The 71,003-nt window shown below is 44.2% G+C and overlaps 1 protein-coding gene across 1 annotated transcript; it reads right to left on the bottom strand.

Annotated features, from left to right (window-relative positions):
• Window positions 1-22,120: 22,120 nt before the first annotated feature.
• Window positions 22,121-64,068, bottom strand: LOC121537871 (vasopressin V2 receptor-like). The gene is made up of 8 exons (XM_041845496.2): window positions 63,684-64,068; window positions 60,069-60,127; window positions 46,346-46,734; window positions 45,580-45,825; window positions 36,591-36,737; window positions 32,252-32,342; window positions 31,460-31,609; window positions 22,121-22,885 (listed from the first exon to the last, which is right to left on the bottom strand). The coding sequence occupies exons 3-8, from the start codon at window positions 46,730-46,732 to the stop codon at window positions 22,686-22,688; spliced, it is 1,221 nt and encodes a 406-aa protein (XP_041701430.1). The 5' UTR covers window positions 46,733-46,734; window positions 60,069-60,127; window positions 63,684-64,068; the 3' UTR covers window positions 22,121-22,685.
• Window positions 64,069-71,003: the final 6,935 nt, after the last annotated feature.

The following is a 71,003-nucleotide window of genomic DNA, read 5'->3' as shown; positions in this document are numbered from 1 at the left end:
GTCTGTCCTCTATGCAGTAGCAGTGTCTGGCCTCTATACAGTAGCAGTGTCTGGCCTCTATACAGTAGCAGTGTCTGGCCTCTATGGCAGTGTCTGGCCTCTATACAGTAGCAGTGTCTGGCCTCTATGGCAGTGTCTGGCCTCTATACAGTAGAAGTGTCTGTCCTCTATACAGTAGCAGTTTCTGGCCTCTATACAGTAGCAGAGTCTGGCCTCTATACAGTAGCAGTGTCTGGCCTCTATACAGTAGCAGTGTCTGTCCTCTATACAGTAGCCTTGTCTGTCCTCTATACAGTAGCAGTGTCTGGCCTCTATACAGTAGCAGTGTCTGGCCTCTATGGCAGTGTCTGTCCTCTATACAGTAGAAGTGTCTGGTCTCTATACAGTAGCAGTGTCTGGCCTCTATGGCAGTGTCTGTCCTCTATACAGTAGCAGTGTCTGGCCTCTATACAGTAGCAGTGTCTGTCCTCTATACAGTAGCAGTGTCTGTCCTCTATACAGTAGCAGTGTCTGTCCTCTATACAGTAGCAGTGTCAGTCCTCTATACAGTAGCAGTGTCTGTCCTCTATACATTAGCAGTGTCTGGCCTCTATGGCAGTGTCTGGCCTCTATACAGTAGCAGTATCTGTCCTTTATGGCTGTGTCTGGCCTCTAAACAGTAGCAGTGTCTGGCCTCTATACAGTAGCAGTGTCTGGCCTCTATTCTGTAGCAGTGTCTGTCCTCTATACAGTAGCAGTGTCTGGCCTCTATACAGTAGCAATATCTGGCCTCTATACAGTAGCAGTGTCTGTCCTCTATACAGTAGCAGTGTCTGTCCTCTATACAGTAGCAGTGTCTGGCCTCTATACAGTAGCAGTGTCTGGCCTCTATACAGTAGCAGTGTCTGGCCTCTATACAGTAGCAGTATCTGTCCTCTATGGCAGTGTCTGTCTCTATGGCAGTGTCTGTCCTCTATACAGTAGCAGTGTCTGGCCTCTATACAGTAGCAGTGTCTGTCCTCTATACAGTAGCAGTGTCTGGCCTCTATACAGTAGCAGTATCTGTCCTCTATGGCAGTGTCTGGCCTCTATACAGTAGCAGTGTCTGGCCTCTATACAGTAGCAGTGTCTGGCCTCTATACAGTAGCAGTATCTGTCCTCTATGGCAGTGTCTGTCTCTATGGCAGTGTCTGTCCTCTATACAGTAGCAGTGTCTGGCCTCTATACAGTAGCAGTGTCTGTCCTCTATACAGTAGCAGTGTCTGGCCTCTATACAGTAGCAGTATCTGTCCTCTATGGCAGTGTCTGTCCTCTATACAGTAGCAGTGTCTGTCCTCCATACAGTAGCAGTGTCTGGCCTCTATGCAGTAGCAGTGTCTGTCCTCTATACAGTAGCAGTGTCTGTCCTCTATGGCTGTGTCTGGCCTCTAAACAGTAGCAGTGTCTGGTCTAGGCTTATCTATGGATTTAAAGAAAGCATTTCTATTTTAGTGATTGTCTGCTGAGATCTAGACAGTGTGACAGGGAGTATTACAGTATAATACAGTTTTGTGTGGACCCCAGGAAGAGTAGCTGCTGCTTTTGCAACAGCTAATGGGGATCCTAATAAAATACCAAATACCAAATATACATACAGTATATATAATGCCATTTGGGACACAAACCATACAAAGCCCCCCAAAACCAGCCTTTGTCTAAACAGTATTTTGTTTGTTATCCTTAACTGTTATGACCACTGTGGTCTATCATATTTGCTGCCTACATGGGAGGTAATTTCCCTGGTGTCAGGACATTTTTAAAGCGGACGTGTGTGTGTATATATACAGTGGGGGAAAAAAGTATTTAGTCAGCCACCAATTGTGCAAGTTCTCCCACTTAAAAAGATGAGAGAGGCCTGTAATTTTCATCATAGGTACACGTCAACTATGACAGACAAAATTAGGTTTTCTTTTCTCCAGAAAATCCCATTGTAGGATTTTTTATGAATTTATTTGCAAATGATGGTGGAAAATAAGTATTTGGTCAATAACAAAAGTTTCTCAATACTTTGTTATATACCCTTTATTGGCAATGACACAGGTCAAACGTTTTCTGTAAGTTTTCACAAGGTTTTCACACACTGTTGCTGGTATTTTGGCCCATTCCTCCATGCAGATCTCCTCTAGAGCAGTGATGTTTTGGGGCTGTCGCTGGGCAACACGGACTTTCAACTCCCTCCAAAGATTTTCTATGGGGTTGAGATCTGGAGACTGGCTAGGCCACTCCAAGACCTTGAAATGCTTCTTACGAAGCCACTCCTTCGTTGCCCGGGCGGTGTGTTTGGGATCATTGTCATGCTGAAAGACCCAGCCACGTTTCATCTTCAATGCCCTTGCTGATGGAAGGATGTTTTCACTCAAAATCTCACGATACATGGCCCCATTCATTCTTTCCTTTACACGGATCAGTCGTCCTGAAAAACAGCCCCAAAGCATGATGTCTCCACCCCCATGATTCACAGTAGGTATGGTGTTCTTTGGATGCAACTCAGCATTCTTTGTCCTCCAAACACGACGAGTTGAGTTTTTACCAAAAAGTTATATTTTGGTTTCATCTGACCATATGACATTCTCCCAATCCTCTTCTGGATCATCCAAATGCACTCTAGCAAACTTCAGACGGGCCTGGACATGTACTGGCTTAAGCAGGGGGACACGTCTGGCACTGCAGGATTTGAGTCCCTGGCGGCGTAGTGTGTTACTGATGGTAGGCTTTGATACTTTGGTCCCAGCCCTCTGCAGGTCATTTGGTTCTGGGATTTTTGCTCACCGTTCTTGTGATCATTTTGACCCCACGAGGTGAGATCTTGCGTGGAGCCCCAGATCGAGGGAGATTATCAGTGGTCTTGTATGTCTTCCATTTCTTAATAATTGCTCCCACAGTTGATTTCTTCAAACCAAGCTGCTTACCTATTGCAGATTCAGTCTTCCCAGCCTGGTGCAGGTCTACAATTTTGTTTCTGGTGTCCTTTGACAGCTCTTTGGTCTTGGCCATAGTGGAGTTTGGAGTGTGACTGTTTGAGGTTGTGGACAGGTGTCTTTTATACTGATAACAAGTTCAAAAAGGTGCCATTAATACAGGTAACGAGTGGAGGACAGAGGAGCCTCTTAAAGAAGAAGTTACAGGTCTGTGAGCGCCAGATATCTTGCTTGTTTGTAGGTGACCAAATACTTATTTTCCACCATAATTTGCAAATAAATTCATAAAAAATCAATGTGATTTTCTGGATTTTTTCTCCTCAATTTGTCTGTCATAGTTGACGTGTACCTATGATGAAAATTACAGGCCTCTCTCATCTTTTTAAGTGGGAGAACTTGCACAATTGGTGGCTGACTAAATACTTTTTTCCCCCACTGTATACAGTGCCTAAATGCCCCCCAAAAAGTCTACACCCCCCTTGGATTTCTTCACATTTTATTGTGTTACAAAGTGGGATTAAAATTGATTTCATTGTAATTTTTGGTCAACGATCTACACTAAATACTATGTGAAAGTGGAAGAAAAATTCTAACATACATTTTTTGTTTTTGTTTTTTTAAACACTAATATACCTTTATTAGGTAAGTTGTAGAATTTTTTTTTCACTTTGACATAATGGAATATTTAGTGAAGATCAGTGATAAGATAATAATGTACTTTAGTTCAGGTAACAAGATTTGCTTCTGTAAGTCGCTCTGGATAAGAGCGTCTGCTAAATGACTAAAATGTAAATGTAAGATATACACTGTATTACCTAAACAAAGTACACATTAGCTTTCTCATATGTCCATCTTTTCTTTAACTGCTTTAATCAAATCAAATCAAATCAAATCAAATCAAATTTTGTTGGTCACATGCGCCGAATACGACAGGTGCAGACATTACAGTGAAATGCTTACTTACAGCCCTTAACCAACAGTGCATTTATTTTTAACAAAAAAAGTAAAAATAAAACAACAACAAAAAAAGTGTTGAGAAAAAAAAAGAGCAGAAGTAAAATAAAGTGACAGTAGGGAGGCTATATATACAGGGGGGTACCGTTGCAGAGTCAATGTGCGGGGGCACCGGCTAGTTGAGGTAGTTGAGGTAATATGTACATGTGGGTAGAGTTAAAGTGACTATGCATAAATAATTAACAGAGTAGCAGCAGCGTAAAAAGGATGGGGTGGGGGGGCAGTGCAAATAGTCCGGGTAGCCATGATTAGCTGTTCAGGAGTCTTATGGCTTGGGGGTAGAAGCTGTTGAGAAGTCTTTTGGACCTAGACTTGGCACTCCGGTACCGCTTGCCGTGCGGTAGCAGAGAGAACAGTCTATGACTAGGGTGGCTGGAGTCTTTGAGGTCAGAGGCCGAGCAGTTACCATACCGGGCAGTGATGCAACCAGTCAGGATAATCTCGATAGTGCAGCTGTATAAATGTTGAGGATCTGAGGACCCATGCCAAATCTTTTCAGTCTCCTGAGGGGAAATAGGCTTTGTCGTGCCCTCTTCACGACTGTCTTAGTGTGTTTGGACCATGATAGTTTGTTGGTGATGTGGACACCAAGGAACTTGAAGCTCTCAACCTGCTTCACTACAGCCCCGTCGATGAGAATGGGGGTGTGCTCAGTCCTCCTTTTCCTGTAGTCCACAATCATCTCCTTTGTCTTGATCACGTTGATGGAGAGGTTGTTATCCTGGCACCACACGGCCAGGTCTCTGACCTCCTCCCTATAGGCTGTCTCATCGTTGTCGGTGATCAGGCCTACCACTGTTGTGTCGTCGGCAAACTTAATGTTGGTGTTGGAGTCGTGCCTGGCCATGCAGTCATGGGTGAACAGGGAGTACAGGAGGGGACTGAGCACGCACCCCTGAGGGGCCCCTGTGTTGAGGATCAGCGTGGCGGATGTGTTGTTACCTACCCTTACCACCTGGGGGTGGCCCGTCAGGAAGTCCAGGATCCAGTTGGAGAGGGAGGTGTTTAGTCCCAGGGTCCTTAGCTTAGTGATGAGCTTTGAGGGCACTGTGGTGTTGAATGCTGAGCTGTAGTCAATGAATAGCATTCTCACTTCGGTGTTCCTTTTGTCCACGTAGGAAAGGGCAGTGTGCATTGCAATAGAGATTGCATCATCTGTGGATCTGTTGGGGCGGTATGCAAATTGGAGTGGGTCTAGGGTTTCTGGGATAATGGTGTTGATGTGAGTCATGACCAGCCTTTCAAAGCACTTCATGGCTACAGACGTGAGTGCTACGGGTCGGTAGTCATTTAGGCAGCTTACTTTGGTGTTCTTGGGCACAGGGACTATGGTGGTCTGCTTGAAACATGTTGGTATTACAGACTCAGTCAGGAACAGGTTGAAAATGTCAGTGAAGACACTTGCCTGTTGGTCAGCGCATGCTCGGAGTGCACGTCCTGGTAATCCGTCTAGCCCTGCATTGATGTTTTGCCTGTTTGATGGTTCGTCGGAGGGCATAGCATGATTTCTTATAAGCGTCCGGGTTAGAGTCCCACTCATTGAAAGCGGCAGCTCTACCCTTTAGCTCAGTGTGGATGTTGCCTGTAATCCATGGCTTCTGGTTGGGGTATGTACGTCCGGTCACTGTGGGGACGAATTCATCGATGCACTTATTGATGAAGCCAGTGAATGATGTGGTGTGCTCCACAATGCCATCGGAAGAATCCCGGGAAAATATTCCAGTCTGTGCTAGCAAAACAGTCCTGTACCTTAGCATCTGCGTCATCTGACCACTTCTTTATTGACCGAGTCACTGGTGCTTCCTACTTTAGTTTTTGCTTGTAAGCAGGAATCAGGGGGATAGAGTTATGGTCAGATTTGCCAAATGGAGGGCAAGGGAGAGCTTTGTACGCGTCTCTGTGTGTGGAGTAAAGGTGGTGTAGAGTTTTTCTCCCTCTGGTTGCACATTTAACATGCTGGTAGAAATCCTTACGGATCCTTACAAGGCACCCTGACCTACACTACCAGTCAAAAGTTTGGATACACCTACTCATTCAAGGGTTTTTCTTTATTTTTTACTGTTTTTAACATTGTAGAATAATAGTGAAGACATCAAAACTATGAAATAACACGTGGAATTATGTAGTAACCAAAATATGTTTTATATTTGAGATTCTTCAAATAGCCACCCTTTGCCATGATGACAGCTTTGCACACTCTTGCCATTCTCTCAACCAGCTTCATGAGGTAGTCACCTGGAATGCATTTCAATTAACAGGTGTGCCTTCTTAAAAGTTAATTTGTGGAATTTCTTTCCTTCTCAATGTGTTTGAGCCGATCAGTTGTGTTGTGACAAGGTTGGGGGGTATACAGAAGATAGCCCTATTTGGTAAAAGACAAAGTCCATATTATGGCAAGAACAGCTCAAATAAGCAAAGAGAAACAACAGTCCATCATTACTTTAAGACATGAAGGTCAGTCAATACGGAAAATGTCAAGAACTTTGAATGTTTCGCAAAAACCATCAAGCGCTATGATGAAACTGGCTCTCATGAGGACCGCCACAGGAATGGAAGACCCAGAGTTACCTCTGCTGCAGAGGAGAAGTTCATTAGAGGTACCAGGCTCAGAAATTGCAGCCCAAATAAATGCTTCACAGAGTTCAAGTCACAGACACATCTCAACATCAACTGTTCAGAGGGGACTGTGTGAATCAGGCCTTCGTGGTCGAATTGCTGCAAAGAAACCAATACTAAAGGACACCAATAATAAGAAGAGACCTGCTTGGGCCAAGAAACACGAGCAATGGACATTAGACCAGTGGAAATGTGTCCTTTGGTCTGTAGTCCAAATTGGAGATGTTTGGTTCCAACCACTGTGTCTTTGTGAGACGCGGTGTGGGTGAACGGATGATCTCCGTATGTGTAGTTCCCACCGTAAAGCATGGAGGAGGAGGTGTTATGGTGTGGGGGTGCTTTGTTGGTGACACTGTCTGTGAATTACCTACAGGACAGTAGCTCTCCAGGAACAGGGTTGGAGAGCCCTGATGTAGAGCATAGTTTCTCAAACTCGGTCCTGGGGCCACGTTTTGGTTTTTGCCCTAGCACTACACAACTGATTCAAATAATCAAAGCTTGATGATGAGTTGGTTATTTGAATCAGCTGTGTAGTGCTAGGGCAAAAAAAACGTGTACCCAGGGGGGCCTCAGGACCGAGTTTGGAAACCCTGATTTAGAGTCGGCGGCCCGCCAGGCTGTGGCTCCGGGCCGCAGACACCATAGGAGTGGAAACTGGCGTCACGCAAATTAATCTCACATGAAGTAGCTACCGGTCCCGACTGGCTGTTTTCCACCACAGACAGACACGCAGTAGCAGTGTCTGTCCTCTATACAGTAGCAGTGTCTGTCTCTATGGCAGTGTCTGTCCTCTATACAGTAGCAGTGTCTGGCCTCTATACAGTAGCAGTGTCTGGCCTCTATACAGTAGCAGTGTCTGTCCTCTATACAGTAGCAGTGTCTGTCCTCTATACAGTAGCAGTGTCTGGCCTCTATACAGTAGCAGTGTCTGGCCTCTATGGCAGTGTCTGTCCTCTATACAGTAGCAGTGTCTGGCCTCTATACAGTAGCAGTGTCTGGCCTCTATGGCAGTGTCTGTCCTCTATACAGTAGCAGTGTCTGTCCTCTATACAGTAGCAGTGTCTGTCCTCTATACAGTAGCAGTGTCTGTCCTCTATACAGTAGCAGTGTCAGTCCTCTATACAGTAGCAGTGTCTGTCCTCTATACAGTAGCAGTGTCTGGCCTCTATGGCAGTGTCTGGCCTCTATACAGTAGCAGTATCTGTCCTTTATGGCTGTGTCTGGCCTCTAAACAGTAGCAGTGTCTGGCCTCTATACAGTAGCAGTGTCTGGCCTCTATTCTGTAGCAGTGTCTGGCCTCTATACAGTAGCAGTGTCTGGCCTCTATACAGTAGCAGTATCTGGCCTCTATACAGTAGCAGTGTCTGTCCTCTATACAGTAGCAGTGTCTGTCCTCTATACAGTAGCAGTGTCTGGCCTCTATACAGTAGCAGTGTCTGGCCTCTATACAGTAGCAGTGTCTGTCCTCTGTACAGTAGCAGTGTCTGGCCTCTATGGCAGTGTCTGGCCTCTATACAGTAGCAGTGTCTGTCCTTTCTTGTCTGGCCTCTAAACAGTAGCAGTGTCTGGCCTCTATACAGTAGCAGTGTCTGGCCTCTATTCTGTAGCAGTGTCTGTCCTCTATACAGTAGCAGTGTCTGGCCTCTATACAGTAGCAGTATCTGGCCTCTATACAGTAGCAGTGTCTGGCCTCTATACAGTAGCAGTGTCTGGCCTCTATACAGTAGCAGTGTCTGTCCTCTATACAGTAGCAGTGTCTGGCCTCTATGGCAGTGTCTGGCCTCTATACAGTAGCAGTATCTGTCCTTTATGGCTGTGTCTGGCCTCTAAACAGTAGCAGTGTCTGGCCTCTGTACAGTAGCAGTGTCTGGCCTCTATTCTGTAGCAGTGTCTGTCCTCTATACAGTAGCAGTGTCTGGCCTCTATACAGTAGCAGTATCTGGCCTCTATACAGTAGCAGTGTCTGTCCTCTATACAGTAGCAGTGTCTGTCCTCTATACAGTAGCAGTGTCTGGCCTCTATACAGTAGCAGTGTCTGGCCTCTATACAGTAGCAGTGTCTGGCCTCTATACAGTAGCAGTATCTGTCCTCTATGGCAGTGTCTGGCCTCTATACAGTAGCAGTGTCTGTCCTCTATGGCAGTGTCTGTCCTCTATACAGTAGCAGTGTCTGTCCTCCATACAGTAGCAGTGTCTGGCCTCTATGCAGTAGCAGTGTCTGTCCTCTATACAGTAGCAGTGTCTGTCCTCTATGGCTGTGTCTGGCCTCTAAACAGTAGCAGTGTCTGGCCTCTATACAGTAGCAGTGTCTGTCCTCTATACAGTAGCAGTGTCTGGCCTCTATGGCAGTGTCTGGCCTCTATACAGTAGCAGTGTATGTCTCTATGGCAGTGTCTGTCCTCTATACAGTAGCAGTTTCTGGCCTCTATGGCAGTGTCTGGCCTCTAAACAGTAGCAGTGTCTGGTCTAGGCTTATCTATGGATTTAAAGAAAGCATTTCTATTTTAGTGATTGTCTGCTGAGATCTAGACAGTGTGACAGGGAGTATTACAGTATAATACAGTTTTGTGTGGACCCCAGGAAGAGTAGCTGCTGCTTTTGCAACAGCTAATGGGGATCCTAATAAAATACCAAATACCAAATATACATACAGTATATATAATGCCATTTGGGACACAAACCATACAAAGCCCCCCAAAACCAGCCTTTGTCTAAACAGTATTTTGTTTGTTATCCTTAACTGTTATGACCACTGTGGTCTATCATATTTGCTGCCTTGATTTCATTGTAATTTTTTGTCAACGATCTACACAAAATACTATGTGAAAGTGGAAGAAAAATTCGAACATATATTTTTTGTTTTTGTTTTTTTAAACACTAATATACTTTTATTAGGTAAGTATTCCCCCCGAGTCAATACATGTTAGAAACACCTTTGGCAGCGATTACAGCTGTGAGTCTTCTTGGGTAAGTATCATAAGAGCTTTGCACACCCGCATTGTGTAATATTTGCTCATTATTGAATGGGCAAGACCAAATATTGAGGTGCCTTTGAACTGGGTATGGTAGTAGGAGCACCAGGAGCACCGGTTTGTGCCAAGCACTGTAATGCTGCTGGGTTTTTCATTCTCCACAGTTTTCCGTGTGTATCAAGAATGGTCCACCACCCAAAGGACATCCAGCCAACTTGACACAACTGTGGGAAGCATTGGAGTCAACGTGTGCCAGCATCCCTGTGGAACGCTTTTGACAACTTGTAGAGTGCAACTCGATATTAGGAAGGTTTCCTAATGTTTTGTACACTCAGTGTATTTTAGTTATTTCATTTTCATTCATTTGTAAAAAGTTGTAGAATTTTTTTTTCACTTTGACATAATGGAATATTTAGTGAAGATCAGTGATAAGATAATAATGTACTTTAGTTCAGGTAACAAGATATACACTGTATTACCTAAACAAAGTACACATTAGCTTTCTCATATGTCCATCTTTTCTTTAACTGCTTTAATCAAATCAAATCAAATCAAATCAAATTTTATTGGTCACATGCGCCGAATACGACAGGTGCAGACATTACAGTGAAATGCTTACTTACAGCCCTTAACCAACAGTGCATTTAAAAATAAAACAACAACAAAAAAAGTGTTGAGAAAAAAAAGAGCAGAAGTAAAATAAAGTGACAGTAGGGAGGCTATATATACAGGGGGGTACCGTTGCAGAGTCAATGTGCGGGGGCACCGGCTAGTTGAGGTAGTTGAGGTAATATGTACATGTGGGTAGAGTTAAAGTGACTATGCATAAATAATTAACAGAGTAGCAGCAGCGTAAAAAGGATGGGGTGGGGGGGCAGTGCAAATAGTCCGGGTAGCCATGATTAGTTTTTCAGGAGTCTTATGGCTTGGGGGTAGAAGCTGTTGAGAAGTCTTTTGGACCTAGACTTGGCACTCCGGTACCGCTTGCCGTGCGGTCTATGACTAGGGTGGCTGGAGTCTTTGACAATTTTGAGGGCCTTCCTCTGACACCGCCTGGTTTAGAGGTCATGGATGGCAGGAAGCTTGGCCCCAGTGATGTACTGGGCCGTACGCACTACCCTCTGTAGTGCCTTGCGGTCGGAGGCCAAGCAGTTGCCATACCAGGCGGTGATGCAACCAGTCAGGATGCTCTCGATGTTGCAGCTGTAGAATTTTTTGAGGATCTGAGGACCCATGCCAAATCTTTTCAGTCTCCTGAGGGGGAATAGGCTTTGTCGTGCCCTCTTCACGACTGTCTTGGTGTGTTTGGACCATGATAGTTCGTTGGTGATGTGGACACCAAGGAACTTGAAGCTCTCAACCTGTTCCACTACAGCCCCGTTAACAACACAATAGTTCAGAAACATCCTCTTCTGGAGCAGAAACCTATTACCATATGTCAGTCTCTCTTTGTTAACGTTTAGCAGTGACAATGCTACACGGTAAATCTGACTGATAACATGTAGTGTGTGTGCGTGTGTGTGTGTGTGCGAGAGAGTATGTATGGAAGACACTCCCAACTTGTAATCACCAAGCCTGTTCCTGTGATATGGTGTGACTGGGAAGGGAAACGAGGGAACAAGTGGATGAAGAGATATACTGTAAATGCAATTAACAAATAAACTGGGACAAAACCTGGGACTGACACATACAGTACGTACTGATATGGCTAACCCTTCCTTTCTTCCTCCCTGCTCTCTGTCTAACGGCCCTCCGCTGCGTTGCTAGGGCCTCTTGGACTAACACCCCTGTCTAATGGCCCTCCGCTGCGTTGCTAGGGCCTCTTGGACTAACACCACCTATCTAATGGCCCTCCGCTGCGTTGCTAGGGCCTCTTGGACTAACACCACCTATCTAATGGCCCTCCGCTGCGTTGCTAGGGCCTCTTGGACTAACACCACCTATCTAATGGCCCTCCCGCTGCGTTGCTAGGGCCTCTTGGACTAACACCACCTATCTAATGGCCCTCCGCTGCGTTGCTAGGGCCTCTTGGACTAACACCACCTATCTAATGGCCCTCCGCTGCGTTGCTAGAGCCTCTTGGACTAACACCACCTATCTAATGGCCCTCCGCTGCGTTGCTAGGGCCTCTTGGACTAACACCACCTATCTAATGGCCCTCTGCTGCGTTGCTAGGGCCTCTTGGACTAACATCACCTGTCTAATGGCCCTCCGCTGCGTTGCTAGGGCCTCTTGGACTAACACCACCTATCTCAAATCAAATCAAATCCAATTTTATTTGTCACATGCGCCGAATACAACAGGTGTAGACCTTACAGTGAAATGCTTACTTACAAGCCCTTAACCAACAATGCAGTTTTAAGAAAAATAAGTGTTAAGTAAAAAATAGATAACTAAAAAATTTAAATAACAAATAATTAAAGAGCAGCAGTAAAATAACAGTAGTGAGGCTATATACAAGGGGTACCGGTACAGAGTCAATGTGTGGGGGGCACAGGTTAGTCAAGGTAATTGAGGTAATACGTACATGTAGGTAGAGTTAAAGTGACTATGCATAGATAATAAACAGAGAGTAGCAGCAGCGTAAAAGAGGGGGTGGGGGGGAACAATGCAAATAATCCGGGAAGCCATTTGATTAGCTGTTCAGGAGTCTTATGGCTTGGAGGTAGAAGCTGTTAAGAAGCCTTTTGGAGCTAGACTTGGCACTCCGGTACCGCTTGCCGTGCGGCAGCAGAGAGAACAGTCTATGACTAGGGTGGCTGGAGTCTTGGTATAGAGGTCCTGGATGGCAGGAAATTTGGCCCCAAAGATGTACTGGGCCGTACGCACTACCCTCTGTAGTGCCTTGCGGTCAGAGGCCGAGCAGTTACCATACCAGGCAGTGATGCAACCAGTCAGGATGCTCTCGATAGTGCAGCTGTATAAATGTTGAGGATCTGAGGACCCATGCCAAATCTTTTCAGTCTCCTGAGGGGAAATAGGCTTTGTCGTGCCCTCTTCACGACTGTCTTAGTGTGTTTCGACCATGATAGTTTGTTGGTGATGTGGACACCAAGGAACTTGAAGCTCTCAACCTGCTTCACTACAGCCCCGTCGATGAGAATGGGGGTGTGCTCAGTCCTCCTTTTCCTGGAGTCCACAATCATCTCCTTTGTCTTGATCACGTTGAGGGAGAGGTTACTATCCTGGCACCACACGGCCAGGTCTCTGACCTCCTCCCTATAGGCTGTCTCATCGTTGTCGGTGATCAGGCCTACCACTGTTGTGTCGTCGGCAAACTTAATGTTGGTGTTGGAGTCGTGCCTGGCCATGCAGTCATGGGTGAACAGGGAGTACAGGAGGGGACTGAGCACGCACCCCTGAGGGGCCCCTGTGTTGAGGATCAGCGTGGCGGATGTGTTGTTACCTACCCTTACCACCTGGGGGTGGCCCGTCAGGAAGTCCAGGATCCAGTTGGAGAGGGAGGTGTTTAGTCCCAGGGTCCTTAGCTTAGTGATGAGCTTTGAGGGCACTGTGGTGTTGAATGCTGAGCTGTAGTCAATGAATAGCATTCTCACTTCGGTGTTCCTTTTGTCCAGGTAGGAAAGGGCAGTGTGGATTGCAATAGAGATTGCATCATCTGTGGATCTGTTGGGGCGGTATGCAAATTGGAGTGGGTCTAGGGTTTCTGGGATAATGGTGTTGATGTGAGTCATGACCAGCCTTTCAAAGCACTTCATGGCTACAGACGTGAGTGCTACGGGTCGGTAGTCATTTAGGCAGCTTACTTTGGTGTTCTTGGGCACAGGGACTATGGTGGTCTGCTTGAAACATGTTGGTATTACAGACTCAGTCAGGAACAGGTTGAAAATGTCAGTGAAGACACTTGCCTGTTGGTCAGCGCATGCTCGGAGTGCACGTCCTGGTAATCCGTCTAGCCCTGCATTGATGTTTTGCCTGTTTGATGGTTCGTCGGAGGGCATAGCATGATTTCTTATAAGCGTCCGGGTTAGAGTCCCACTCATTGAAAGCGGCAGCTCTACCCTTTAGCTCAGTGTGGATGTTGCCTGTAATCCATGGCTTCTGGTTGGGGTATGTACGTCCGGTCACTGTGGGGACGAATTCATCGATGCACTTATTGATGAAGCCAGTGACTGATGTGGTGTGCTCCTCAATGCCATCGGAAGAATCCCGGGAAAATATTCCAGTCTGTGCTAGCAAAACAGTCCTGTACCTTAGCATCTGCGTCATCTGACCACTTCTTTATTGACCGAGTCACTGGTGCTTCCTACTTTAGTTTTTGCTTGTAAGCAGGAATCAGGGGGATAGAGTTATGGTCAGATTTGCCAAATGGAGGGCAAGGGAGAGCTTTGTACGCGTCTCTGTGTGTGGAGTAAAGGTGGTGTAGAGTTTTTTTCCCTCTGGTTGCACATTTAACATGCTGGTAGAAATCCTTACGGATCCTTACAAGGCACCCTGACCTACACTACCAGTCAAAAGTTTGGATACACCTACTCATTTTACTGTTTTTAACATTGTAGAATAATAGTGAAGACATCAAAACTATGAAATAACACGTGGAATTATGTAGTAACCAAAATATGTTTTATATTTGAGATTCTTCAAATAGCCACCCTTTGCCATGATGACAGCTTTGCACACTCTTGCCATTCTCTCAACCAGCTTCATGAGGTAGTCACCTGGAATGCATTTCAATTAACAGGTGTGCCTTCTTAAAAGTTAATTTGTGGAATTTCTTTCCTTCTCAATGTGTTTGAGCCAATCAGTTGTGTTGTGACAAGGTTGGGGGGTATACAGAAGATAGCCCTATTTGGTAAAAGACCAAGTCCATATTATGGCAAGAACAGCTCAAATAAGCAAAGAGAAACAACAGTCCATCATTACTTTAAGACATGAAGGTCAGTCAATACGGAAAATGTCAAGAACTTTGAATGTTTCACAAAAACCATCAAGCGCTATGATGAAACTGGCTCTCATGAGGACCGCCACAGGAATGGAAGACCCAGAGTTACCTCTGCTGCAGAGGAGAAGTTCATTAGAGGTACCAGGCTCAGAAATTGCAGCCCAAATAAATGCTTCACAGAGTTCAAGTCACAGACACATCTCAACATCAACTGTTCAGAGGGGACTGTGTGAATCAGGCCTTCGTGGTCGAATTGCTGCAAAGAAACCAATACTAAAGGACACCAATAATAAGAAGAGACCTGCTTGGGCCAAGAAACACGAGCAATGGACATTAGACCAGAGGAAATGTGTCCTTTGGTCTGTAGTCCAAATGGGAGATGTTTGGTTCCAACCACTGTGTCTTTGTGAGACGCGGTGTGGGTGAACGGATGATCTCCGTATGTGTAGTTCCCACCGTAAAGCATGGAGGAGGAGGTGTTATGGTGTGGGGGTGCTTTGTTGGTGACACTGTCTGTGAATTACCTACAGGACAGTAGCTCTCCAGGAACAGGGTTGGAGAGCCCTGATGTAGAGCATAGTTTCTCAAACTCGGTCCTGGGGCCACGTTTTGGTTTTTGCCCTAGCACTACACAACTGATTCAAATAATCAAAGCTTGATGATGAGTTGGTTATTTGAATCAGCTGTGTAGTGCTAGGGCAAAAAACAAAACGTGTACCCAGGGGGGCCTCAGGACCGAGTTTGGAAACCCTGATTTAGAGTCGGCGGCCCGCCAGGCTGTGGCTCCGGGCCGCAGACACCATAGGAGTGGAAACTGGCGTCACGCAAATGAATCTCACATGAAGTAGCTACCGGTCCCGACTGGCTGTTTTCCACCACAGACAGACACGCAGGCAGACAGATAGACAGACAGCGAGAGAGAGAGAGAGAGAGAGAGAGAGAGAGAGAGAGAGAGAGAGAGAGAGAGAGAGAGAGAGAGAGAGAGAGAGAGAGAGAGAGAGAGCAAGACAGACAGACAGACAGGCAGACAGTAGCCTTTGTTAAGGTCCTTCAGTTTGGAAGAGGGTTTTAGTTGCTAAAGAGCTAAACATAACATAACAGTTTAATAAGCCATTATCCGTAATAGAAGAGTTATTATGTCAGACATCTCTTCTGTTTGATATAGTATAGTACCACCCGTAGCTGAACACCACACACTGGTATGTTATTGAGAATAATGGATGGTTCTTCTGCTGTAATGCTCACCATTGATCTATGGGAAGTGTTTTGGAGTATGTCTCTGACAGTAGGCCAATGGGGCCATCCCAAATGGCACCCTATTCCCTATATTAGAGCTCTAGTCAAAAGTAGTGCACTTCATAGGGAATACCCACTGGGAACAGATGTCAGTTCAACATTTTGATTTACATTTGGTTGAGTTCACATTTGGTGAATTCAACTTGAAATCAACAAAACATTTCCCCATGTCAATGGATTTAGGTTAAAAGTTGGGTGAAAAAAAGCCGAAATGCCCTTACTTTGATTACTTTTTGCAAATCCAATCAGTTTTCCTCATTGATTCAATGTCCTCACATAGATGTTTGGGTTGAAATTATGTGGAAACAATGTTGATTCAACCAGTTTTTGCCCAGTGGGCTCCTAGTAAATTATTTGAGAGTTTCTCTGTCTCTCACACCCACTGGTCACAGCACCATGACACAGCAATTTAGTTTTTAAACACACATTTCAAAAGACTCAGACATGCTAACATACTATATTTCAGTGTCTGTGAACTGAAATTGTAAAGTGCGCAAGAGCAGGTATTTTTCTTAGACCTTTGTTTCCCATAAAACCTGTAAAATATCACTTTTTTCTCTCTGGACCACATGTCTGTTTTTACCAGGTTGGACAAATCCCAGGTTCTTCAACAGACATGGAAAAACACAGGCCTAAAAACACACACTCCATAACCATGGCAACAACAGGTGGGTGTTAAGTAACAAACTTTCACCCTGATTCTATTGGCCGCTAAACAAAATAACCTCAAGCGATGATAAAAATGCAAACTCCTGTCAAAGGTATTCACAGAGCATTTTAGGGGATGTTGATATCCAGCATAATAAAAGAACGTGTGACTATATTTGGAGTATGACTGATGAGGTTGCAAACAGTTGCAGTTAAACTTTAGTTGTAAGTGTAGGCACTGCAATTGCCTGTCCTGGTAAGAAACAAACTCCCAAAATAATATTTGCAGCTGTTCTGACCGACTAGTCCCTAGATACGCCTCGCTAAATAAAAAGTAATCAAGGGAATGAAAGAGAGAAAGAAAGAAAGAAAGAAAGAAAGAAAGAAAGAAAGAAAGAAAGAAAGAAAGAAAGAAAGAAAGAAAGAAAGAAAGAAAGAAAGAAAGAAAGAAAGAAAAGCTTATTATTATTTGTTTGACAAGATTGTTTGCTTTTCCTATTCTGTTACATCAAGTTATGTTGCATCAACCTTGTATGTCCCCGGCCAGGCCATTCATAGTCATACAGTCACACAGCTGGTTGTTCATTTCTCTAATACCCTGTCACACACACATACCTGTCATACCCTGTCATACATACCCTGTCACACACATGCACGCTGGTGCGACCCAGGCAGCCGACCCTGCAGAGCCGTCTCTGTAATGAAGAAGTGACCTTGACTGGAGACATCAGACAGAGTGAGCCGAGCCCAGATGCCATCAGCATGAGTCCTGTAGATGGACACAGTCCTGGGTTCAAATACTATTTAAAATAATTTAAAATGCCTTTATCTGTGCTTGATTGAGCTTGGCTGACTTAACGGGCCAATAGAATAGTCCCATAACTACAAACCTTGTCGATCTGGGACTCCAGGCAGGCCAAAGCAGACGCTTAAAGTAATAAGAAAATGTTGAACCCAGGTCTGTCATATGGACACAGCCGGAGCTCTGAGCTGAGCACCTGGCAGATTGCAAATGACCACTGGTCCTGCTCTGACTGCCATCTATAAAGGTCCTCTGACAGCATTCAAGATTATAACAGCCATTGGTGTGTCATGCTCGTCCCCGGACAGGCAAGTCTGAGACGCAAGACTGCCCCTGCAATAGAAAAGAAGGAAATATTTCTAGGAATGATGTTGTAATTCTTGAGGAAATCTTGTTTGTGTTTTTCATCCCATCCTCTTATGAAGTCTTTAGTTGTGGTTGTGCCACAGATGGACACGCTTAGCCACCTTGAAAACGTATTTTGCTTGGTTCATGCATCTGTACAAATTGAATGGATAAGAGGCATAAAAAACATTCTCTACAGAAAATGTCCCGGGTCCCTTAAAGCTCTAAACAACAACAATAAACAACAACAACAATCCACTTCGTTTGTTAACAGAAATGTGTTTGTTTGTTGCTGCCAGAGGACATTACCATGTTATTCCCAGAGAACGTAGCTGTGTGACCATGTTATTCCTAGAGAACATACCTGTAGCTGTGTGACCATGTTATTCCTAGAGAATGTAGCTGTGTGACCATGTTATTCCTAGAGAATGTAGCTGTGTGACCATGTTATTCCTATAGAAAATAGCTGTGTGACCATGTTATTCCTAGAGAATATAGCTGTGTGACCATGTTATTCCTAGAGAATGTAGCTGTGTGACCATGTTATTCCTAGAGAACATAGCTGTGTGACCATGTTATTCCTAGAGAAAATAGCTGTGTGACCATGTTATTCCTAGAGAATATAGCTGTGTGACCATGTTATTCCTAGAGAATATAGCTGTGTGACCATGTTATTCCTAGAGAGCGTAGCTGTGTGACCATGTTATTCCTAGAGAACATAGCTGTGTTACCATGTTATTCCTAGAGAACATAGCTGTGTGACCATGTTATTCCTAGAGAACGTAGCTGTGTGACCATGTTATTCCTAGAGAACGTAGCTGTGTGACCATGTTATTCCTACAGAATGTAGCTGTGTGACCATGTTATTCCTAGAGAACATAGCTGTGTGACCATGTTATTCCTAGAGAACGTAGCTGTGTGACCATGTTATTCCTAGAGAACATAGCTGTGTGACCATGTTATTCCTAGAGAACGTAGCTGTGTGACCATGTTATTCCTAGAGAATATAGCTGTGTGACCATGTTATTCCTAGAGAACATAGCTGTGTGACCATGTTATTCCTAGAGAATATAGCTGTGTGACCATGTTATTCCTAGAGAACATAGCTGTGTGACCATGTTATTCCTAGAGAATATAGCTGTGTGACCATGTTATTCCTAGAGAATATAGCTGTGTGACCATGTTATTCCTAGAGAGTATAGCTGTGTGACCATGTTATTCCTAGAGAACATAGCTGTGTGACCATGTTATTCCTAGAGAATATAGCTGTGTGACCATGTTATTCCTAGAGAATATAGCTGTGTGACCATGCTCTGTCGTAGCCGGCCGCGCCCGGGAGACCCATTGGCGGCGCACAATTGGCCCAGCGTCTTAGGGGGTAGGGGAGTGAATGGCCGGCAGGGATGTAGCTCAGTTGGTAGAGCATGGCGTTTGCAACGCCAGGGTTGTGGGTTCGATTCCCACGGGGGGCCAGTATTAATAAAAAAATAAAAAAATAAAATAAAAAAAAGACTACAAATAAAATAAATAAATAATGTATACACTCACTAACTGTAAGTCGCTCTGGATAAGCGCATCTGCTGAATGACTAAAATGTAAATGTAAAATGTTATTCCTTGTGAACATAACTGTGTGGCCATGTTATTCCTAGAGAACATAGCTGTGTGACCATGTTATTCCTAGTGAACGTAGCTGTAACGGATTGAAAAGATATGAAAGCTAGGCTAGAGAGTGTCCTGGACAGATAAAGATCATCTCTGTTCCGGAAGAGAAGAGAACCCACAGAAGTGTATTACCCTTTTTTGACACTGGCTCGGATATTTCGTTATCACATCATTCCTTCAAGGTTACCGCAACAATGGTGGATAATGCGTAACCAGACTGGAAAACTATGGTTCTGCTTGGCTTGGCTTGGCTCAGTAGTGTGAAAAGGATATAATGTTGAAACCTGAACACAAATCATAGAGAAGAAGCGTTGAGCCACCGTGACCATCAGTCTACTGGACTGATGCCTGTTCCTTTACTTTATACCGTCTGGTCACACAAACCACACTGGTCAAAGTCTGATTTGAAATCGGTAGACACATTGAAATATGGATTTAATTTTATACACACATAAAGATACAACGTGTACGTACACTGAGTGTACAAAACATTATGAACACCCGCTTTTTCCATGACGTAGACTGACCAGGTGAATCCAGGTGAAAGCTATGATACCTTATTGATGTCACTTGTTAAATCCACTTCAATCAGTGTAGATGAAGGGGAGGAGACAGGTTTAAAGAATGATTTTTAAGCCTTGAGACAAGGATTGTGTATGTGTGCCATTCAGAGGGTGAATGGGCAAGACAAAATATTTCAGTGTCTTTGTATGGTAGTAGGTAGCAGGCGCACCGGTTTATGTCAAGAACTGCAATTAACTTTCGACACCTTGTAGAGTCCATGCCCCAACGAATTGAGGCTGGGGGGGGCTCAATATTAGGAAGGTTTCCTAATGTTTGGTATACTCAGTGTACGTAGTAATAATGATCTTATAAAACATTATTGTCGTCATAAGCATGTCATGCAGTTTAAGGACCTATGCAGTGTATTATAAGTAAGGGAATGGAAAATATAACAAAAACATACATACATCTGTACATACATCAACATAAGGTAGTAACAACGTGAACTCAAATATTTAAATTTCTCGTTTGTTTAGACGTAGAATAAATAAGAGATATAAACATATCTGGAACATATAGCATGACTCGAGGTCTGACGTAATATTAAACTGATCCCTGCTCTTTGTGGTTCGTCTGTCTGCCTAATAATAACCTGGTTAGATTCATCCTGAAACAGAGGGAGGCCCCTCTACTACAGTAAACACAGTATTATATTGTCCTAGGAAGGAAGGCCCCTCTACTACAGTAAATACAGTATTATATAATTCTAGGAAGGAAGGCCCCTACTATATTTTACATTGCTGCTACAAAAATAGAGGCACTTTGCTTGGCTGTGAGTGACTTGGATCTAGACTGGCCCCAGATCTGTTTGGTCTGCCTTGCCATGACAATGACCATAGCTGTCGGCAAAGCAGCACAAACAGATCTGAGACCAGGCTAATTTGGATCCTGATATCAACGGAATGATAGTTTCACCATAATACACAAAGCATTACTTTTGTTATTTTCTTTTACTTTAGTTTATTTAGTAAATATTTTCTTAACTCTATTTTCTTACAACTGCATTGTTGGTTAAGGGCTTGTAAGTAAGCATTTCACGGTAAAGTCTACACCTGTTGTATTTGGCGCATGTGACAAATAAAATTGGATTTGATGCTCTCATTCTATATTTAAACAATACAACTCATCTTAGGCCTACTAAAGTGTACTAAATTCATCTTCTCTGCATTGTTACTGTGCGTAAGACCTGAATATGTGACTATTCTTTGTTTCCTATGTAAATTTAGATATTGTAGTATAAAAATATTTGGTATATCGTCTTTTTTTGTTCTGTATCACTTTTCTCAAATACATTTCTGTTGGAGCTTTTACAATTATTGGATAAATATCGTACATACATTCATCATAATCTCTTACACAATCTATAAATACTAGTGATCGTACTGTTCCTCTGCCATACTTTAAATAAATATATTATACCATTTTTAATCGATTTAAATGGAATGGTCATACATTGGTGTGTGCTGTCGCAAAAAGTGATATTTGTAGTTTCCTTTGTTGTGTGGTCTGCGTGCGATCAATAATTGTATTTATTTTATACACTGTGTTATTACTTGTGTGTGCACTTGACACCATATATCCAAGATATGGTCATCACTGCATATTAGCAATGTGATATCTTTCTTCTCATATCTTTTCATGTTATTTACAGAAGTTCATTTGTTGTTGTGCACCTCAGTGTGTGAAAAGTCACGTTTCCTTGTGTTTATGAGTTATACACATGACACTCAGACATGAGAGTGGTGTTGCACTTCTAACAAGTACTGTATATCTGTATGAAATATAATCACATAACAGCTTATTGATGAAGCCTTGGCCTGTTAACTTAATTCACTCCTCTCTCTCTCTCTCTCTCTCTCTCTCTCTCTCTCTCTCTCTCTCTCTCTCTCTCTCTCTCTCTCTCTCTCTCTCTCTCTCTCTCTCTCTCTCTCTCTCTCTCTCTCTCTCTCTCTCTCTCTCTCTCTCTCTCTTTCTAACATGCTCTCATGTGTCTAGTGTTTATCCAGAGTATTTATTCAGATCCCTCTCTAGGTCTGATGTTACCGCATCGTTGAGTGTTTCTCCTCTCTTCCCCAGCCTTTCACAAGTCACCATTGTTCTTTCTTTCTTTCTTTTCTTGAAACTTGAGTTGCTGAATTCTGAATTCCACCCCAGGCATGCATTTATAATCCATTTTGTTTTGATTTACTGAAGTTTATCCATAATGTTAGCTTTCACTCTTCCGACCGTTCTCGAAGGATTGCTCTCAGAGTCCAAGTCATCCTCTGTTTGTTCTCCTTCCAAGAAAGGTCCTCTCGCTCTCTCGCTCTCTCGCTCTCTCTCTCTCTGCATAGCCGTAGTGAGCTTATGCGCTGCTTTGTACGTTAGGCATGCAGTAATATCCATCCCTCCTGTTCTCTTGCGTGGGGTGAAGTGATTAGCCGTGAAGGGAATCACATTCCTACTATAATTGTACTATTCTGTTTAGACGGAGACAGAGATGCAGAGACAGTTGCCTCAAATGAATCGATGTGCAGTGCGTTCCTATTCCATGCTGTATAGGTCTGTATTCCATGACATAGTGTTGATGTCTTCACTCACGTTTGTCCTCTGGTTAAATAACAACCTCCTCGGTGAACGGGTGAGGAGACAGAGGGGACAGGTGATGTTTCATAGGGGTCCTTCCTTCCCGGTCATAACACAGCTGTCCTTGTTTCCGTGTTGGGGGAAATGTGTTCGCTGCCTGGAGGTCAGTGCGGGCTGTCCTCTAGTCTAAGGTGCCGGCGGCAGTGGAGGTGGTGGTGGTGTGTGTGTGTGTGTGTGTGTGTGTGTGTGTGTATTTTGTGCTTTTCTATATATCTGCACGTGTGTGTGTGTGTGTGTGTGTGTGTGTGTGTGTATTTTGTGCTTTTCTATATATCTGCACGTGTGTATATACATGTGTGTGTCAGTAGAGACTGTCCTTGGTGGTGGAGGTGTGTGTGGTGGTGGAGTCGTCAGGAATGGAGCCCCTGCGGGAGGCTCTGGGTCTGCAGTGCAGCAGGGACTGCAGCTCCCTGGATACAGAGCTGCTGAAGAAGGTGTAGATCCAGGGGTTGGTACATGAGTTCAGACTGGCCAGCAGCATCAGGATAGTGAACGCCACGCCTGCAGAGAGAGAGAGAACACATGACGCAAAGACACACACACACAGCAAGACAAAGGCACATACTGTACAGTGCCTATAGAAAGTCTACACCCCTTTTTTCACATATTGTTGTGTTACAAAGTCGGGTTGACTGAATTTAATTGTGATTGTTTGTCATTGATCTACACAAAATACTCCATAATGTCAAAGTGCAAAGAAAACTCTACACATATGTACAAATTAATAGAAATGAAATAACTAAAATATAGTCATTGCATAAGTATTCACCCCCTTGTTTAGGCAAGCCTAAATTACACTGAACAAAAATATAAACGCAACATGTAAATAGCTGAAATATAAGATCCCAGAAGTTTTCCATTTGCACAAAAAGCTTATTTCGCTCAAATTTTGTAAACATGTTTGTTTACATCCCTGTTAGTGAGCATTTTCTCCTTTGCCAAAATAATCCATCCACCTGACAGGTGTGGCATATCAAGAAGCTGATTAAACAGCATGATCATTACACAGGTGCACCTTGTGCTGGGGACAATAAAAGGCCACTCTAAAATGTGCTGAGGAGTATTTCTGTCTGTAATAAATCCCTTTTGTGGGGACAAACTCATTCTGATTGGCTGTGCCTGACTCCAAAGTGGGTGGGCCCCTGCGCAGTCATGTGAAATCCATAGATTAGGGCCTAATTAATTAATTTAAATTACCTGATTTCCTTATATGAACTGTAACTCAGAAAAATCTTTGAAATTGATGCATGTTGCGTTTATATTTTTGTTCAGTATAGTTCAGAATAAAATTTCAATCACATAAGTTGTATGGACTCATCCTGTGTGAAATAATAGAGGTTGACATGATTTTTGAATAACTACCCCTTCCTCTGTCCCCCACACATACAACATCTGTAAGGTCCCTCAGAAAAGCGTCTGCTAAATGGCATATTATTATTATATTATTATTATTATCAAGTATTGAATTTCAAGCACAGATTCAACAACAAAGACCAGGGAGCTTTCGAAAGCCTCATAAGGGAAGGGATTATTAGATGGGTAACAATAACAAATCAGACATTGAATATATCTCCAGTCGTCTGCTTCAATAGCCCATCCGTGACAAGGATCGACGAGTTGTACCATTTGGGACGCAACAATAGAGAGGTAAAGGTAATGAACCCCCCTTCTCTTTGGGAATAACAGAGAGAAATGAATTCGTAACAGTACCAGTATTCAGTATGGAAACTAACTGTTTACGATTCCCCAGTTTAGTTTGATTTCTCTCTGGCTCTATTACACGTCCTGTAAATGTCCTTCTGGGACAAAAACCTGGAAACATTACCTATTTCATTTGGCTACTTCGAACTTCTGATATGCAGTTTTTATGTAATAAGTAGGACAATCTTCACTGACCTCCTTCCTCTCTAGGACACTCTGCACTGACCTCCTCCCTCTCTGTATTGACCTCCTCCCTCTCTGCACTGACCTCCTCCCTCTCTAGGACACTCTGCACTGACCTCCTCCCTCTCTGCACTGACCTCTTCCCTCTCTGCACTGACCTCCTCCCTCTCTGCACTGACCTCCTCCCTCTCTGCACTGACCTCTTCCCTCTCTGAACTGACCTCTTCCCTCTCTGCACTGACCTCCTCCCTCTCTGCACTGACCTCTTCCCTCTCTGCACTGACCTCCTCCCTCTCTGCACTGACCTCCTCCCTCTCTGCACTGACCTCTTCCCTCTCTGAACTGACCTCTTCCCTCTCTGCACTGACCTCCTCCCTCTCTAGGACACTCTGCACTGACCTCCTCCCTCTCTGTATTGACCTCCTCCCTCTCTGCACTGACCTCCTCCCTCTCTAGGACACTCTGCACTGACCTCCTCCCTCTCTGCACTGACCTCTTCCCTCTCTGCACTGACCTCCTCCCTCTCTAGGACACTCTGCACTGACCTCCTCCCTCTCTGCATTGACCTCCTCCCTCTCTGCACTGACCTCCTCCCTCTCTAGGACACTCTTCACTGACCTCCTCCCTCTCTAGGACACTCTGCACTGACCTCCTCCCTCTCTGCACTGACCTCCTCCCTCTCTGCACTGACCTCCTCCCTCTCTAGGACACTCTGCACTGACCTCTTCCCTCTCTACTATTGCCAGTTCAGGAAGACAAAGAGGATCTGGGGATTGACTACAGACTACACAGCTAATAACAATCAATGTGACGTATGTGTGTGTATGTATGCGTGCATGTGTGTGTGTGCGCGACTTAATTCCTGTGTGTGTGTGTGTGTGTGTGTGTGTTTGTGTGTGTCTATTCATGTGTTTGTGTTGAACTCTGTATGCGAGCTGTTGGCAGAGGCTATTGTTGATGAAATGTCAACACCTGGCTGGTGTGTGAGGGCAGCAGGGGTGAAAACAGGTTATTTACTGACACAGATATGTCCTGTGTTCTCCGCTTCAGATGAGAGAAGAAAAAACTAACCCAGAGTTTAGAAGTTCGAAGGCAGCTGTACTGTCAGTAACGACTTGGGCTTATTACTTTGCTCTGCCTGCTTTACCATACACTGCCAAACTGGGACAACAATATAGGCTTTCGCTCCAACATTTGACAGAGTTATGTTACGGTGGCGTTACGTAAATAATAGTTCTGAATCAGTGAATCGGAGGAAGGAATAAATGGAACGGTATAACCGATCAAACACTTGGTTTTCATGCGTTTTATATTATTATAAGACGTCCTCCCACCAGCCTCCACGTTTCTGGATATGAAGAGAAGAGATATTTATTAGGACCTCAATTACTCAAATATTATATGCACAGTAGATTTATTCCCAAAATTAAAATTAGATTTTGACTTGGGGGCTAGGGGCACTGAGTTGAAAGGAATCAAATTCACTCTGTATGGAAAACTAAGGCAAACTCCAGGGTGGTTTTGGACATACACAGTGTGCTTAGTGTGTGTATTTGTGTGTTTCTGTGTGTGTGTTTATGTGCGTGCTATGTGCATGCATGTTTCTGTGTGTGTGCGTGTGTATGTGTAGGGCTGTTACATTGACCGTATTACTGCCACACCGGTGGTCACAAGTCATGAAGGCAGTCAAATTCCACGTGACTGTTTAGTCACGGTAACTAGGCTTCTCCAAGCTTTGATGCTGCGGATGGTCATTAGTAGCCTGCCAAACTTGCCAACTGCCTGGTACTCAGCACACTATTGTCCCTCTAATCACTCTGAAATCAATGCAAATGTAATCGAAAATCAAATCAAACACTTCATGAGAGCCTATGAGTTCATGTTGCGCAACACTTCTATAGGCTATGCAATTGCATGAGAAAACTGAGATTTGATGGCCTCTATTAAAAAGAGGAGGATCCCATTCGTTTTCTAAAGGCTAGGCCTACTACAGTGAGGGAAAAAAGTATTTGATCCCCTGCTGATTTTGTACGTTTGCCCACTGACAAAGAAATTTTTCATTCTATCATTTTTTAATGGTAGGTTTATTTGAACAGTGAGAGACAGAATAACAACAAAAAAATCCAGAAAAACTCATGTCGAAAATGTTATAAATTGATTTGCATTTTAATGAGGGAAATAAGTATTTGACCCCTCTGCAAAACATGACTTAGTACTTGGTGGCAAAACCCTTGTTGACAATCACAGAGGTCAGACGTTTCTTGTAGTTGGCCACCAGGTTTGCACACATCTCAGGAGGGATTTTTGTCCCACTCCTCTTTGCAGATCTTCTCCAAGTCATTAAGGTTTCGAGGCTGACGTTTGGCAACTCGAACCTTCAGCTCCCTCCACAGATTTTCTATGGGATTAAGGTCTGGAGACTGGCTAGGCCACTCCAGGACGTAAATATGCTTCTTCTTGAGCCACTCCTTTGTTACCTTGGCCGTGTGTTTTGGGTCATTGTCATGCTGGAATACCCATCCACGACCCATTTTCAATGCCCTAGCTGAGGGAAGGAGGTTGTCACCCAAGATTTGACGGTACATGGCCCCGTCCATCGTCCCTTTGATGCGGTGAAGTTGTCCTGTACCCTTAGCAGAAAAACACCCCCAAAGCATGATGTTTCCACCTCCATGTTTGACGGTGGGGATGGTGTTCTTGGGGTCATAGGCAGCATTCCTCCTCCTCCAAACACGGCGAGTTGAGTTGATGCCAAAGAGCTCCATTTTGGTCTCATCTGACCACAACACTTTTACCCAGTTCTCCTCTGAATAATTCAGATTTTCATTGGCAAACTTCAGACGGCCCTGTATATGTGCTTTCTTGAGCAGGGGGACCTTGCGGGGCCTGCAGGATTTCAGTCCTTCACGGCGTAGTGTGTTACCAATTGTTTTCTTGGTGACTATGGTCCCAGCTTCCTTGAGATCATTGACAAGATCCTCCCGTGTAGTTCTGGGCTGATTCCTCACCGTTCTCATGATCATTGCAACTCCACGAGGTGAGATCTTGCATGGAGCCCCAGGCAGAGGGAGATTGACAGTTATTTTGTGTTTCTTCCATTTGCGAATAATAGCACCAACTGTTTTCACCTTCTCACCAAGCTGCTTGGCGATGGTCTTGTAGCCCATTCCAGCCTTGTGTAGGTCTACAATCTTGTCCCTGACATCCTTGGAGAGCTCTTTGGTCTTGGCCATGGTGGAGAGTTTGGAATCTGATTGATTGATTGCTTCTGTGGACAGGTGTCTTTTATACAGGTAACAAGCTGAGATAAGGAGCACTCCCTTTAAGAGTGTGCGCCTAATCTCAACTCATTACCTGTATAAAAGACACCTGGGATCCAGAAATCTTTCTGATTGAGAGGGTGTCAAATACTTATTTCCCTCATTAAAATGCAAATCAATTTATAACATTTTTGACATGCGTTTTTCTGGATTTTTTGTTGTTAGTCTGTCTCTCACTGTTCAAATAAACCTACCATTAAAATTATAGACTGATCATTTCTTTGTCAGTGGACAAACGTACAAAATCAGCAGGGGATCAAATACTTTTTTCCCTCACTGTGTATTTATTTCTCAACTTTCCTAATATTAAGCACATTGCTTTGCTTTACAACAGGAGTATAGCCTACCTGGCTGGCATGAAAATGAACCACGGTAAAAGCGTCCTCCATTCACTATTTAAGTGTATAGATTACATGTATTTTTTCCCCTGCCCCTTTTCCGAGACAGGTGCATGATTACAGTCCATTCCAAATCAAAACTAATTCACACATACATTTACATTATTTAGTATATGTAAAGGCACGATTAAATCAAGAATAGTCTAATAGGTGAGAATATTAGCCGATCACTTGTGAATAATACAGTGCCTTCGGAAAGTATTCAGACCCCTTGACTTTTTCCACATTGTTAGGTTACAGCCTTAATCTAAAATTGATTAAATAATTTTTTCCCTCATCAATCTACACACAATACCCTATAATGACAAAGCAAAAACAGGTTTTTTGAAATGTTTGCTAATTTATTACAAATGAAAATTTCACATAAAATTTTTACATTTACATAAGTATTCAGACCCTTTACTCAGTACTTTGTTGAAGCACCTTTGGCAGCGATTACAGCCTTGAGTCTTCTTGGGTATGATGCTACAAGCTTGGCACACCTGTATTTGGGGAGTTTCTCCCATTCTTCTCTGCAGATCCTCTCAAACTCTGTCAGGTTGGATGGGGAGCATTGCTGCACAGCTATTTTCAGGTCTCTCCAGAAATGTTCGATCGGGTTCAAGTCCGGGCTCTGGCTGGGCCACTCAAGGACATTTAGAGACTTGTCCTGAAGCCACTCCTGCATTGTCTTGGCTGTGTGCTTAGGGTCGTTGTCCTGTTGGAAGGTGAACCTTCACCCCAGTCTGAGGTCCTGAGCGCTCTGGAGCAGGTTTTCATCAAGGATCTCGCTGTACTTTGCTCTGTTCATTTTTGCCTCGATCCTGACTAGTCTCCCAGTCCCTGCCGCTGAAAAACATCCCCACAGCATAATGCTGCCACCACCATGCTTCACTGTAGGGATGGAGCAAGGCTTCCTTCAGACGTGATGCTTGGCATTCAGGCCAAAGAGTTCAATCTTGGTTTCATCAGACCAGAGAATCTTGTTTCTCATGGTCTGAGAGTCTTTAGGTGCCTTTTGGCAAACTCCAAGCGGGCTATCATGTGCCTTTTACTGAGGAGTGGCTTCCGTCTGGCCACTCTACCATAAAGGCCTGATTGGGGGAGTGCTGCAGAGATGGTTGTCCTTCTGGAAGGTTCTCCCATCTCCACAAAGGAACTCTAGAGCTCTGTCAGAGTGAACATCAGGTTCTTGGTCACCTCCCTGACCAAGGCCCTTCTCCCCCATTGCTCAGTTTGGCCGGGCGTCCAGCTCTAGGAAGAGTCTTGGTGGTTCCAAACTTCTTCCATTTAAGAATGATGGAGGCCACTGTGTTCTTTGGGACCTTCAAAGCTGCAGACATTTTTTGGTACCCTTCCCAAGATCTTTTCCCTCGACACAATCCTGTCTTGGAGCTCTACTGACAATTCCTTCGACCTCATGGCTTGGTTGTTTCTCTGACATGCACTGTCAACTGTGGGACCTTATATAGACAGGTGTGTGCCTTTCCAAATCATGTCCAATCAATTGAATTTACCACAGGTGGACTCCAATCAAGTTGTAGAAACATCTCAAGGATGATCAATGGAAACAGGATGCACCTGAGCTGAATTTCGAGTCTCATCACAAAGGGTCTGAATACTTATGTAAATGTTTTGAATTTGTTATAAATATGCAAATAATTCTAAAAACCTGTTTTCACTTTGTAATTATGGGGTATTGTCTGTAGATTGCTGAGGATTTTTATTTATTTAATTAATTTTAGAATAAGGCTGTAACGTAACAAAATATGGAAAAAGTCAAGGGGTCTGAATACTTTCCGAAGGCACTGTATATTATCACTTGTGAATGATGCCCAGCGTGTGTACAGTAAGGCAATAAACAGCACATGCCTTTTTTAGCTAATTTTTCAAATCATAGTCCCACACCTCATGTAGCCTAGTCCATAGGCCGATATGTTTGGATAAGGTTTGTATCACAACTAAAGTGGCCAAATCACTTCTTAAAATTAAGCTCATTAATCCGCTTTACACCCGGTGTAGCGCCTAACTGTCATACATAGGCGACACGTGAGTTTCTATTTTGGGTAAGATAATTTTCACCATAAAAATGCATAATCGCATTTGTGATCACTTTTAAGAATGGTGTTTTTCCACTAATTGATTGCATTTTGGAACATTCACGCTTATAGCCTACTGCCGTGTGCACATTGCTGCACTTATAATGTGAAGAAATAGCCTAATATTTTATCAACATTTTAAGCTAAACGTTCTGATCTGTTGCATCAGCCTCATTGCTTTTAAATGTTTTTTTGACGCAAGTGGTTGTATTAATTTGGGATCTATCGCATTCCGCAACTGTCCCAGACTGTTTGGAATATTTATTTCTCACACAGAAGGACAAGTTGACCAATAGAATAGGTCAACTTTTATACTATGGGGGAAAGTAGATTAACATAGGCTAGTGCTTTTGCTGTTCGTTAGGCTTACTCACCTTGTTGGCTGACGAAAAGTAAATGTGGACAGTGAGAAGGACCCAATCACATGACGGGCATTGGCTAATAAGAATTGAGATATCTGAGAGAGTCATGTGAGTGAGCGGTGCTTCGGAGCACGCAGCCGGGAGAAGGGAATTATAATTATTATATTCAGCCCAGGGCACAACGGCCACTGGCCGCAAAAGGCATGGATTTTTTTTAGGGGCATTACAGCCACACAAGGGAGATGCCACTGGGAAATTCGAGGCATTATCAAGTGCTTGTCAAATTGTGTATGAGAGACTGATGAAGTGTGTGCAGTCTGCGCAAGAAACAAAGCCTTTCATGTGACTTTTTTCAAATCATCCTTATAGTCGCATCATGCAGCCTTAGAATGTATTAAAAATCTAAACATATAGCCCAACGTATGTATCACAACTAAAGTTGCATAAATAACTCTACATTAAGCATATAGGAGGACCTGTTTCTTTGTTAACTGCTCAACACAGAATAGCTGCATGTGTGCACTCCCTCAAATCGTTTGGAGAAAATACCCTGTCTATTTTATACAGCTATGTTCAATTGGTTTCTTCATACTATAAAATAATAGAAAATAATGCCAGGGAATTCTAATATTGTCTGCTAAATGAACTAGTGTAGCCCACAGCCATATGGCATAGCCAGATCAGGGCCTAACATAAGGACAACTCAGAGTATGCTATTCTGTTCTTCTGAAATATACAACATCTTCATATCATGTTACTTTAGGCCTGTCTAAAATAAATAATGGATTTATTGTGATGGTGTAGGCTATATTAAAGGGATTTATTATACTTTTTTAAATGTCGATGTTCCAAAGGTCTGCATCAGTGGCTTGTAGGCTATGTGTGGAAGCCAGGAGATGCTAAATGTGTTTGTTACTTAATGGTCAATTACGTGACACCGCCAATGATTTGCTTGACAATCACCGGCTGACAAAATGTCATGACCGCCACAGCCCTTGTATGTGCGTTCGTGTGTGCGTCTTGGACCTCTTACCTTGGTCTGGAGGGTTGGGGTCCCAGGCAGCCCACAGCTGGACGATGAAGAAGGGGGACCAGCAGACTGTGTACACCAACACTATCACCAGAGTCATCCTCACCGTCTTAGACATGGCCTTGGAGATGGAGGGGGGCGTCAGGGCCAGAGGGGGTGGGGGAGGGTACTCCAGGGAGGGGAGTGGAGAGGAGACACGCCGGGCGGAGGAGGGGAGCTCGTAGGAGGTGTAGGACTCATGGCAGTAGCAGCCGCCATTGTTAGGAGGCACTGAACCACCGCCACATCCACCAGAGGGGACTGGGCCATGGGAGCCATATGATGGGGGAACTACAGCTGTACTGGAGTCCCTCCGGTCACTAAGGCCGGGGCTGGAGGGGAGGGGGAGGTTATCTGGGGTGTTGAAGGGGATTGGCTGTGCTGCTACTGCTGCTGTGTGGTCGTTGTGACAGCTGCTGCACTGTGGGCAGGGGGACAAGTAGTCATAACAGTCTGATGGGGGGACAGCTGTAGACTGGGGGGAGAGGGGGGAGAGAGGGGTACAGAGAGAGCTGGAGGGGTTGTTGTTCATAGTCTTTAGAAGCTGTCCTTCTCCTACTCCTCTCCCCCCTCCTCCTCTGCCCCCTTCGCCCCCTCTTTCTCCGCCTACTCCTCTCCCACCTCCGCCCCCTCCTCCTTCTACTCCCCTCCCGCCTCTCCCCCCTTCTCCTCCTCCTCCTCCTCCTCCTCCTCCTCCTCCTCTCCCCCGTTCCCTTGTCGTTCTGCTATCCTCCTTTTTGACTCTGTGGAAGTGGAAGATGACAGCGTTGTTCTTCTTGAGCTCTGCTGACACCACCCTCTCTGACTTCAGATAGATGTTGTTGTGAATCTCTCTGAAAATCCGGATCTGGAATGAGAAAGAAATAGATGAATGAATGAATGAATTAATTAATTAATAAATGTGTCTAATTTATTTAGCTAGATACTAAAATAACATAATATGTAAATGTAATAGAACAAAATATACTGAATAAAAATATAAACGCAACATGTAAAGTGATGTTCCCATGTTTCATGAGCTGAAATAAAAGATCCCAGAAATGTTCCTTACACACAAAAAGCTTATTTCTCTCAACATTTGTGCACACATTTGTTTACATCCCTGTTAGTGAGCATTTTCTCCTTTGTCAAGGTAATCCATCCACCTGACAGGTATGGTATATCAAGAAGCTGATTAAACAGCATGATCATTACACAGGTGCACCTTGTGCTGGGGACAATAAAAGGCCACACTAAAATGTGCAGTTTTGTCACGCAACACAATGCCACAGATGTCTCAAGTTTTGAGGGAGTGTGCAATTGGCATGCTAACTGCAGGAATGTCCACCAAAGCTGTTGCCAGATAATTGAATGTTGGTTTCTCTACCATAAGCCGCCTCCAACTTCATTTTAGAGAATTTGGTAGTACGTCCAACGGCCTCACAACCGCAGACCACGTGTAACCACGCCAGCCCAGGACCTCCACTTCAGGCTTCTTCACCTGTGGGATCGTCTGAGACCAGTTAACCGGACAGCTGATGAAACTGAGGAGTATTTCTGTCTGTAATAAAGCCCTTTTGTGGGGAAAAACTCATTTTGATTGGCTGGGCCTGGCTCCCCAGTGGGTGGGCCTGGCTCCCAAATGGGTCGGCCTATGCCATCCCAGACCCACTCATGGCTGCGCCCTGCCCAGTCATGTGAAATCCATAGAGTAGGGCCTAATTAAATTATTTCAATTGACTGATTTCAGTATATGAGCCCGTAACTCAGTAAAATCGTTGAAATTGTTGCATGTTGCATTTACAGTGGCTTACGAAAGTAATCACCCCCCTTGGCAGTTTTCCTATTTTGTTGCCTTACAACCTGGAATTAAAATGGATTTTTGGGGGGTTTGTATCATTTGATTTACACAACATGCCTACCACTTTGAAGATGCAAAATGTTATTTCTTGTGAAACAAACAAGAAATAAGACAAAAAAACAGAAAACTTGAGCGTACATAACTATTCACCCCCCCAAAGTCAATACTTTGTAGAGCCACCTTTTGCAGCAATTACAGCTGCAAGTCTCTTGGGGTATGTCTCTATAAGCTTGGCACACCTAGCCACTGGGATTTGTGCCTATTCTTCAAGGCAAAACTGCTCCAGCTCCACCAAGTTGGATGGGTTCGGCTGGTGTACAGCAATCTTTAACTCATACCACAGATTCTCAATTGGATTGAGGTCTGGGCTTTGATTAGGCCATTCCAAGACATTTAAATGTTTCCCCTTAAACCAGTATGTTAGCAGTATGCTTAGGGTCATTGTCCTGCTGGAAGGTGAGCCTCTGTCCCAGTCTCAAATCTCTGGAAGACTGAAACAGGTTTCCCTCAAGAATTTCCCTGTATTTAGCGCCATCCATCATTCCTTCAATTCTGACCAGTTTCCCAGTCCCTGCCGATGAAAAATATCCCCACAGCATGATGCTGCTACCACCATGCTTCACTGTGGGGATGGTGTTCTCGGGGTGATATGAGAGGTGTTGGCTTTGCACCAGACATAGTGTTTTCCTTGATGGCCAAAAAGCTCAATTTTAGTCTTATCTGACCAGAGTACCTTCTTCCATATGTTTGGGGAGTCTTCCACATGCCTTTTGACGAACACCAAACGTGTTTGCTTATTTTTTTCTTTAAGCAAAGGCTTTTTTCTGGCCACTCTTCCGTAAAGCCCAGCTCTGTGGAGTGTACAGCTTAAAGTGGTCCTATGGGCAGATACTCCAATCTCCGCTGTGGAGCTTTGCAGCTCCTTCAGGGTTATCTTTGGTCTCTTTGTTGCCTCTCTGGTTAGTGACCTCCTTGCCTGGTCCATGAGTTTTGGTGGGCGGCCCTCTCTTGGCAGGTTTATTGTGGTGCCATATTCTTTCCATTTTTTAATAATGGATTTAATGGTGCGCCGTGGGAGGTTCAAAGTTTCAGATATTTCTTTATAACCCAACCCTGATCTATACATCTCCACAACTTTGTCCCTGACCTGTTTGGAGAGTTCCTTGGTCTTCATGGTGCCGCTTGCTTGGTGGTGCCCCTTGCTTAGTGGTGTTGCAGACTCTGGGGCCTTTCAGAACAGGTGTATATATACTGAGATCATATGACAGATCATGTGACACTTAGATTGCACGCAGGTGGACTTTATTTAACTAATTATGTGACTTCTGAAGGTAATTGGTTGCACCAGATCTTATTTAGGGGCTTCATAGCAAAGGGGGTGATACATAGGCACGTACCACTTTTCCGTGATTTATTTTTTAGAATTTTTTTAAACAAGTAATTATTTTCATTTCACTTCACCAGTTTGGACTATTTTGTGTATGTCCATTACATGAAATACAAATACAAATGCATTTAAATTACAGGTTGTAATGCAACAAAATAGGAAAAATGCCAACGAGGATGAATACTTTTGCAAGGCACTGTATATTTTTTATTCAGTTTAGTTAAAACTAATAGAAAAAAATCCCGTAGACAATAAAAAAATATTTTGGAACAGACTCCTAAACCCAATCATCCCAACACAGACACCAAACTCAGACTTATTGTCCTTTTTAACTCAATTAAGTCCTAGATTCTGTTTCCGGAAAAAGCACATGACTCCAGCAGGTCAGGAGAAACTGGGTCATAGAACAATGTCCTGCCAAACCACGTTAAGAAGGACATAATTTGATCAGACCTGGGTTCAACTACTATTTGAAATAATTTCAAATGTTGTAGCTGAGCTTGATTTTGCTTGCCTGGCACAATGGAACCAATAGAATAGTCCCAAAATGACAAACCTGCCCATCTGGGGAACTCCAGGCAGGGTAAATCAAACACAAATAATATATTTGGTGCACAATTGGCCCAGCGTCGTCCAGGGTAGGGGAGGGAATGGCCGGCAGGGATGTAGCTCAGTTGGTAGAGCATGGCGTTTGCAACGCCAGGGTTGTGGGTTCGATTCCCATGGGGGGCCAGTATGAAAAAAATAAAAAATAATAATGTATGCACTCACTAACTGTAAGTCGCTCTGGATAAGAGCGTCTGCGTAATGACTTAAATGTAAATGTATTTGAACCCAGTTCTGCACTTGATATGAAACACAAATTAATTCAATGTCCCTAATCTTTGGCTGGGATCTGGTTCATTTGTCTGATATTCTGGTTCCCTGTGGGGTACCTCATGGTGGGTAGTGTCCTGACAGGCTGGCCACACAGCAGTGGGTCTACAGTGGGCTGTATTAATTAGGCCAGGGGGAACAGCAAATAGCTAGACCCTGGGAATATCTTTCCTTAAATAGAGCAGCCAGCCCTCTCTCTCTCTGATTCTGACTGGACCAGTTGGAGGCAGCCTAGAATGTTTCTATCTCCCACGGGAAGCTACATAACACCAGCCACCGAGCCTGTCCAGTCTGATCTGATAGAACTGACCCCCTAGGGCGTATTGGACAATGCCTGCCAAATACCGCTCCATCAAAACAGAACACGCTTTATTCATGCTTGACATGCTTCAGTTTTTGGATTCTGTGTATTTTATTGTCTCGGGGATGGCAGGTAGCCTAGAGGACTTTATTCCCTATGTAGTGCAGAGGAGGCTGGTGGGAGGAGCTATAGGAGGACTGGCTCAATGTAATGGCTGGAATTAAATCAATGTTTCCATTTGTTTGATGTGTTTGGTACCATTCCATTGATTCCATTCCAGCCATTACAATGAGTCCTTCCTCTTATAGCTCCCCTCACCAGCCTCCTCTGATATAGTGCACTATATAAGGAATAGGGTGCCATTTGGGACACAGTTTAAGACGCGATAATGAAACAAGAGGGCTGCTGGTCTCTGATCCCAGGTACGAACAACTGCCGTTGTGCCGTTAACAAGGAACCCTCCAGGAGCATTGCACCGCGGCTGACGCTGCGCGTCCTAATGTGTGTGTGTATATATGTGTCTGGGGGTCTTGGGAAAAAGGCAAAGGACGGATTTCTATTCTTGGTTTGTTCTGTCATCACACTGTGTTGTGTACTTGTTGTCGTACCTGGCAGACAATGATGATTAAGGCTGGCAGTGTGTGTGTGTATGTGTGTGTGCATGTGTCTGTTTTTAAGTAGTACACAGTACCTGGCAGATGGTGATGATTAGTGCTGGCAGTAAGAACACTGCTATGGTCATCCAGGTGACGTAGGCCTTGAGCCCCCACGGCTCAGCGAAGTGACCCCAGCACTCAAACTCTCCTGGAGAAACCTCAGACCTCCAGAAGATGAAGAACTGAGGGAGGGAGAGGGAGAGGGAGAGGGAGAGGGAGAGGGAGAGGGAGAGGGAGAGGGAGAGGGAGAGGGAGAGGGAAGAAGGGAGGAGGGAGAGGGAGGAGGGAGAGGGAGGAGGGAGAAGGGAGAGGGAGAAGGAGGGAGAGGGAGAAGGATGGAGAGGGAGGAGAGGGAGAAGGGAGAAGGGAGAAGGGAGAAGGGAGAAGGGAGAAGGGAGAAGGGAGAAGGGAGAAGGGAGAAGGGAGAAGGGAGAAGGGAGAGGGAGAAGGAGGGAGAGGGAGAGGGAGAAGGAGGAGAGGGAGGAGAGGGAGAAGGGAGAGGGAGAAGGGAGAAGGGAGAGGGAGAGGGAGAAGGGAGAAGGGAGAGGGAGGAGAGGGAGAAGGGAGAGGGAGAAGGGAGAGGGAGAAGGAGGGAGAAGGGAGAAAGGAGAGGGAGAGGGAGAAGGAGGGAGAGGGAGAAGGAAGAAGGGAGAGGGAGGAGAGGGAGAAGGGAGAGGGAGAAGGGAGAGGGAGAAGGGAAAAGGGAGAAGGAAGAAGGGAGAAGGAGAGGGAGAGGGAGAAGGAGGGAGAGGGAGAAGGAAGAAGGGAGAGGGAGGAGAGGGAGAAGGGAGAGGGAGAAGGGAGAAGGGAGAGGGAGAAGGAGGGAGAGGGAGAAGGAAGAAGGGAGAGGGAGAGGGAGGGAGAGGGAGAAGGAAGAAGGGAGAGGGAGGAGAGGGAGAAGGGAGAGGGAGAAGGGAGAAGGGAGAGGGAGAGGGAGAAGGAAGAAGGGAGAGGGAGAGGGAGGAGAGGGAGAAGGGAGAGGGAGAAGGGAGAGGGAGAAGGGAGAAGGGAGAAGGGAGAAGGGAGAAGGGAGAAGGGAGAAGGGAGAAGGGAGAAGGTGGGAGGATGGAAGGAGGGAGGGATAGATGGAGAGGAGGGAGGAGGGAGGAGGGAGGGGTGAGAGAGTCAAAACAAAACAAATGTCCTTCACAACTAACAAAACAGGAGACCACAATGTCTAGGAAATTTCCACTGAACTCATGATACAAAAATTACGCCTAAAAGGGGAACATCTTGAATTTGACTTTAGGCCCTGTAGTCTGGGCAGAAATGTCCCATTGAGACTTTTATTTAACCTTTATGTTAACAGGGAGTCATGATGAGATCAAGGTCTCTTTCACAGATCAGCCCTGTATATCCATCAATGCACATCAAACACATCAATATACACTACACACATCAATATACACAACAATATACAGTACACATCAATATTCACATAAATATACAAAAAAGCAAAAGACAATGAGCTAGCATGTCATCTATATTGGTGCACACCTGATGTAGGCTATACTGAGGTACTACCTGATGTAGCCTATACTGAGGTACTACCTGATGTAGGCTATACTGAGGTACTACCTGATGTAGGCTATACTGAGGTACTACCTGATGTAGCCTATACTGAGGTACTACCTGATGTAGGCTATACTGAGGTACTACCTGATGTAGCCTATACTGAGGTACTACCTGATGTAGGCTATACTGAGGTACTACCTGATGTAGGCTATACTGAGGTACTACCTGATGTAGGCTATACTGAGGTACTACCTGATGTAGGCTATACTGAGGTACTACCTGATGTAGGCTATACTGAGGTACTACCTGAGTATAGCCTACATCAGGTAGTACCTCAGTTATGTATGCTCAAGTTCAGTTTTTTTGTCTTATTTCTTGTTTGTTTCACAATAAAAAACATTTTGCATCTTCAAAGTGGTAGGCATGTTGTCAATACTTTGTAGAACCACCGTTTGCAGCAATTACAGCTGCAAGTCGCTTGGGGTATGTCTCTATAAGCTTGGCACATCTAGCCACTGGGATGTTAGCCCATTCTTCAAGGCAAAACTGCTCCAGCTCCTTCAAGTTGGATGGGTTCCGCTGGTGTACAGCAATCTTTAAGTCATGCCACAGATTCTCAATTGGATTGAGGTCTGGGCTTTGACTAGGCCATTCCAAGACATTTAAATGTTTCCTCTTAAACCACTCAAGTGTTGCTTTAGCAGTATGCTTAGGGTCATTGTCCTGCTGGAAGGTAAACCTCTGTCCAAGTCTCAAATCTCTGGAAGACTGAAACAGGTTTCCCTCAAGAATTTCCCTGTATTAAGCACCATCCATCATTCCTTCAATTCTGACCAGTTTCCCAGTCCCTGCCGATGAAAACCATCCCCACAGCATGATGCTGCCACCACCATGCTTCACTGTGGGGATGGTGTTCTCGGGGTGACGAGAGGTGTTGGCTTTGCGCCAGACATAGTGTTTTCCTTGATGGCCAAAAAGCTCAATTTTAGTCTCATCTGACCAGAGTACCTTCTTCCATATGTTTGGGGAGTCTCCCACATGCCTTTTGGCAAACACCAAACGTGTTTGCTTATTTTTTTCTTTAAGCAATGGCTTTTTTCTGGCCACTCTTCCGTAAAGCCCAGCGCTGTGGAGTGTACGGCTTAAAGTGGTCCTATGGACAGATACTCCAATCTCCGCTGTGAAGCTTTGCAGCTCCTTCAGGGTTATCTTTGGTCTCTTTGTTGCCTCTCTGATTAATGCCCTCCTTGCCTGGTCCGTGAGTTTTAGTGGTCGGCCCTCTCTTGGCAGGTTTGTTGTGGTGCCATATTCTTTCAATTTTTTAAATAATGGATTTAATGGTGCTCCGTGGGATGTTCAAAGTTTCGGATATTTTTTCATAACCCAAACCTGATCTGTACTTCTCCACAACTTTGTCCCTGACCTGTTTGGATAGCTCCTTGGTCTTCATGGTGCCGCTTGCTTGGTGGTGCCCCTTGCTTAGTGGTGTTGCAGACTCTGTGGCCTTTCAGAACAGGTGTATATATACTGAGATCCTGTGACACTTAGATTGCACACAGATGGACTTTATTTAACTAATTATGTGACTTCTGAAGGTAATTGGCTGCACCAGACCTTATTTAGGGGCTTCATAGCAAAGGGGGTGAATACATATGCACGCACCACTTTTCCATTATTTATTTTTTAGAACTTTTTGAAACAAGTTCTTTTTTTTCATTTCACTTCACCAATTTTGACTATTTTGTGTATTACATGAATCCAAATAAAAATCAATTTAAATTACAGGTTGCAATGCAACTAAATAGGAAAAACGCCAAGGTGGATGAATACTTTTGCAAGGCACTGTACTACCTGAGGTAGCTTATACTGAAGGACTACCTGAGGTAGCTTATACTGAAGTACTACCTGAGGTAGCTTATACTGAAGTACTACCTGAGGTAGCTTATACTGAAGTACTACCTGAGGTAGCCTACAGTATACTGAACAGCAGGGCCAGTGTCCCTACCTCCATCTTGTTCTGAAGGCAGCTCTACCTCCATCTTGTTCTGAGGGCAGCTCTACCTCCATCTTGTTCTGAGGGCAGCTCTACCTCCATCTTGTTCTGAGGGCAGCTCTACCTCCATCTTGTTCTGAGGACAGCTCTACCTCCATCTTGTTCTGAGGGCAGCTCTACCTCCATCTTGTTCTGAGGGCAGCTCTACCTCCATCTTGTTCTGAGGGCAGCTCTACCTCCATCTTGTTCTGAGGGCAGCTCTACCGCCATCTTGTTCTGAGGGCAGCTCTACCTCCATCTTGTTCTGAGGGCAGCTCTACCTCCATCTTGTTCTGAGGGCAGCTCTACCTCCATCTTGTTCTGAGGGCAGCTCTACCTCCATCTTGTTCTGAGGGCAGCTCTACCTCCATCTTGTTCTGAGGGCAGCTCTACCTCCATCTTGTTCTGAGGGCAGCTCTACCGCCATCTTGTTCTGAGGGCAGCTCTACCTCCATCTTGTTCTGAGGGCAGCTCTACCTCCATCTTGTTCTGAGGGCAGCTCTACCTCCATCTTGTTCTGAGGGCAGCTCTACCTCCATCTTGTTCTGAGGGCAGCTCTACCTCCATCTTGTTCTGAGGGCAGCTCTACCTCCATCTTGTTCTGAGGGCAGCTCTACCTCCATCTTGTTCTGAGGGCAGCTCTACCTCCATCTTGTTCTGAGGGCAGCTCTACCTCCATCTTGTTCTGAGGGCAGCTCTACCTCCATCTTGTTCTGAGGGCAGCTCTACCTCCATCTTGTTCTGAGGGCAGCCCTACCTCCATCTTGTTCTGAGGGCAGCTCTACCTCCATCTTGTTCTGAGGGCAGCTCTACCTCCATCTTGTTCTGAGGGCAGCTCTACCTCCATCTTGTTCTGAGGGCAGCTCTACCGCCATCTTGTTCTGAGGGCAGCTCTACCTCCATCTTGTTCTGAGGGCAGCTCTACCTCCATCTTGTTCTGAGGGCAGCTCTACCGCCATCTTGTTCTGAGGGCAGCTCTACCTCCATCTTGTTCTGAGGGCAGCTCTACCTCCATCTTGTTCTGAGGCCAGCTCTACCTCCATCTTGTTCTGAGGGCAGCTCTACCTCCATCTTGTTCTGAGGGCAGCTCTACCTCCATCTTGTTCTGAGGGCAGCTCTACCTCCATCTTGTTCTGAGGGCAGCTCTACCTCCATCTTGTTCTGAGGGCAGCTCTACCGCCATCTTGTTCTGAGGGCAGCTCTACCTCCATCTTGTTCTGAGGGCAGCTCTACCTTCATCTTGTTCTGAGGGCACGGCGCTGCTGCCAGACCCTGAGCTCACCTGCGTGAATTGTTTGTTTGTTTATAGTTATATCGCTCAATATCGCTCAATTTTGTTTCATTTTGTCTAAGTCCAAGTGTGTCGCAAGTTTCAAAGTGGATTTTACATTGCATGTGTGAACCTGTTCATCCTGATTGCTGTAATATGCTACAAAATGTACAATCACTACCAGAGGTTGTATGTAGTCAGTGAGTAAATCAACCACCATCACCTACTCCCGTGAGTTTCTACTCTCTTTCAGAGATAAAGCTCACACTCTCCAAAACAGCATTGCTTTGCCTGATGGTTGTTCTAGAAAGTCAAAAAGGGAAACTATGAAGAAGCGAGGCTCAACAGGTGTTGTCAGGAACAGACAGACTACGTAGGCGGGGAAGCCATCACCCGCTCCCGGTGATCACCCTGTCAAATGTGCGGTTGCTAAATGATAATCACTCCAGAGAACGCGTTTCCATTGCTTCAGAGTCCAATGGCGGCCAGCAGTTCTTGTTGATGTTGCTTCCAGAATTTTCTTTACGGGCTACGAGCTTCAGCACTCGGCGGTCCCGTTCTGTGAGCTTGTGTGGCCTATCACTTCGCGGCTGAGCCGTTGTTGCTCCTAGACGTTTCCACTTCACAATAACAGCACTTACAGTTGATCGGGGAAGCACTACCAGGGCAGAAATTTGATGAACTGACCACGTTGAAAGTCATTGAGCTCTTCAGTAAGGCCATTCTACTGCCAATGTTTGTTTATGGAGATTGCGTGGCTGTGTGCTCAATTTTATACACCTGTCAGCAACAGGTGTGGCTGAAATAGCTGACTAATTTGAAGGGGTGTCCACATGCTTTTGTGTATATAGTGTATGTGCTTGGACCTAACAATAAGGAAGCTGCTGCCAGTATTACAGACCGTTTCAATGCTGCGCTTTCACGATCGGCTGACCAGACAGTATTTGAGCTTGGGGATTTTAATACGCTCTCACCTCCCCACTCTGCAACAGTACGTCACCTGTCCGACTCGCTCAACACGCATTGTGGACCAGTGTTATGGCAACGTAGAGGACACATACAAGGCAGTGTGCATTTGAGAGCACCCATCGGGAAATCAGACCATAAAGTTATGCATCTCCTATCGAGATACAGGCAGCAGGTGAAAAACCTGTAGAGAAATCCACTCAGGTATGGAAAGAGGAGAGCAGGGAGGAGCTCAAGGACTGCTTTGACGTCACAGACTGGTGCAGGGATCCCCATGAGTTGACAGACAGCATCACATCATACATCCAGTTCTGGGAGTATACTGTCATTAACACAAAAACTGTCCGAGTATTTCCCCAAAACAAGCCCTGGGTGTCTAAGGAATTGAAAATGTGCCTAAATGAAAATAAGTTTGCTTCCCTGAAAGTAGATACTGATGCTGTAAACAAGAAAGAAAAGGAATTCAGGTCAAAAATGTGGAAAGCTAAAAAAAGGATGAAGTGGAGCAGAGGTTCTGTACAGGCAATCCAAGACAAGCATGATGGGAAGAGAGAACAATCACATTGCAGACTGTACATCCTTTGTAAATGACCTTAAAGTAGATTTGACGTTGATTTTAAAGACGAATGTCAACAAATATGTGACAGCATCCCCAATTCCGCTCCTGTCCAGATACTAGAGAACAAGGTGGCCTCATGCCTGTCACATATCAAGCCACACAAACCACCGGGCCCAGGCACACTACGGGGCAAAGTACTGAAGGTCTGCGCCGAGAACCTATAATGGAGTCTTCACACGACTGTTTCAACTCCTGCTGAGCACCCTGCACAGTGCCAAACTCCTGGAAGGTGCCGACCATTGTACCGGTGCCTAAGAAGCCAAGGACCAAATCAACAAATGGCTTTTGACCTGTGGCCTTCATGCCCCTTTTGGCCAAATGCATGGGAAGGGTTGTCAGTAAGCACCTTACCCTGTCCATAGCAGATCAACTGGACCCGTTACAGTTTGCCTGTAAGGCACAGAGGAGGACTGAGGATGCTACCCTGACCTTGGTGAACATGGTGACTAGTCACATTCAACATGCTAAATCATATGCACACATTTTATTATTGATTTTAGTTCAGCTTTCAATACAATGCAAATACACACACTGCTGAAATGATTACTGGACCAGAATGTCAACGGAGGCCTCGCATGTTGGATTAAGGACTTTTTAACTGACTGCCCACAGAGGGTCCTCAGGAATGGGGCCCTCTCTGATGAACTGACCCTGAACACAGGGGCGCACCAGGGGTGTGTCCTTTCACCGTTGTTGTTCTCTATCTACACTAATGAGATGAAGATCCAAGGAAACAATGTGAACCTTTTCAAGTACGCGGATGACATGGCTCTGGTGGGACTATTTTTTAAAGATGCTACGTCAGATGGGGACAGCTATTTTAAACAAGCCAACAACCTTCAAAAATGGTGCCGGTCAAGTGCCCTCCACATCAATGTGGACAAGACAACAGAGCTGATCATCAATGGCAACAACCTCCCAATGTCCCAACCACTCTCTCTGAACGACCAACCAGTGGAGGTGTTTGAGTGTTTCAAAGACCTAGGGACACAAATTGATGACAAGCTGAGCTTCACAGAGAATGCAGACCTTTTTTTTTAAAGCAAGCCAGCACCTGTTTCTAATCAGGAAATTGAAGGGGTTTGGGGTCAACCAGGATGTTCTAGAGAGGGTGTACAGCAGCTTGGTGGAGAGCATCCTCATGTTCAATATGACAGTCTGATATGGTAATCTGAGCGTGAGGAGCAAAAGCAAACCTACCAGAATAGTAAACACAGCCAGCAAAGTAATTGGTCGACCACAGGCACAGTTGAGCAGTCTGTTCCACAAGGCAACCAAAAACAAGGCACTGGCTGTCGTTGGCGACCCCTCCCACCCTCTACCCCCTCAATCCGTAAGGCTTCCCTCTGGCCGGCACTTCAGGCCAAGTGATGTTGCTTGTGCTGTAGGACTACTAAATGCAACGTAAATTGTATCGGTATATGTACTTATCTATCCAGTGCAGTTGAAGCAGTGGTCAGTTGTGAGTGAATGTATCAATGTCCTCTATGTTTTTAGTGTATGCAACATGATGGACTGACTAGTTTAAATGTGTGTGATGTGAGAATGTATGTGTATGTGATTATTTTAATGTAAGGTGATGTCAAAGAAACATCCTGGATGGACAATAAAGTTGTATTCTATTCTATTTATTCTATCTTGGTCTGAGGGCAGCTGTATCTCCATCTTGTTCTGAGGGCAGCTCTACCTCCATCTTGTTCTGAGGGCAGCTCTACCTCCATCTTGTTCTGAGGGAAGCTCTACCTCCATCTTGTTCTGAGGGCAGCTCTACCTCCATCTTGTTCTGAGGGCAGCTCTACCTCCATCTTGTTCTGAGGGCAGCTCTACCTCCATCTTGTTCCGAGGGCAGCTCTACCTCCATCTTGTTCCGAGGGCAGCTCTACCTCCATCTTGTTCCGAGGGCAGCTCTACCTCCATCTTGTTCCGAGGGCAGCTCTACCTCCATCTTGTTCCGAGGGCAGCTCTACCTCCATCTTGTTCTGAGGGCAGCTCTACCTCCATCTTGTTCTGAGGGCAGCTCTACCTCGAGGTTTGTTGGGTGAAGTAAACGGTAAGTGGGCAGAGGCTGTCATGTTAGGGTTAGGGTTGTGGTTGAGGCTAGGGTTAGGGTTGAGCTGGGATGTGGACATGAAGCTAGGGTTAGGGTTGAAGCTAGGGTTAGGGTTGAGCTGGGATGTGGATATGAAGCTAGGGTTAGGGTTGAGGCTAAGGTTAGGGTTGAGCTGGGATGTGGACATGAAGCTAGGGTTAGGGTTGAGGGTTAGGGTTGAGCTGGGATGTGGACATGAAGCTAGGGTTAGGGTTGAGGTTAGGGTTGAGCTGGGATGTGGACATGAAGCTAGGGTTAGGGTTGAGGCTAAGGTTAGGGTTGAGCTGGGATGTGGACATGAAGCTAGGGTTAGGGTTGAGGCTAAGGTTAGGGTTGAGCTGGGATGTGGACATGAAGCTAGGGTTAGGGTTGAGCTGGGATGTGGACATGAAGCTAGGGTTAGGTTTAGTGTCCCATACAGTACCTACCTGTGGTTAGGAGAACAGTAGGGCCAGGCCCCAGGCCGTCATGATAGGGTAAGGGTCGGGGTTAGGGTCAGGATTAGGGTCAGAAGGCAGTGATAGTGTTCCTACCTGTGGTATGGAGAGCAGTATGGCCAGGCCCCAGGCCGTCATGATAGGGGTGTTCCAGCGTGACACGGACCCACCACGGTAGGCCTGCAGTGGGCAACAGATGGCATAGTGCCGATCTACCGTCATGGCAACGATCATATAGGAGGACGCAAACATCCCTACGATCTGCAGGTACTTTACTGAGCGACACAGAAAATCCGGCCCCTGGAACCTTTCTGTGATGTCCCACACCAGCTGGGGAAGCACCTGAGGGACGGACAGGAAACAGGAGGATATTAAACTTGGCTATGTTAGATACTAGCATACTACTTAGAATCCATGAATCAATCCATGATGCTAGTGTGGACATAGAAACAGAGTAGACTAGCTCCTAAAGCAATGGAATAAAAATAATATTTATTTGAATGCTCAGGCCATTTCCATTGTGTTTTGAGAACTGCGCCCAGTCCACCACACAATGGTGGGCGAGTGTGTGCTTACTTGACAGGTCCACACTCAATACATAAGGGTGCCAGTATGTCAGCGCATTAGAGGGGTTGGGAATAGTTGACTCATTCATACTGTTGTAATCAAAGCCATTAGTAAACATGCTAGAGGGGTCACCCTAGCTTGCTGCACCATACAGTATGTCATCATTACATAGATCACTCATAGGCTACTGATGTTGATTACAGTACACCAATGTGGTGCCTAGCAACCAGAACAGGGTTGGGATCAATCTCAAGAAAACTGGAGTCGACTCCATACTCTGAGGTGTCAGTCTCACCTGGAACAGTGCCACCACCAGGTCAGCCAGACACAGGTTGACCATGAACAGGTGCATGGGAGCGTTTTGTTTCCTCCTGCGGAGCAGCACCCACAGTACAAAGCCGTTTCCCAGGGTAGTCAGGGCCAGCACCAGGCCCAGCACCCCTATCTCGGCCCGGGCCAGGCCCAGATCCCTCACCCTGGGCTGGGGTAAGGCATGGGGCGTGGTGGTTGAGGTGTTCTCTGGGATAATCCCGTAGAAGGACCCCACCCCTCCATGAGAACTGTTGAGGGACGTGAAGTCGAAGAAGAGGGAGGAAGTGAGGTTGTTTCTTCCTGCCGTCGCGGACGTCAGAGAGGAGTGGCCTAATCCATCCCAAACTGTTTTCTCTGAGATACTTTCCATGCCTGCATAATAACAAAAACAAAACAACAGAAACCTTAGAAAAATTATAATGATACAATCTCCTCCTGAGTTTGTTTGGGGGAGAGAGAGGGCACAGAGGGCCTGCGGAAATAACCTAGTGCTGTATCCCAGCCCTTTTCTCTACCGGAGCATGCAAGTCACAAGCTTACCCTGTTTGTTTGCGATTAAATCAACTTTGCGGCTAAGATTTGATAATAAACCATTGGTTTGTTAGTTTGGGATAATCCCATTTTTATTAAATGATCTTCAATTGCCCCCCAATTTGTTGGACAGACGAGTTGTCTTACTATCCCCATCCCTTCCTATGTCTTAGCACTCTCTCTGTCCAAACATCTTGTCAATACTTCTGGCATCTTTCTTTGACTCTTCCAGGGTCAATATAACAGGAACAAACTGTGTGATTTGGGGAAAAGAGCTGCATGCTTCTAGCAAGGAAATAGAAGAGACAGAGAGAGAGAGAGATAGACAGATAGACTGAGAAAGAGAGAGAAAGAGAGTGTGTGTTTGAGAGAGAGAGAGAGAGAGAGAGAGAGAGAGAGAGAGAGAGAGAGAGAGAGAGAGAGAGAGAGAGAGAGAGAGAGAGAGAGAGAGAGAGAGACATGGAAAGTGGTGTTGGGGGAAAAACATACAACATTATAAAATCCATGTACACAAGCAACAAATGTGCGGTTAAAATTGGCAACCAAGAATTCACAAAATGGGACAAACACCAAATTGAGACTCTGCATGCAGAATTCTGCAAAAATATCCTCAATGTACAACGAAAAACACAAAATAATGCATGCAGAGCAGAATTAGACGGATACCCGCTAATGATCAAAATCCAGAAAAGAGCCTTTAAAATCTATAACCACTTAAAAGGAAGCGATTCCCAAACCTTCCATAACAAAGCCATCACCTACAGAGAGATGAACTAGGAGAAGTCCCCTAAGCAAGCTGGTCCTGGGGCTCTGTTCACAAACACAAACAGACCCCACAGAGCCCCAGGACAACAACACAATTAGACCCAACCAAATCATGAGAAAACAAAAAGAGAATTACTTGACACATTGGAAAGAATTAACAAAAAAACAGAGCAAACTAGAATGCTATTTGGCCCTAAACAGAGAGTACACAGTGGCAGAATACCTGACCACTGTGACTGACCCACACTTAAGGAAAGCTTTGACTATGTACAGACTCAGTGAGCATAGCCTTGCTATTGAGAAAGGCCGCCATAGGCAGACCTGGCTCTCAGGAGAAGACAGGCTATGTGCACACTGCCCACAAAATGAGGTGGAAACTGAGCAGCACTTCCTAACCTCCTGCCAAATGAATGACAATATTAGAGACACATATTTCCCTCAGATTACACAGATCCACAAAGAATTCGAAAACAAACCCAATTTGGATAAACTCCGTTATCTACTGGGTGAAAAACCACAGTGTGCCATCACAGCAGCAAGATTTGTGACCTGTTGCCACAAGAAAAGGGCAACCAGTGAAGAACTAACACTGTTGTAAATACAACCCATATTTATGTTTATTTATTTTCCCATTTGTACTTTAACTGTTTGCACATTGTTACAACACTGTATATGGACATAATATGACATTTGAAATGTCTTTATTCTTTTGGAACTTCTGAGTGTAATGTTTACTGTTAATATTTATTGTTTATTTCACTTTTGTTTACTATCTACTTCACTTGCTTTGGCAATGTTAACATACGTTTCCCATGCCAATAAAGTCCTTAAATTGAATTGAAATTGAATTGAGAGAGAGAGAGAGAGAGAGAGAGAGAGAGAGAGAGAGAGAGAGAGAGAGAGAGAGAGAGAGAGAGAGAGAGAGAGAGAGAGAGAGAGAGAGAGAGAGAGAGAGAGAGAGAGAGAGAGAGAGAATAGGCCCCATTAAGGCCAGCCCAGACACTTTATTTCATTGATTGTGATCTTCCTGGTAGGTTTGGCATGAAGATATAAATAGCTTTTACAGGTCATGTCATTGTCTTGTTATAAAACAACCAAAGCACATGTAAGTCAGTTTATAGCATTCCATCATTGGTTACTCTGAGAGTTCCTCATATTGACATTGGCTGCGGCCTCAGGACCCATGGTGCTAACCTTGGAAAAGTAATTCCAATTTCTTCTCCTTCCTCTATTACTAATAGGGATAGACCAAATGGTGCAATCTTATAGTGAAATCAACCATATCAATATCAACCATCAAACAGGGCCTGCAACTGCCATTGAACGTAACTTGTTTGAGTTGGAGTTTTCATGTGACTTTAAAAATCGTAAAGGACTTGGGTTGATGCATCTAAACATTAGGAGCTTACTTCCTAAACTGGATTACATCAAGACATTCTGGTATTGACTGAAACATGAATCTCTGGGGACATTCTGGACTCTGATATTAATATTTTGGGATATCATGTGTTCAGAGAATGAGAGGACGGCAGGTAGCTTAGTGGGTAAGAGCGTTGTGCCAGTAACCGAAAGGTCGCTGGTTCTAATCCCTGAGCCGACTAGGTGAAAAATCTGTCGATGTGCCCTTAAGCAAGGCACTTAACCCTAATTGCTCCTGTAAGTTGCTCTGGATAAGAGCGTCTGCTAAAATGTATATGTGGGGGAGTGGCACATTTTTACTGAAATCCATTTCCCTTGCCAAAATGTCTATCCATAACTGTTATAGGGGTCTATAATCCTCCCTTGGCTAACCTTAATGCACTCGAGTAGTTAACTAGTTTGTTGTCTTCTTTTACTAAATCAGAAGTTATTATCCTGGGTGACCTAAATTATGATTGGGAAATGCAGGCTTCAGATAATCAAAAAAACATGTGTAATGATCTAAGCCTGACCCAGCTGGTGACTAAGCCTACACGGCCCAACCCTAGAAATCCTTCAAAGTCAACTCTGATTGATCTTATTTTAACGAATACACCAGAGAAATATGTTTCTACTGGTGTCTTTGCCCAAGACATTAGTAACCATTGCCCAGTTGTTTGTGTTAGAGATGTGAAAATACAAAAATCAAAGCCTCGTGTCATCACAGAGGAACTTTAAAAACTTCAGTGAACAGGCTTTTTTTACATGATCTTGATTTAAGTGATCTTGATTGTATTTCAGCTATCCCTGAACCTGATTTAGCTTTGAGCCTCTTTACAGATGTCTCCAATGCTATTGTGGAAAATCATGCTCCCTTCAAATAATTAAGGGTTAAAGGTAGATCGAATGCCTGGTACACTCCGGAATTATCAGAAGTCATTCATAAAAGAGATTATGCTTGGGTCAAGGCCAGGAACACAGGTTTAGGCCCGGACTGGCAAGTTTTAAAGCAACTGAGGAATCATTGTGTAAAACAAATCAGAAAGGCTAACTCTGATTATTATGTAATCGCTTTTTCAGAATGTAATGGGAACCCGGCTAAATTCTGGATAACTGTAAAATCCATGAAGAGTTCTACATCCTCCTCTCTGCCACAACAAATTAATTCAGATACGGGCCTCATTACTGAAAAAAATACCATCATTGATGCATTTAATCACCATTTTATTTCAGTGGGCGATCTCTTTGAAATAACTTCTAAGCCTATTCACAATGATATTGGGCTGGATGTTGATAGGGGAAACTTGGTGAATGTTCAGAGAAATGATAGTCAAAGCTTTTCTTTTAGAAGTCCTGAATGCTTTGCTAGCAATAGACAACAGGAAATCCACAAGGGCCAACCAATTGGATCCTGGTCTGCTTAACTGTGCAGCTCCCATCATTGTTGGCACAATAACCTACATTTTTTATTTAACAATGTTCTCAGGAAATATTCCAAAAGTATGGAAATCAGCTCTTGTGCTGCCACTCCATAAGGGCGGGGAGAGTAGTGATCTTAATAATTATCGCCCCATTTCAAGGCTTCCTTGTCTAGCTAAGATTCTCGAATCCTTGGTAAATGTACAACTTTGCTCTTTTTTATCTGAGAAATATATTTTGAATGTAAACCAATATGGGTTTAGGCCTGGGCATTGCAACCACTTTAGTCATCAATGATCTTGTCAATGCTTTAGACATTAAAAATGAAATATGCTGCTTTTTTTTGTGGACCTGTCAAAGGCTTTTGATACTGTTGATCAAATTATTTTATATTGTATTATACAGGGCACACTTGGAAAAGAGACCTAGGTCTCAATATGGCTTCCCTGTCAAAATAAAGGTTGAAAAAATTATTATAAAAAATTAAGATTTCACTTTATGATGCACTACTTTTGACCAAGGCCCATAGTAGTGCCCTATATAAGGAATATGGTGCTATTTGGGACTTACTCCCTGACATTTGGCCCAGTCACAGGCAGCACATACACGCTTTTTGAACATACTGTTCTCAGATTTAAAAAAATCCTCTTCCCGTGCAACCGTCCGTCCGTCCGTCTGTCTATTTCTTTCTCTTTCTTTCTTTAAAACCTCTTCTCTCTTTCCATCTTTCTCTCGCTCTCTCAATTCAATATACTTTATTGACATGGAAAGCAAAACACTTACAATGTCAAAGTAAACATATAACCATGATGGTCCAATAAGACAGGAATATACTAGACTGTCAGTAATAAAGCAATACTAATGATAATGTTAATAGTGGTAATAATATTAACAGCAATTACAAATAATAATAATAATAATTATTATTATTATTATTATTATAATACAATTAATACTGGTATTAGTTGTAACCGTTCTCTCTTAAACACACACACACACACACACACACACACACACACACACACACACACACACACACACACACACACACACACACACACACACACACACAACAACAACAACAACAACAACAACAACAACAACAAACCCAACAACAGAGCCATCTGCCTGCCTCCCTGGAGGTAGGCTGGTCATGGCTCACATCAACACCAATATCCTAGAAACCCTAGACCCACTCCAATTTGCATACCGCCCCAACAGATCCACAGATGATGCAATCTCTATTGCAATCCACACTGCCCTTTCACACCTGGACAAGAGGAACACCTACGTCAGAATGCTATTCATTGACTACAGCTCAGCGTTCAACACCATAGTGCCCTCAAAGCTCATCACTAAGCTAAGGACCCTGGGACTAAACACCTCCCTCTGCAACTGGATCCTGGACTTCCTGATGGGCCACCCCCAGGTAGTAAGGGTAGGTAACAACACATCTGCCACGCTGATCCTCAACACGGGGGGCCCTCAGGGGTGCGTGCTCAGTCCCCTCCTATACTCCCTGTTCACCCATGACTGCATGGCCAGGCACGACTCCAACACCATCATTAAGTTTGCCGACGACACAACAGTGGTAGGCCTGATCACAGACAACGATGAGACAGCCTATAGGGAGGAGGTCAGAGACCTGGCCGTGTGGTGCCAGGATAACAACCTCTCCCTCAACGTGACCAAGACAAAGGAGATGATTGTGGACCACAGGTAAAAAAAGAGGACTGAGCACGCCGCCATTCTCATCGATGGGGCTGTAGTGGAACAGGTTGAGAGCTTCAAGTTCCTTGGTGTCCATGACACCAACAAACTATCATGGTCCAAACACACCAAGACAGTCGTGAAGAGGGCACGACAAAGCCTATTCCCCCTCAGGAGACTGAAAAGATTTGGCATGGGTCCTCAGATCCTCAAAAAGTTATACAGCTGCACCATTGAGAGCATCCTGACTGGTTGCATCACCGCCTGGTATGGCAACTGCTCGGCCTGCGACCGCAAGGCACTCCATACATTTACATTTACGTCATTTAGCAGACGCTCTTATCCAGAGCGACTTACAAATTGGTGCATTCACCTTATAGCCAGTGGGATTACCACTTTACAATATGTTTTTTTTTTTTTCTTTGGGGTGGGGTAAGGGGGGGTAGAAGGATGACTTTATCCTATCCCAGGTATTCCTTAAAGAGGTGGGGTTTCAAGTGTCTCCGGAAGGTGGTGAGTGACTCCGCTGTCCTGGCGTCGTGAGGGAGCTTGTTCCACCATTGGGGTGCCAGAGCAGCGAACAGCTTTGACTGGGCTGAGCGGGGACTGTTCTTCCGCAGAGGTAGGGGGGCCAGCAGGCCAGAAGTGGATGAACGCAATGCCCTTGTTTGGGTGTAGGGACTGATCAGAGCCTGAAGGTACGGGGGTGCCGTTCCCCTCACAGCTCCGTAGGCAAGCACCATGGTCTTGTAGCAGATGCGAGCTTCAACTGGAAGCCAGTGGAGTGTGCGGAGGAGCGGGGTGACGTGAGAGAACTTGGGAAGGATGAACACCAGACGGGCTGCGGCATTCTGGATGAGTTGTAGGGGCTTAATGGCACAGGCAGGGAGCCCAGCCAACAGCGAGTTGAAGTAATCCAGACGGGAGATGACAAGTGCCTGGATTTGGACCTGTGCCGCTTCCTGTGTAAGGCAGGGTCGTACTCTCTGAATGTTGTAGAGCATGAACCTACAGGATCGGGTCACCGCCTTGATGTTAGCGGAGAACGACAGGGTGTTGTCCAGGGTCACGCCAAGGCTCTTTGCACTCTGGAAGGAGGACACAACAGAGTTGTCAACCGTGATGGCGAGATCATGGAACGGGCAGTCCTTCCCCGGGAGGAAGAGCAGCTCCATCTTGCCGAGGTTCAGCTTGAGGTGGTGAGCCGTCATCCACACTGATATGTCTGCCAGACATGTAGAGACGCGATTCGCCACCTGGTTATCAGAAGGGGGAAAGGAGAAGATTAGTTGTGTGTCATCTGCGTAGCAATGATAGGAGAGGCCATGTGAGGATATAACAGAGCCAAGTGACTTGGTGTATAGCGAGAATAGGAGAGGGCCTAGAACTGAGCCCTGGGGGACACCAGTGGTGAGAGCACGTGGTGCGGAGACAGATTCTCGCCACACACTTGGTAGGAGCGACCAGTCAGGTAGGACGCAATCCAAGAGTGAGCCGCGCCGGAGATGCCCAACTCAGAAAGGGTGGAGAGGAGGATCTGATGGTTCACAGTATCAAAGGCAGCAGACAGGTCTAGAAGGACAAGAGCAGAGGAGAGAGAGTTAGCTTTAGCAGTGCGGAGAGCCTCCGTGACACAGAGAAGAGCAGTATCAGTTAAATGACCAGTCTTGAAACCTGACTGGTTTGGATCAAGAAGGTCATTCTGAGAGAGATAGCAAGAGAGTTGGCTAAAGACGGCACGCTCAAGAGTTTTGGAGAGAAAAGAAAGAAGGGATACTGGTCTGTAGTTGTTGACATCGGAGGGATCGAGTGTAGGTTTTTTGAGAAGGGGTGCAACTCTCGCTCTCTTGAAGGGACATAGCCAGCGGTCAAGGATGAGTTAATGAGCGAGGTGAGGTAAGGGAGAAGGTCACCGGAGATGGTCTGGAGAAGAGAGGAGGGGATAGGGTCAAGCGGGCAGGTTGTTGGGCGGCCGGCCATCACAAGTCGCAAGATTTCATCTGGCGAGAGAGGGGAGAAAGAAGTCAAAGCATAGGGTAGGGCAGTGTGAGCAGGACCAGCAGTGTCATTTGACTTAACAAACGAGGATCGGATGTCGTCAACCTTCTTTTCAAAATGGTTGACGAAGTCATCCACAGAGAGGGAGGGGGGGAGAGGGGGAGGAGGATTCAGCAGGGAGGAGAAGGTGGCAAAGAGCTTCCTAGGGTTAGAGGCAGATGCTTGGAATTTAGAGTGGTAGAAAGTGGCTTTAGCAGCGGAAACAGAGGAAGAAAATGTAGAGAGGAGGGAGTGAAAAGATGCCAGGTCCGCAGGGAGTCTAGTTTTCCTCAATTTCCGCTCGGCTGCCCGGAGCCCTGTTCTGTGAGCTCGCAATGAGTCGTCAAGCCACGGAGCAGGAGGGGAGGACCGAGCCGGCCGGGAGGATAGGGGACATAGAGAGTCAAAGGATGCAGAAAGGGAGGAGAGGAGGGTTGAGGAGGGTTGAGGAGGCAGAATCAGGAGATTGGAGGGAGAAGGATTGAGCAGAGGGAAGAGATGATAGGATGGAAGAGGAGAGAGTAGCGGGAGAGAGAGAGCGAAGGTTGCGACGACGCATTACCATCTGAGTAGGGGCAGAGTGAGTAGTGTTGGAGGAGAGCGAGAGAGAAAAGGATACAAAGTAGTGGTCGGAGACATGGAGGGGAGTTGCAGTGAGATTAGTAGAAGAACAGCATCTAGTAAAGATGAGGTCAAGCGTATTGCCTGCCTTGTGAGTAGGGGGGGACGGTGAGAGGGTGAGGTCAAAAGAGGAGAGGAGTGGAAAGAAGGAGGCAGAGAGAAATGAGTCAAAGGTAGACACAGGGAGGTTAAAGTCACCCAGAACTGTGAGGGGTGAGCCATCCTCAGGAAAGGAACTTATCAAGGCGTCAAGCTCATTGATGAACTCTCCAAGGGAACCTGGAGGGCGATAAATGACAAGGATGTTAAGCTTGAATGGGCTAGTGACTGTGACAGCATGGAATTCAAATGAGGAGATAGACAGATGGGTCAGGGGAAAAAGAGAGAATGTCCACTTGGGAGAGATGTGGATTCCTGTGCCACCACACCGCTGACCAGATGCTCTCGGGGTATGCAAGAACACATGGTCAGACGAGGAGAGAGCAGTAGGAGTAGCAGTGTTTTCAGTGGTAATCCATGTTTCCGTCAGCGGCAAGAAGTCGAGGGACTGGAGGGTAGCATAGACTGAGATGAACTCTGCCTTGTTGGCCGCAGAACGGCAGTTCCAGAGGCTGCCGGAGACCTGGAACTCCACGTGGGTCGTGCGTGCAGGGACCACCAGGTTAGAGAGGCAGCAGCCACACGGTGTGAGGCGTTTGTATAGCCTGTGCGGAGAGGAGAGAACAGGGATAGACAGAGGCATAGTTGACAGGCTACAGAAAATCGCTACAATAATGCAAAGGAGATCGGAATGAAATGAACTAAACATCTGGAAAAGCGAGAGAGCGGGGCCTCCCTCACTTACGTTTCACTGAAACACCCAAATATAACTCTCCCAACTTTCACCTCAGAAACTATAATTGTTGTAAACTACAGTGGTTCAATGTTTTCTAGGAATAGACTAACTTAGTTCATTCAGCTAGCTAACTTGGTACAGTATTCTTCCGTGAAAACCGTCCAGGGCACCTAGTCCTATGACGCCACAGCCAACTAGCATGCCAGCCTCCAACAACACGGTTTAGCACCAATACTCGGCCACAACAAACCACCAGTGTGTCAACACGCCAAGCAGATCATACGTGTCCGTGTCTAACGTTGTAGCCATGATTAGAGGGGAGTGCGTACGGCCCAGTACATCACTGGGGCCAAGCTTTCTGCCATCCAGGACCTCTATACCAGGCGGTGTCAGAGGAAGGCCCTAAAAATTATCAAAGATTCCAGCCACCCTAGTCATAGACTGTTCTCTCTGCTACCGCACAACAAGCAGTACAGGAGCGCCAAGTCTAGGTCCAAAAGGCTTCTTAACAGCTTATACCCCCAAGCCATAAGACTCCTGAACAGCTAATCATGGCTACCCGGACTATTTGCATTTGGAACACATGGGAACAGAACATTACCATTATAGACTGCTGTTGTCCTCTAACAGTCCTCTAACTAATCAGAACCCCTACTACTCACTTATGTTGGGAGTTATATTACCTTTTTGTAACCTTGTCCAGTTGATTTTAAAGTCAATTGAACATTCAGTCCATATTCATCATTATCAATTTAGGTAGGGCAGCATGTCCAAAACACTCTATGTTTTTTAAAGTCTAATGAACATTCATTCCATATTCATCATTATCAATTTGCGGAGGGTGGCATGTCCAAAACAATCTCTATGTAGCCTATACTGTGAAAGTCAAAACCAAAAGATGGCTTCTCTTGAACTCCTGAAGTATCCTGTAGCTCCCACATCATCAGTCTGTCTACTCTATCTCTATATAACCTATCTTTCAGTCGTTTAGCCATTATAGCACTATAAAGGACATGCAACAATACAGGTGAACATTTTGTCCCACAATAGCGTACCTTGCCAAAACAACCTATTAAATGTTAATAGAGCCGACCACACCTCACTGCACACACTGATGCAGCCATTACTCACCGGCCCTCACTGCACACACTGATACAGCCATTACTCACCGGCCCTCACTGCACACACTGATACAGCCATTACTCACCGGCCCGCATTGCAAACACTTGTGTGCAGCTGCTTGACTTGCATTGAAGGTTCTCTCCTTAAGCCATAGTCAATTCAGGTTGGCACTGACTGACTTGCGCACATCTCTCTATTTACACAATAGACCATCCAGGCCCAAGGGTTTGTTGGGTTCAGGGCCGGCTCTAGCCTTTTGGGGACCCTAAGCGAGATTTGGTTGGTGTACGTTTTAATTTACATTACCTGCAATTCTACACATTTTGCCATGGGGCGGAGAGAAATGTTTGCAATTTTATAACAAACATCATGCAATTCTACTCATTTTGACACTTGGGCAGAAATGAAAAGGTTTTACTGCTAATTTCCTGCAGTTCTACCCATTTTGCCATGGGGTGGAGAGATATTTTTTCAATTTTAAAGCAAATTTCCTGCAATTCTACACATTTTGCCATGACTTATGCCATGTTAATGATATCTGAATGAGAGTGACTAACAAAATCAATGGAGGCCCCAAGGAGTTCAGGGCCCCTGGGGCCCTAAGCGCCCTGGGGCCCTAAGCGACCGTGTATCCCTCTTATGTCCGCAGCCTGCGCTGGTTGGGTTCAATCAATCACATTTATTCATAAAGCCCTTTTTACATCAGGAAGAAACCTAGGGAGGAACCAGGCTCTGAGGGGTGGCCAGTCCTCTTCTGGCTTTGCCGGGTGGAGATTATAAGAGTACATGGACATTAAGGCCAGATTGTTCTTCAAGATGTTCAAACGTTCATAGATGACCAGCAGGGTCAAATAATAATCACAGTGGTTGTAGAGGTTGCAACAGGTCAGTACCTCAGGAGAAAATGTCAGTTGGCTATTCATAGCCCGAGCATTCAGAGGTCGAGACAGCGGTTGCGGTAGAGAGAGAGAGAGTCAAAAATAGCAGGTCCAGGACAAGGTAGCACGTCCTGTGAACAGGTCAGTGTTCTATAGCCGATGGCAGAACAGTTGAAACTGGAGCAGCAGCACGACCAGGTGGACTGGGGACAGCCAGGAGTCATCAGGTCAGGTAGTCCTGAGGCATGGTCCTAGGGCTCAGGTCCTCCGGGAGGGGAGGGAGAGAGGGAGAGAATAGGATTCTGATCGGGGTGACAAAATCTTACAAGACTTATCAAAAACCTATAGGATAAATTCACTTTTAATCCATCTGTCTGAATATTTCAAGACATGGCATGTGAGGGTGCAGTGAGATACCCGATGGGTTGGACCATACTTTTCTCATCAATCATCTTGAAAAAACACACTTAAAAATAAATAAACCAAATCCTCCATCGTTAACACAATGGAAAGGTGAAATGCTTTATTGTATAAATGTTGAAGTGTGTGGGTGATGGAAAGAAACACAATAGTGCATTTTGAGGCAGCGCTGGAGATTGGGTTGTGAGCAGGTGAGTCTGGGCAGGGGTGATTTTGTGGACGTTTGTGTGTGTTTGTATGTTAATGTTTTGTATTGTTAAAAAACATCATAAAAAAATTAATATAGGATCCAATCGGTCACTTTTGATTTCCAATAGGAAAAAAAGTAGTCAAATAATAGGATTCCAATAGGATTCTGATAGAGGTGATACAAAATCCTATAGGACTGCGAGAATCATATAGGGTCCAATAGGATTACTTTTATTTCTAATAAGATAAAAGTAGTCCAATAGGATTCCAATAGGATTCTGATAAAGGTGACACAAAATCCTATAGGATTGTGAGAGTCCTATAGGATACTATTGGAAAAATCACTAAACCTATAGGATTTTTGACTAGGGGATCATATCCACACAAGTTCCAAATGTATACTGTACAAAAATATAAACGCAACATGTAAAGTGTTGGTCCCATGTTTCGTGAGCTAAAATAAAAGATCCCAGAAATGTTTCATATGCTCCAAAATATTATTTATCTAAAATGTTGTGCACAAATTTGTTTACATCCCTTTTAGTGAACATTTCTCCTTTCCCAAGATAATCCATCCACCTGACAGGTGTGGCATATCAAGAAGCTGATTAAACAGCATGATCATTACACAGGTGCACCTTGTGCTGGGGACAATAAAAGGCCACTCTAAAATGTGCAGTTTTTCCACAGATGTCTCAAGTTTTTTGAAGGAGCGTGCAACTGGCATGCTGACTGCAGGAATGTCCACCAGAGCTGTTGCCAGAGAATGTAATGTTAATTTCTCTACCATAAGTCGCCTCCAAATGTACTGCCTAATTTAGAGAATTTGACAGTACATCCAACCGGGCTCACAACCGCAGACCACGTGTAACCACGTCAGCTCAGGACCTCCACATCCAGCTTCTTCACCTGCAGGATCGTCTGAGACCAGCCACCCGGACAGCTGATGAAACTGAGGAGTATTTCTGTCTGTAATAAAGCCCTTTTGTGGGGAAAAACTCAGTCTGATTGGCTGGATCTGGCTCCCCAGTGGGTGGGCCTGGCTTCCAAGTGGGTGGGCCTACACCCATGGCTGTGCCCCTGACCAGGCATTAGGGCCTGATGAATTTATTTAAATTGACTGATTTCCTTATATGAACTGTAACTCAGTAAAATCGGTGAAATTGGTGCATGTTGCGTTTATATTTTTGTTCAGTATAATTGAATCATCAGAACAAGAAAGACCCTTTGATGCGTAACGATCATTTGTTTTCCTGATGGAAGCTCAGTATGCACAAACAAGAAAGCAATTTGAACATCTGTCTTTTCCTCTGATTGAAATATGCATACCAATACCGTAGAGTGTGCCAAGGGGGAAATGAGAGGAACCATCTGGGTGTTTGACATAAAGGACTTACTAAAGAATTGACTACCTACTTACTTAATAATAAACATCCATTGATAAGGATGGTCATGAACATAAATATTAAATGTAATGATTGAAGATTTTCAAGATTATTTTTCTTATTAAATGAAAGATATGAAAAGCCATCAAAGCCATTTTTGATTTTGTCTGCGTCTGTCTACGATGAATACTTTATGAGTGCATACTGTATGTGGATAATTATCTGGGTTCATAAATGTATTAATCAACAGCAAAACAGTTTTGGTTAGTGTGGCAGAACACACACACAGACACGAACACACACACACATACACACACATACACACACACACACACACACAAACACAAACACACCAAGGTGAGTCTATATCTTCTCCCTGTCTCTCTTGGCTCTCACCTTTCTGTCAGTGCATGGTCATCCTCCTCACGTGTGTCCTTTCCTCTCTCTGAGTGTCCCTACAGCAGTGGGAGGAAGGAGGGATGAATGGTTGGAGTGATAACCACATCCTACAAAAACCTCAATACTGGGCTTAGGGGTATACATGAAAAGAACAGAAAGGTCCACACACTATATGCTCTTTATAGCACCTTATAGCACCTTATAGTACCTTATAGAACCTTATAGTACCTTATAGTACCTTATAGCACCTTATAGTACCTTATAGATCCTTATAGTACCTTATAGCACCTTATACCACCTTATAGTACCTTATAGTACCTTATAGTACATTGTAGTACCTTATAGCACATTATAGTACCTTATAGAACCTTATAGTACCTTATAGTACCTTATAGCACCTTATACCACCTTATAGTACCTTATAGTACCTTATAGCACCTTATAGTACCTTATAGAACCTTATAGTACATTATAGTACCTTATAGCACCTTATAGTACCTTATAGAACCTTATAGTACCTTATAGCACCGTATAGTACTTTATAGAACCTTATAGTACCTTATAGTACCTTATAGCACCTTATACCACCTTATAGTACCTTATAGAACCTTATAGTACCTTATAGTACCTTATAGCACCTTATACCACCTTATAGTACCTTATAGAACCTTATAGTACCTTATAGCACCGTATAGTACTTTATAGAACCGTGTAGTACCTTATAGTACCTTATAGCACCTTATAGTACCTTATAGAACCTTATACCACCTTATAGTACCTTATAGCACCTTATAGCACCTTATAGCACCTTAAACCACCTTATAGCACCTTATAGTACATTATAGCACCTTATAGCACCTTATAGCACCTTAAACCACCGTATACCACCTTATACCACCTTATACCACCTTATAGCACATTAGAGTATCGTATAGCACCTTATAGAACCTTATAGCACCTTATAGTACCTTATAGCACCTTATAGCACCTTATACCACTTTATAGCACCTTATAGTACCTTCTACCACCTTCTACCACCTTATAGCACCTTATAGTACCTTATACCACCTTATAGCACCTTATAGTACCTTATACCACCTTATAGCACCTTATAGCACCTTAAACCACCTTATAGCACCTTATATTACCTTATACCACCTTATAGCACCTTATAGCACCTTATACCACCGTATACCACTTTATAGCACCTTATAGTACCTTCTACCACCTTCTACCACCTTATAGCACCTTATAGTACCTTATACCACCTTATAGTACCTTATACCACCTTATAGCACCTTATAGCACCTTATACCACCTTATACCACCTTATAGCACCTTATAGTACCTTATACCACCTTATAGCACCTTATAGTACCTTATACCACCTTATAGCACCTTATAGTACCTTATACCACCTTATAGCACCTTAAACCACCTTATAGCACCTTATAGCACCTTATAGCACCTTAAACCACCTTATACCACCTTATACCACCTTATAGTACATTATAGCACCTTATAGCACCTTATAGCACCTTATACCACCGTATACCACCTTATACCACCTTATAGCACCTTATAGTACCTTATACCACCTTATAGCACCTTATAGCACCTTATACCACCTTATACCACCTTATAGCACCTTATAGTACCTTATGACACCTTATAGCACCTTATAGTACCTTATACCACCGTATAGCACCTTATAGTACCATATACCACCTTATAGACATTTTTACATTTTACATTTTAGTCACCTTATAGCACCTCTTATACCACCTTACAGCAGCAATTAGGGTCAAGTGCCTTGCTCAAGGGCACATTAACGTCATTTAGCAGACGCTCTTAGCCAGAGCGACTCACAAATTGGTACGTTCACCCTATAGCCAGTGGGATAACCACTTTACAATTTGGGGGGTTAGAAGGATTACTTTATCCTATCCCAGGTATTCCTTAAAGAGGTGGGGTTTCAAATGTCTCCGGAAGGTGGTGAGTGACTCCGCTGTCCTGGCGTCGTGAGGGAGCTTGTTCCACCATTGGGGTGCCAGAGCAGCGAACAGTTTTGACTGGGCTGAGGGGGGAGCTATGCTTCCGCAGAGGAAGGGAGCCAGCAGGCCAGAGGTGGATGAACGCAATGCCCTCGTTTGGGTGTAGGGACTGATCAGAGCCTGAAGGTACAGAGGTGCCGTTCCCCTCACTGCTCCATAGGCAAGCACCATGGTCTTGTAGCGGATGCGAGCTTCAACTGGAAGCCAGTGGAGTGTGCGGAGGAGGGGGGTGACGTGAGAGAACTTGGGAAGGTTGAACACCAGACGGGCTGCGGCATTCTGGATGAGTTGTAGGGGTTTAATGGCACAGGCAGGGAGGCCAGCCAAGCACCTTTTACCACCTCTGTACCTTCAGGCTCTGAACCTTCAGGCTCTGTACCTTCAGGCACCTTATAGCACCTTTTACCACCTTATAGCACCTTATAGTACCTTATACCACCTTATAGCACCTTATACATTTACATTTACTTTTTAGTCATTTAGCAGACGCTCTTATCCAGAGCGACTTACAGGAGCATCTTATACCACCTTATAGTACCTTATACCACCTTATAACATCTTATACCACCATATACTACCTTATAGCACCTTATAGCAACTTATAGCACCTTATAGCACCTTATAGCACCTTTAACCTCCTTAACGACAACGTTTCTATCCAGAGAACCATCATCAGGTCAAACATTGTCATCAAATTTGATATACAGAGCATATAGCGCGCTGGCCGTTCTGTCCTTAACTAAAACTCTAAGCTGTTTGATAACAATGTTCGTTTTTAGGCCAACCGTTCGGACGCTACAGGCGTTTTTGTGAGGAGATTTTCAGGATGTCTCAACATCTGACAAAAAACGCTGTAGCTTGGTCACCTTCCACCGCAGATGCGGAAGGCTGACATAGGCGGATGCGGCGGATTGAGACGCAGCCCATGAAAAAAACCCATCTCTAGCTTAACCAGACGGATTTTGATGGGGATTTTTTTATTATGTTACTTAGATTGACGCATGGGTGCGTCAATAGACTCTTACGGATTAAGGTGATATACGGAGATTATAGCGTGCTGGCCTTTCTGTCCTTGTCAGCAAAGGAGAGAGACTCATTATGTTCCATCAACATCAAAATTGATTATACTGACGATTAGCTGATCTATACACAGTCACAATTCAGGACCTCCCATAGGAATCTCTACACACACAGCTACATTATAAAATTAATGAACTAACTGAGATAAGTGTATCAAGAGTGTTGACATAAAGGCTAGCTGGAGACATTTACATAGCATGATTCTGTTTATTTTCCGGAGACACACATCTGAATGTCTAAGCTAGCAGGTTTATCATAAAGCTTTTAGTATAATCTTATCTCATCATGTCTGTCATTATGCAAAGTCTGTTTATGAAACGCATGCATACACACACAAACCTCACTGAATACAAATTGTTGTAAACTGCCGTGCTCAGACAAACACACCGCTGCTGTAACATCTGAGGGTTACGTTACCAGGCAAAGTGAAAGGTAGCTAAATGCTAAGGTGAGCTAAAAGGTGAGGCACTGTACTTACTGTTGCTTGTGGTCCTCCAGTGATGTTTCACAAAGGTGTCCGAATCCTCACCAAAATTCACATCTTTGACCCTTTGATTCAACAGTGAAATCCATGCACTGTCTCTGTGTTTGTGTGATAATCATTGAATCAGTTTGTCTGTTTACGCTAATGGAGATCAAGAGACCAGTGTTAGAACTGTCTGTTTCAAATTATGTGTGATCTAAATGTGTTCAGAGCTTGTTGTACAGTGTTTGAGGCTGCAGTTAAATGAGTGTCAATATGTCTGTACTGTATTTGCCTTGTGGTTGATGGCATTCGGGTGCTGTGTAGTTCACAACAGTCAGAGTAATCCATTAGTTGCCGGGCTCCGTGTGTTTCCCTCTCTCCACCTCTGCTACCTCTGAGAGGCTTTACTCACTGACAGGACTGAATTTAAGCTTCGTCTGCTATTACCATCCCTCCTTCACTCTTCTCCTTCCCTCCCTCTCCTCCTCCCCCTTTCCCCTCCTCCTGGGTCAAACTAGCTGTCCTCTAGAACGGGAGGAGGAGCTAACATCCAGACGGGAGGGGAGCCAATGTTATTATACATACCTATTATGAACTGTGTGTGTGTGAGAGAGAGAGAGAGAGAGAGAGAGAGAGAGAGAGAGAGAGAGAGAGAGAGAGAGAGAGAGAGAGAGAGAGAGAGAGAGAGAGAGAGAGAGAGAGAGAGAGAGAGAGAGAGAGAGAGAGAGAGAGAGAGAGAGAGAGAGAGAGAGAGAGAGAGAGAGGCTGTTCATAGACTGTACACTGTATATAGCCATAATATGACATTTGAAATGTCTCTATTCTATATATGTTACTGTTTATTTCACTTTTGTTTATGATCTATTTCACTTGCTTTGGCAATGTAATCATGTTTCCCATGCCAATAAAGCCCTTTCAATTGAATTGAATTGAGAGAGAGAGAGAGAGAGAGAGAGAGAGAGAGAGAGAGAGAGAGAGAGAGAGAGAGAGAGAGAGAGAGAGAGAGAGAGAGAGAGAGAGAGAGAGAGAGAGAGAGAGAGAGAGAGAAAGTGAGAGAACGCGAGAGAGAGAGAGAGAGAGAGAGAGAAAGAGCGAGAGTACATATACTATGCTGTTTAAGGTGTTGCTATGTGTTTACTGCGTCACTGACATTTTACTCCTGTCCTTATTATTAGTCTGTTGTATACACGCTGTCTCATCCCTTAATCCCCCCTTTGTTCACAACATTGTTACTAAATATGTATAAACTGTGGTAAGCAATATGGGGTTTCCTGTTGTTGCCTGCCTGTTCACCATGAATACCTGAATACCACAATCTATGAATAACTATTGGCTGACTATAAGTCAACTACAGACCCCACCTGGAATCACCTGAACACACCTGTGTGCTGTAGTTAGGTAACTACACACCTAGTCTAACATTGCCATGCCTCCAAAATCACGTCGTTGTCAATTGCAAAAACGGTTTGAATGGACCGTTGGCTCCCAGCGGCAAGATTTTGATTGGATGATACATTTCAAGAACCCTCCCCCCACACAGCCGTAGAAGGGATGCTGTGTGTTATGTGTGTCAGTTTTCCATCTGGGTAGTTGTTTCCTATGCTAGTTTCGAGTACTAGTTTTTAAGTTATCAAGTGTAGCCTACAGTCTGCGATCTAAATTTATTGAAATTGAAAGTGGATTACTCTGGTAAAGCCAAACGTCACAACACGTTTTAAACCGCTCTGGTGACAAACTTTTTTCCTTGTCTCCATTCGTCCACATGGCTTCTGGCTGCGCTTTATTACCACCGAAAATAGTGAAGATGCCCATTATTTTGTAAGAAACATTAATGTGTTGAAAATCCCAAATTGTTTGCATAGTCAACTTACACACAGCTCTGACACACACACTTACCCCACCAGACATGCCACCAGGGGTCTTTTCACAGTCCCCAAATCCAGAACAAATTCAAGAAAGCGTACAGTATTATATAGAGCCATTATTGCATGCAACTCCGTTCCATCTCATATTGCTCAAATTAATAGCAAACAGATAAAGCAACACCTCACAGCACAACGCCTCTCCCCTATTTGACCTAGATAGTTTGTGTGTATGTATTGATATCTAGGTTATGTGTGCCATTTTAAATTGATGTAGTTGTCTCCTTGAGCTGTTCTTGTCTGTTAAAGTTCTGTATTATGTCATGTTTCATGTTTTGTGTGGACCCCAGGAAGAGTAGATGCTGCTTTCGCAACAGCTAATGGGGATCCTAATAAAATATTGAAAATACCATAAGGACCCAAAAAACGGAGGCAGTGGGAGAACCAATTCAAGTAAGTAAATGCGTTTTTTAAATGTTAAAAAACTATTTATCAGGCTATTAGCTAGCTAGCTTGCTTTCTAGCTGGCTACAGTAGGCCACTTTGTAGGCTAAGTCAACTGAGCTGCTAGCTAGCTAGCTAACTTGACACACTATTTTAAGTGAATTAAATTTCATCAGCTAGCTAACTTCCTATAAAAACACAGTCCCCAAATGCATTTGTAGATAACAGCCATGGAAGAGGGTGAAATTGCATCTATAGCTGTCAATAAAGGGGGAGTGTAGGCTACTGTACTGGATAGAGCAGGTAATTATGTGGGAGGACATTATGAAAAGATTCTCCAGTTCCAGTCCCTAGAGAGATAATAGCAACATAATATTCAATGATGTCTGATTTGAGTGTAATGAAGCCTGTTTCTTTGTGATGTTTTCTGTCCTCAGATATGGAAAGCTGTGAAAGCCTGTTTTCAGATGAAGAGAGAGGTCCCAATGAATGTCCCAAGAGACTAAGGGTATATCCTATATTACATTTACATTTACATTTTAGTCATTTAGCAGATGCTCTTATCCAGAGCGACTTACAGTTAGTGCATACATTATTATTATTATTATTATTATTTATTTTTTATATATGCCATGGGTTATATGTGTAGGCCTACCCACAGTATGTTAGCAAATGCTGTATACAAAAATAATATAATATAATAATATAATATAATATGCCATTTAGCAGACGCTTTTATCCAAAGCGACTTACAGTCATGTGTGCATCACACACAATATATAAACCCATTACAATTGGAGCAGCCAACCCTGCTGGAGGTCTGCTGGGTGTGCAGGGTTCTGTTTCAGCCCAGCAATAACACACCTGAGGTCTGCTCACCAAGTAGATCAGGGATCAGTGGAGCAAGGTCGGCCTCCATTGGTATGGAGTTTTTTTTGTTCACCTGAATTGATGTTTTAGTAATAATAACCTACTGGTTACTACTCAATGATCTACTGTTGTTTAGACTAAGATGTCTAATCTTTACATACCAGTTAGCTTATTTGTACATTTTGAAGCGATTACGTGCTGATTCTTTAAAGTGTTTAAATTTGTTTTAATTGTTAAACTATTATTCAGAATTAACTAGTGTAAATGTTGATTAATCACATATCACAATCCTGCAATAAAGAGAGGAAGGCCTTTGTCTGTAATGTGTCTGTGTTTCTGTGTTGTATTCTCAAATTAACATTTGCTTTTTGTCTAGTTGTAAGCTCTCCAATCTGTTTTATTTGATTGTCACTCTCTCTCAGTGTATCAGCTACAGTTGAAGTCGGAAGTTTACATACACCTTAGCCAAATACATTTAAACTCAGTTTTTCACAATTCCTGACATTTAATCCTAGTAAAAATTCCCTGTCTTAGGTCAGTTAGGATCACCACTTTATTTTAAGAATGTGAAATGTCAGAATAATTGTAGAGAAAATGATTTATTTCAGCTTTTATTTCTTTCATCAGATTCCCAGTGGGTCAGAAGTTTACATACACTCAATTAGTATTTGGTAGCATTGCTTTAAATTGTTGAACTTGGGTCAAACGTTTCGGGTAGCCTTCCACAAGCTTCCCACAATAAGTTGGGTGAATTTTGGCCCATTCCTCCTGACAGAGATGGTGTAACTGAATCAGGTTTGTAGGCCTCCTTGTTCGTACACACTTTTTCAGTTCTGCCCACACATTTTCTATAGGATTGAGGTCAGGGCTTTGTGATGGCCACTCCAATACCTTGACTTTGTTGTCCTTAAGCCATTTTGCCACAACTTTGGAAGTATGCTTGGGGTCATTGTCCATTTGGAAGACCCATTTGCGACCAAGCTTTAACTTCCTGACTGATGTCTTGAGATGTTGCTTCAATATATCCACATAATTTTCCTTCCTCATGATGCCATCTGTTTTGTGAAGTGCACCAGTCCCTCCTGCAGCAAAGCACCCCCACAGCATGATGCTGCCACCCCCATGCTTCACGGTTGGGATGGTGTTCTTTGGCTTGCAAGACCCCCCTTTTTCCTCCAAACATAACAATGGTCATTATGGGCAAACAGTTATATTTTTGTTTCATCATACCAGAGGACATTGCAGTTTCAAACCGTAGTCTGGCTTTTTATGGTGGTTTTGGAGCTTCCTTGCTGAGTGGCCTTTCAGGTTATGTCGATATAGGACTCGTTTTACTGTGGATATAGATACTTGTGGAGGTCTACAAAAAACAATTCCTGAGCGGTATGACGTCTGCGTGGTCCCATGGTGTTTATACTTGCGTACTATTGTTTGTACAGATGAACGTGGTACCTTCAGCCGTTTGGAAATTGCTCCCAAGGATGAACCAGACTTATGGAGGTCTACAATTCTTTTTCTGAGGTCTTGGCTGATTTCTTTTGATTTTCCCATGATGTCAAGCAAAGATGCACTGAGTTTGAAGGTAGGCCTTGAAATACATCCACAGGTACACCTCCAATTGACTCAAATGATGTCAATTAGCCTATCAGAAGCTTCTAAAGCCATGACATCATTTTCTGGAATTTTCCAAGCTGTTTAAAGGCACAGTCAATTTAGTGTATGTAAACTTCTGACCCACTGGAATTGTGATACAGTGAATTATAAGTGAAATAATCTGTCTGTAAACAATTGTTGGAAAAATTACTTGTGTCATGCACAAAGTAGATGTCCTAACCAACTTGCCAAAACTATAGTTTGTTAACAAGAAATGTGTGGAGTGGTTGAAAAATGAGTTTGAAGTGTATGTAAACTTCTGACTTCAACTGTATGTGAATCCACTTTGCACCTTATCATATCGCATGCATCGCCAATGCAACCAGAGGCCTACAGTATGATGTCATTACTGACCTTATGGGCATCTGTCATCTGAAGCAGAGAATAGCTAAACTCACACATTGTTTACATGTTGAGCTATACGTTCTCAATTTAAAATGAAACCAGTAGACGATGTATATGAGGCAAACCATATACCAGATTTTGTGCATGCCTTTTAAGTGCTGACATATAAAATTGTTTAGTGCAAATCCAACTGCTGTAATTTAGGTACATTATGAAAATAAGGAGATGACAATTAGGCTACAGGAGATGAACATTACAGGTAACATTTTATGAGGTTCATTTCATTTCATTTAATTCATTTTAGCAACGTTCCTTGCAAATTTATTGCAGTTGTTCACATAGAAAGACAGTATGGTTGCCCTGTGTATCACTGACCCTGGCTGGATAAGCTAGCGACTGGGCTAACACAGCTAACCTTTTAGGTCAATAATATGCTGTTTTTATTTAAAAAATGGTTGGCTTTATAATCGTGAGAGAAATTTAACTAGCTAGTAGCTAGTTATACCTAGGTAGCTTACAAGGTTAGCTGACTTTTCTCAAAATTAGCCTCATTGTGGCTAGATAATTATTGTCCCTCACTCAAGCCTTTACCGCCAAATATCACTTCAGAAACGTCAACATTAAAAATATTGATATGGCCAGCATTGTAGACTATTTCTCCCACTTGCTGCAGCTTTAGCTCATCTCGAAACAACAGAGAAATGCTGTGAAAACTAGCATGCTGCAAACGTTCTAAAATGTTTTGTCACCAGTTCAGGTTTTCACCTCAACACACCTGTGTAGGTAGGTAACTACACACCCCACCTGGCACCTCAACACACCTGTGTAGGTAGGTAACTACACACCCCACCTGGCACCTCAACACACCTGTGTAGGTAGGTAACTACACACCCCACCTGGCACCTCAACACACCTGTGTAGGTAGGTAGGTCACCATCATGGCCTATATTGAATTATGTAAAGTGTTTTGTGACCCTGGTTAAAAGCACTTAAAACAAATTTGACTTGACTAATCATGAGTGAGAGAGAGGGTGTGTGTGTGTGTATATGTATGTGTTTCATAAACAGACTTTGTTGCGTGCATACAGTATGTGTGTTTGTGTGTGTACACTGTTTCTGTTTTCAAGTCAACGCCACCAGCACACAGATAAAAGAGTGTTTCACCAGGAATATTGTCTTTCTCCCTGCCTGAGTAGAGTAGACCAGCATGGAGCTGGCCCTGAGCCAATGGAGTGTCCCATGATGTCACAACTGAAGCCAGAGAGCTCTAGAACTCGAGCAGTGCCAGATTCTCCTCACATGCCACCTTCAATCAAACTCTTCTGATGTTCTACCGATGGAAGTTGTAACATGGCCCAGAGTTCTCAGAAACGAGTGTAATATGATTATCCTGTCTCCTCTGATCCTAACAGGACATTGGCTTTGTCCCAAATGGCGCCCTATTCCCTATATAGGGCATTAATTTTGACCAGATCTCTATGGGCCCTGGTCAAAAGTAGTGCATTAAATAGGGAATAGGGTGCCATTTGGGAATACAGCAGGAAGGAAACAGATTACTGTTTTAGGCTCCCTTTTTTTCTATATAGTGCACTACTTTTGACCAGAGCCCTATGGGCTATGCATTAAATAGGGAATAGGGTGCTATTTGGGACTTAGCCATTATGTCACATCAATCCCTGATCCACTTTTCCTCTATTAAAGTTAAACAGTAGAGTAAGAACGCGAAGGGGAGGCAGCAGAAGGAAGGCTTCCGACCAAAGACAGATAGTAAACACTTAATGAAAGTACCTCAGGCAGCCCATAAACACAAAAAGTTATGAGTCTTTATGCCAAGCACCAGTGTAAACCCTAAGAGAAAACACATATTGTGATCGTAGCCTATGCTGTCTAAGAAAACAATAGTAATGCTTTGACAGAAAACTAGTGAGACACATTTAAGATGCACTACGAAGAAATAGCTCCGCCATTCCCTTGTGGCTAAAATTGTAATAGTTCGCCTAATTTCAGTTTATGTGACAAAACAAGCAAGTATAGTGTAGAGAATCATTGTACCATCTAAAGCACTGTGAAATACCGTTTCGTTAAGCAAAAATATTGTATTTTCAGCTACTTGAAGGTGTTGTTCAAAACCGGAAGTAAAATATTGAATTTATTAGTC

This window comes from Coregonus clupeaformis, chromosome 24 (assembly GCF_020615455.1).
Source record: "Coregonus clupeaformis isolate EN_2021a chromosome 24, ASM2061545v1, whole genome shotgun sequence".
NCBI lineage: Eukaryota > Metazoa > Chordata > Actinopteri > Salmoniformes > Salmonidae > Coregonus > Coregonus clupeaformis.
Note: the sequence above shows the minus strand (reverse complement) of the source record. Positions and strands in the feature narration are given on the sequence as shown.

Excerpts from the sequence above, each read along its gene's own strand:
- LOC121537871 (XM_041845496.2), bottom strand. The coding sequence starts at position 46,732 with ATGGAAAGTATCTCAGAGAAAACAGTTTGGGATGGATTAGGCCACTCC. Across the intron at positions 45,826-46,345 it reads TGGTGGTGGCACTGTTCCAG|GTGCTTCCCCAGCTGGTGTG; the intron begins GTGAGACTGACA and ends TCCGTCCCTCAG. Across the intron at positions 22,886-31,459 it reads CCCCAACCCTCCAGACCAAG|GCGTGGCGTTCACTATCCTG; the intron begins GTAAGAGGTCCA and ends CTCTCTCTGCAG.